The sequence below is a fragment of the Cyanistes caeruleus genome, chromosome 12 (genome assembly GCF_971803275.1).
Source record: "Cyanistes caeruleus chromosome 12, bCyaCae1.hap1.1, whole genome shotgun sequence".
NCBI classification, from domain to species: Eukaryota; Metazoa; Chordata; class Aves; order Passeriformes; family Paridae; genus Cyanistes; species Cyanistes caeruleus.
Window position 1 is genome coordinate 19,463,279 of NC_141712.1, and position 52,776 is coordinate 19,516,054.

Consider the following 52,776-nt stretch of genomic DNA (forward strand, 5'->3'; position numbering starts at 1 on the left):
AGAGGAGGTTAAAGTCATCTTTCACCTTTGCATTCCCGCATAGGGGACTTTTGGGGCTTTATTTGTAGTTCTTTGCTCCGTCTCTTCCATCCACACCCAGAGCAGTGGATCTGGAGGCAGGATTTGGGGTTCCAGATGGAGCAGTGAGATACACAAGTGCCTCCAGGAACAGGAACTCTGGTGCAGCTGCAGTGCCCAGCACTTGCCAAGTACTCGCATTTACATATTTTAAAAGAAAATAAAAATAATTTATCATTGGTAAAGGTAAGCACAGAAGAAAAACTCAAGGGAAACATTTGGCAAAGCATGGTGGCCCAAGGAAAATCCAAACAACGGTCTGGGAGGGACAAGGGCAGGGGCGGAAAGGAAAGGTTGAGGATCTGTGTGCCGTGGGAGGGCTTGGATTTAACTGGAGCTGGAGACAAACCCACAACCCCACCTGTGTGGAGCCTTCTGGAGCTCTTGTGTGGAGGCTCCCAAAGCTCTGGTATGTCCCTTTGATTCGCTCCCTGTCCCGTTTCGCGGTGGTGACGAGGTTTTGCCTGGCCCAAAGTCTCCCTCTGCAGACGGATTCCCATCCGTTCTCTCCCGGCCGTTGGGATTTGCTGTTGTCTCTTTGGATCTCTGACAACGTGAGGTTTGCATGTTCATTTGCCTGTCCAAAGCCTTTCCTTGGGATTCATCCATCATTTTCCAAGTTAAAACAGAGCTGCTTGTCCAGAGGAAGTCATTTGTCTCTCACGAAAGAGTCACCCTCCCACCCCCGCCAACCACTCCGTGGTGGTGCAAGCGAATCCATTAACTTCCCTGGAAAATGCATCATCTGACATGGGGACTAAACTTTAGACTAACAAACCCCTGGAGAGGACATGAAGGAGCCATCTCTGTCACCCTGCTCAGAGCTCAGGTCAAAGCCTGACCTCTCTTTCCATTAAATCTTTGACTTTTAAGGGAAAACATCGCAAATTGGCAGCAGCTCCGGGTTTGGTGGCCGGAGTCAGCGCCCCGATTTCCAACCTCCCGAGGAGGTTCCTGGCTCTGTTTGAAACCCACCTCTGGAGCCGCTGCCTCTCCCCGCTCCCCTCCTGCTCCTCTCAAGGGAAAGCGGGAAGGAAGTGCTCCTTGGAGGGGAATGGCTGAAAGATCCCAGAAATAAAGCCTGGGAGCAGGAGGGAGCCCGTGGTAGGAAGCAGCCACTCACGGCGGTGTCCGGCGGCCCTGCCCGCTCCGCGCCTGGCGGGAGCAGCGCCGAGGGCAGCGCTCCAAAGCAAACACCCCAAACTCACCTTCAAATCCATTTTCCATCTGCTTAACCCCCTCTTTTCATATTAACAAGTTTTCCCCAGTCCCTATCCCAGACTTGCAGGCCTGGAAGTAGCACAGGGGATAAATTTTCCCATCCCAGCAGCCAAGCAGGACCCAGGATGTTTTTTTGTTCAGACAACCCCAAATGTAACATCTCCAAACATCTCCAACTGGGTCACAACTTTCCTTGGTCACAAATAAAGGAGATATCAGCTGCCACACTTTCAGATGGGAACTCCCACGTGCATCCAGGATAAATTATTTTTCAGGGAATTTCATCTGCACTTCAGCATAAGTTTGAAATTTTTGTCATGGAAATTTTCATTCATATTAATTTTATCTTTCATACCAGTGGAGGAGAAGAGCATTTACTCTATGAACTCTCACACTGAATGATAATTTTATATTATTTGTGAGTTTCTCTAAAACTTAACAGCCAAAGTTAAAATTATTAATAATCCATAAGGCCAAAAATAGCAAAAAAACCAGTGTTCAGCTCATCAAACTATTTCCTTTTCTGGAAAATCATTTTTCATTGCTTGAAACTCTTTTTCAGTTTAGTTTAGCTCAAGAAACAAACCCCAAAAGGAATTTTTCATTCAGATTTAAGGAAAAGACGGGAAAGACAAACTTTTCCCTTCCAACAGATTGGGGAGTGAATTACCTTTCTATTGTATGTATGAAATAAAATAAAAAAAGAAAACACTAGGAAATAGCGGAGGCAAATGCAAACTGATGAAAAACCCTGATGAAAAATGAAACATCTTGGAAAAGTTCATTCCTGGACTTTCTGGGACAGAGCTGTGAAAGAAAATACAGCTGAACTCCAGCGAGGTGGGGATCATCGCTGCTTTGAGGCAGAGCTTGTAACAGATTCGGATTTAAATACAACAACTTTATTTTTCTATGGCCTTGAGGGGATTAAGAGAGGAGAGGAGTCCTGCTCGCCACTGGGGATATAAATCCTGGAGGGTCACTCCGTAGCCATCCGTCAAGCCAGAGGAAGGGAGGAGGCAGAGTCATTTTCAGCAGTAAATTGGGGAAGAACAAGCACTAATGGCCTAAAATTAAGAAAGAAAAACATCAGGCTAAATAGTAGGAAATGCTTTATAATGGTGAGGTCAGGCAGACAATGGGGAAACCTGTCAGGGGAGGTCAGGGGCTCTCCAATAACGGAGATGTTCAGGGATGGCCCGAGGAGCCACGGCGGGGGCTCTGCTGGGATCTCCTCCCTTGAGCCCCTCGGACGGGGCTATCCCCATGGGAATGTGCGTGATCCCAAGGTGGAGGAGATCTGGGGAGGGATGTCAGGTTTCTCACAAGCTCTGCTGCTGTCTCCCACCCAGGAGCAAGGTGCAGGGCAGGCAGGGGGGCTCGGCTGCAGAGATCTGCCCCAGCTGTTCCCTTCTCCAAAGGAAAACAGAGGCTGTCTGAAGAGGTGGGATCCTCCACGCAGGGAAGGAAGAAAGAAGCCTTTCAGCAGAGCCCTCCCGCCGGGAAAGTGGGGGAGAGGGAGGCGGGGGACGAGCTGGGGGTCCGCGTGGATTCCAGCGCCAGGCGCTTTCCTAAGGCTGTCAGGTTGATTTCCTGCCGCTTCCCGCACGGACACCTGCGCTCCGTTCCCCACACGTCGTTAGATTTTTCCAACTTCTGGTGTCCATCATCACCCCCAGGCAATCAGAGCGGAGCTGTGATAAATGATCCCCAGGCAGTTTATTATACACACTAAATCCTCTTCGCTCGGTGCGCCAAGGGTGGGCTTCATACATTTTGTTCCTCTTGGGCTTGGATTTGGATTTTGGATCTGTTGGATACCTCCTGACCCATGTGGGATGGGTGCTGCACGCCGTGCATTGCTCCAAGCACAATTATTTCCCATCATTTCTCTGGGGAGAACTAGGTAAAATTGGAATTTTCCTGTGCTCATAGAAAACCTTACCATGTCAGAAATGTCACTGTGACAGCCCAAACCCCCCAGCGGAACAAGGCTGGAGATGTGACAGCTACAGGAGGATGGAGATGCTGAGATCAGGTTCAGGGAAAGCCAGAACAAATCGCTCTCGTTGGAATGGACCATGCAGGGACCACCACAATTGGGGTTTTTTTTAAACAGAAATTATTCATAAGCCTACAAAATTAAAAGCCTGGTGTGGGGCTGGCCTGAAAGGCAGCACAGGGACATCCATCCGTGTCCCCACAGCTGCCCTCTCCTCTGAGAGTCTTTCCTGCTTTGACATGTTGTCCCAAACACCTCCCGAAGGCGACTGCGGCAGGCAGGGGAGTGTTTCTAATGGAGAAGGTGGGATTAAGTGCTGGTAACACAGAGCAGAGGGCACAGCTTCCAGAGAAGGACTCTCCTTCCTCCATCTGCACCCTCCAGCCCTACCAACGCAGGTTTCCACCAGCCCACTGGAGAAAATTTCACAAACTTCTCCCTCCTTGTCAGGAAAGGTTTTCCCACAGCGCTGCTGCCACTCAGGCGTTTGGAGACGCTGCTCCCGATTTTCCCTCTCCAGTGTCGGGCTCTGGGTTCCAGGATGCTCCAGAACAAAGCCTGTGAGAAGGTGCCTGGTGATGACCTCTCGCCTGGGGAAGTCAGTGGTTTTATGGAAGATGAGGATGGAGGAAGACAAGGAATGCAGGAGGTTGTGGGCAGCCAGCAAAGGGAATCTGAAGGGGGTGGAGGTGGAATGTCAAGGGGGGATTTTGGACAAACCCAGAGCACAGAGGGCTCCATTACCTGCAGCCTGTAGACATGGAAATGGTTTGGCAAATGATGGGAGGTGAAAAAACGAGCAGGGAGCACACTGAGGAGGCTGAGGAGAAAGGAGGAGCCTCAGAGGAATGGCACCAACTGCTGGAAGAAAGGACAGCTTTTCCCTCTCCAAAAGCTTTGTTTCAGTCCGGCTCCTGGGGGAGGAGAGCTGGCCTGGAGCTGCAGCAGCAACTTTGAGTAACTCCTCAGGAAACAGCTTATTTAGATAGCACTGCCTATTCTCCAGAGGAGGGGAGAGAAGGACATATTGCCTGTTACTAATGAATGGCTTTTCCACAACTAATGATGTTTCCAGGGATAGGTACTCCAAGCTCTCCCAGTATCCCCACTAACAGCATGGATTTTGGCACCAGGCAAGCTGAGCTTTTCCACACACAGACCCTGATAGGAGAGAGTTAAATCCCTTCCCTGCTTCTAATGGAAAATTAAGCAGGCATGACGCATCTGCTTAGAAGCCTTTTTCCTTATCTCCAGGATCAAAAAGAATTCCAGGGCTCCAAGAGCAGAAACTGAGAGCAGTTCATTCCCTGCCAGCGCCTGCAGACCGGAGCAGTTCAGGTTGGACACAAGTTAAGGGTTGGAGTCTCACTGCAATAAAGAGATTGTTTCCACTGCCTGCAGGAGGAACAACCTTGGATCTTGATTTCTCTGCTCCAGCTTGCAGTAAATAAAAGCTTCTAGCAGAGCCCATTAAAGCTGTTTCAATTTCCAGGCTCTGGCCTTTCTAAAATTAACTCTTAGATAATTCAATATGCACAAATGCCCCTTGCTGGGGAGGAGAAGGATTCAAATCATCAGATGTTCATCACAACCTTCTGGGTCAAGGATCTCCAAGGAATTTGTCTGTGGATTTGCCACCCAGCCTGGAAAAGGCTTCAGCAAAGAAATCACAGAGAAAATAATTCTACATTTAAAGAATTTTGTCAAATCGTGCTATCCAGATCCCGCTCAAGTTTTGCACAAGAACTGGTGCTCAGCCTTGTAGTCAGTTTCAGGCTTAAATCCACAAAGGCAAACTGTTGGGAGCCCGTTCTACCTCAGCAGAGTTTTAGGTGTGACCCGAAAACCACAAACCCCAGTCCCTGAAGGACCTGAGGGCTCTGGGCAAGGCTTCTCCTCCTTTTACAAAGCACAGCCCCTCTGAAAGAAAGCAAACAAAACCTAATCGCTGCTACCTTGAAGCAGTCAACCCCATGTCCCAAGGCAGAGCAGGTCCCTAACTCCAAATTCTTGGCTCTGGGAATTTTTATCTTGGTGGGGTTTTGCTGCCTCTGGCTGTGCAAGTTTTTCTAACGTCATTTCTGATCAAGGTAGTTCCCAGTAACAACTTTCAGCATATTCCAGGTCAAGGTTAAGAGGGAAAGGGAAATTGCTCAGGGGAGGTGCTCCTGCTGCTCTTCAAGGTGGCAGGGCCTGGGAGAGAGGGGATTGTTCAGAAATTAAAGGAGCTCTTGTAATTCAGAGGAGCTGTAAGGAAAGGGGAAAGCAACATTTGTGACACCATTAACAAATGACAGAAATGTGCAGATGCCTGGAAACGAAGCCAATGTCAGCTTTAAACCCATCCATGGTGAATTGATTTCAAATCATCAGCCCTGTGCTCCAGCAAAGGCTGTTTTTTTCCAGCAGAAACAGCTTGTGCATTTGGAACTCACTTTAACCAAGTCTGGAAAACATCCTGCTAAGCACGACCTGTCCAAGCTCACACAGATTCTGTGCTGGGCAGGTTGGGAGCAATCCCAAAGTTAATTAATAGTAACTTGCCCAGAGAAGCTGTGTTTGCCCTATCCCTGGAAGTGCCCAAGGCCAGGCTGGATGAGGCTTGGAACACCCTGGGACAGTGGGAGGTGTCCCTGCCTGTGGAACTGGATGAGCTTTAGGGTCCCTTCCAAGCCAAACCTTTCCATGATTCCGTGGTTCTCATTCAATCCACATCCATGGCTTTGCAGCATCATCCTCTCCAAGCTCAGGAGACACACGTGGAGAAGCTGAGCTTGCAGCCCTCAGCTGCTCTGAATTTCACATCTGCACATGAAAATGAACCCCCCAGTTCCTTTTGCTGTCTGGATTTTCAAGGGGAAAAAGAAGCCCGGAATGAAAACTCCTCCCCAAAATCTCACAGGTACGCGGAGGGTTTGCAGCACACGGAGCAAACACAGCCAGAACCTCATGGAAACCCCATCCCAAATTAATCAAACCCTCCCACAAGCAGCCAAGGAAGACACTAAATCTTCAGGCAGCTGGGGAATTGCCAGAAGCTGGGAATGCCAGCACCAGCCCTAAAGAACAATTGGCAACAACAGCAAAATTTGATGCTGTCCTTGCAAATTGTCCCTGTCAGCCCTGATGGGATTTAGGGACCACTGAAACACAGAGGACAAGCTCCCTCTGCCCAGGCCATGGATGCTGGGAGGTGGAGGGCAGTTTCTTGTGCCACAACAAAAGCTTTTCCATTTCCAGCCTGACACAGGCTGCTTTCATATGGCAGGGCTGAACTGGGACAGAAAAAATGGATCACAGGAATAATCTGGATATATTGACAGGTAAAATGCTGTCCCTGCTTGGTTTTGGGGAAGAATCCAAACCTTTTTGCATTTCCATCTTCCCTTGGATTGTAGTTCTACAGTTTGCAGCCAGGTGTGGGTTTGTAACTGCAGTCAATGCAGACACAGCTGCTGGAAAATCTGAAATCCAAACCACTCCGGTGGAAAAAATCCCTTGCTTGAAAAAAGTCCATGGCCTACCAACCTGCATGGACTGTGAACCTCACAGGACACTCCTGTGCTCCTGAAAGACCCCAAAATTCTTCCTGCTTCAAAGAACTTCCACTGAAGGGAAATTCAGCTTCTGTCAGAGCAACAGCACGAAACCATTTGAATCCAGAGAGGTGAAGGGAAGAAAAGGGAATTTTAGGAGCAGAAAGGCCAGGCAGGAGGGTGGATTCAGTTAGGAGAGAAGCTTGGCACAGCTTCCACCTCTGTCTTCAGCCCTGGGGTTGAGCACCCACCTTTTTTCCTGGCCCCACATTCCACAGGCTCCAGGATTCCCTCAGGGAGCAATGAGGAGATGCCATCAGCTGCCCAACACCGACTGACCCCCAAGCAGCATCTTACAGTGCAGTGGGAAAATCTTTAAACAGCCCCTCGGGGGTGGTTTGGAGATAAATTCCAAGCTATGGCCTTGATTTTTTGCCTCCCCAGTTGCCTGGACCGAGCCAGTTTATAAATTTGGGATGTTCAGGCTGTCTGACCTTACACAGCCAAGGCACATCGCTGCTCCTCCTGCGTCATCTCCCCCAGAGCCCCCAATTTTCTCTCCCACAACCCTGTGAATGCCTTTGCTTGTTTTCCAGAGCCTCCTCATTGTTCCTGGCAGGATGGGCAGAGCACAGGGCGCACAATGCGGTGCCCTCTGCTCAGGATGTACGTTGGTCATCCCAGGGCAGGAAAATGCTTACGGAGGGGCTTCCTCAGCCAGCTGCCTCCTCACTTTCCCTCCCCCTTCCCACCAGATCCTCAGCATGATCCTGGGGGTCTGATTACCCAGCCACCCCTCAGAGGAGCTCCCTGCAGGTGGCCAAAATGCTCATCATCCGCGGAAGATGCCGTGAGTATTCAAAGCCCACCACAGGTAAATGCATCTGTCCCCCAAAACCTGCACCCCACACAGGGCTGGAGCAGTCCAGGGGCTTGTGTCCATTGTGTCCATCCCATCTGGTGACAGCAGCCTCCATCCTCACCAACGTCATGTGTGCAGTAAATGAGTCTGGAGTCCTTTCATCCCCTGCCAGCCTTTGTCCTTGGCACTCATGAAACTCCTGGGCATCCTGAGCGTGGGGCCAGTGCTGGTCTCCATCTGCTCAGCAGCCCATGGAACAAAGACTTCTCTGGGTGTGCAGCCCACACTGAGCTCTGCAAATGACATTAATTAGTCTATAATTAGTTCTTAGCCCCTCACGGTTCAGGCCGGCGTGTCCACGTCAGCCCCATGTCGTGGACATCCTCCCTGGGGGCTTGTACAACACAAGGAATTCACCCTGACATCACTGCTCCTCGTAAATCCCAGATCTGAGGCGGCTTTTTCCATCTCTCAGGCTTGAGTTCACTTCCTGAAATGGCTCGTGATCAATCAGGGACTGGGGGTTTGGGTGGCAATCCCACACACCAGGTTTCTACACACCCTGAAAAGTCCAGGGTAAAACACAGACTGGGTTTTCTTGGGACAATAAGATTTGTTTTAGGGATAAAAACCTCATCAATAATTATCTCTCAGTGCAAGCCATGTCAGCCCTGCCAAGGGCAGAAGCATCTACATGGACAGGAGCTCGCTTAGAATCAAAAATCCCAGGATCATTTAGGTTGGAAAGGAGCTCCAAAATCACCAAGTCCAACCTGTGACCCATCCCCAGCTTGTCACCAAGCCCAGAGCACTGGGTGCCACATCCAGTCATTTATTGGGCACCTCCAGGGATGGGGACTCCACCACCTCCCTGAGCAATCCATTCCAATGTTTAATCTCCCTTTCTTGGAAGGAATTCCTTCTGCTCTCCAGCCTGCCCCTCCTGAGCAGCGCTGATGTGGGGCAGTGTGGATTTCAGGACCACATGGAGCTGAGAGCACTGAGACCAAAGCCATCACAGAGAACCCAAAACCACAGTGGCTGCCTCACCACAGATTTTCTTCACACCTTCACTGCTCTCCTCATCCATCCAGAGGGAATTTCCTGGGGAGGATTCATTTCTCTCCCAGGAGAGAATGTCCTCCTTCCCCCAGGCACGGAGCTCTTGTTCACACCTCCCCTCACCCTCACCTCACCACTGCTGTTGGTGGATGTCCTGTGGGAAGCCCAGGAGATGATCAAGGTTTGATCCCTGTTTGGGGTCGACTTTTGGAACAATGTGATCTTTAAGGTCCATTCCAACACAAACCATTCCACAATTCTGTACAGGAACTGGGGACTTCTCATTGACTTTACACCACCAAATAACTTTCCTGTGTCTTTCCAGAGGCTCAGCATCCAAGACCTTCCTTCAATTCATGTGCAGTCACAGACCAGATGACCTACAGGGGTGATGGCTCAGCAAAACTCCTGACTCTGCCCCCACCAGTGGGAAAGAATCAGTTAAAAATACCAGAGTGGTTTGAATCCCTTTTCCTCTGGGGCCTGAATGAGCCTGAGGGAGGAAAGTGCTCCTCAGGGCCCTGACATCTGAATGTGCTGCTAAGGAAGAGGTGTGTATCACACACACAATAATTCACCAGGGTTTGAAGGCTCCAAGTGGCCTTTGAATGACAATTTGCTCGCAGAAGCCGTAAATACACTCGGTGCTTTACTGGGCTTTGGTTAACATGGGAAACAACCCAAGAAAGGGATTTTGGAATTGTGGTTTTGCATTATTTCACATGTGCTCTGCCCAACCCAGGAGCCTGTGGAACAGCAGGGTTTGGGGAGGGGTGATCACTTGACCCAACAAGATTTTGAGTGTAATTAACAGCTCAGCTTGCTGTCTGTGGTTACTTTTATTCATTGATTAATTGGATGCAACTGCCTGGTGGAGTTCCCAGATTTTGAGGAGGAAGAGATGTTGGAGAGATGGGAGTGAAAAGCAGGGACAGAGATCCATTATCTCAAAGCCTGAAGGAGCCTGGAGGATCCTTGTTCCACAGGACACTGCAGAACCCAGCAGACACAGTCATGGGAAGACGCACCCATGGAAGCCACTGGCCAGCAGTTTCCAAGATGTTCCTCAGGTTTCCAACATAAAATTGCTTTGCAAGCAGAAAATATCCACTCAGGGGAAATATTTCCCCACAACAGTTGATGGAAACCTCCTAGCCAGGTCCAAATTCCAGTGGTGTCCATGCACCAGTTTGGACAGGCTGGACAAAACTTCTCCAGGTCTCCAGAGTGGAAGCTCACCTGGTAGCTCCTGGTTTTCACCATGTCCTTGAACCTCAGCTTTTTCCACCCCAGTTTGATGCAAAGCCACCAAAAAAACGTTGTTTGTCCGTTTAACCAAAATCCCTTTGCTGCCCCATGACTGTGCACGTGGGGTAGAAAGAGGACACAGCCAAGAGGCTTTACTGCAAGTTTCCCTGGATTTCTATCCCACTGATAGGAGATTAAACACATGGATTTCCCTTGTGGTATCCCAGGAAAGGGCTGGAACTCCTGGATCTTGGCTAAGCTCTAAGACAAGAGCTTTGCAGGGATCTCATCCAAGGCTTTTTTTCCCCAAAGCAAAACAAGAATATTGTCTGGAAGCATCGAAGGCTTTTACAAAGAGAAATAAAAGTTTCTGACTTGGGTCTGGTTGGAGCCAAACCTGTGTTGTCATCCAGTGGGTGAGGAGCAAGGGTTAGAAGGGAAAAGTGCTTGGCTCTGGAGGAAAAAAAGCCCCAGGCAAAGGAGAAATCAAATGAGAAACAAGTTTTAAAAATCCAAAAGGAAGTTTCAGACCTCTCTTCATGATTCATGCCTGCAGCGTTATTCGCCAGGAATTATTCCAAATTGCTCTTCTGGCCCATGCTGCTCTTCCCACCTCTGGAATTCCCAAGCATCCTCCTTCTCTGAGCATCCACCAGCCTGGGGACCCCCAGCACCCACCTTGCTCCTGCCTCCAGAACCAAAATAACCCAGGAAAAATCCCTCTCTGGCAGCTCCATAAGGAGAAAAACAGGGCACCCTTGTTTTCAGTATCTATTCAGCAGCTTAAAAGAGCAGGAAATTTGGGCCATTTGCTTTATCCATTGTATCTTCTGTTATTCATCAATTTTGGAAAACAGCCTCTAAAATTGTTTCCGGCTCCCCTTTCCCATGTAAATCACTCCAAGGTTTTGTGTTTTTGTCTTCCAAAAAAAAAAAAAGAAAAAAAAAGAAAAAAAAAAAAGGAAAGAAAAAACAGCCAAACATTCTGTTGTTCGCAGCGATATTTTTTTTTCACTTCATTCCAATTTAGCAACTCCGTGGAGCTCCCCTTTCCCTAAAAGCCTGGAAACAGAGGAAGCAGTTCCTGCCTGCGGCTGCACGCAACCAGCAAAATGCCAGAGCTGAATGTTGTTTTCCTGTCCCTCTTACTGCTCCGTCAGCTCCCGGCAGTGGCCGAGGGGGCATCGCTCAGCCCAGGGAATAACCCCCCTCCTGCACAGCTTTCCAAGTGCTGACTCTGCTCCAGCCCCGCCGTGATGGAAAAGGCTCTTTGCAGCCAGGGTGTGATGCTGTGCTTTGGGAATTCAAGGCAGGTATTGAAATGCTTAGGTTTTAGGGAGAAAATCGGGATTTTTATTTTATTTTATTTTATTTTATTTTATTTTATTTTATTTTATTTTATTTTATTTTATTTTATTTTATTTTATTTTATTTTATTTTATTTTATTTTATTTTATTTTTTTACTTTATTTTATATTATTTTATTTGATATTATTTTATATTATATCATTTTATTTTATATTATATTATTTTTTATTATTTTATATGATTTTTTATTTTATTTTATTTCATTTCATTTCATTTCATTTCATTTTAAATTACATTTTTTATTTTATATTATTTTATTTCATTTTATATTATTTTATTATTTTATATTATTTTATTATTTTATATTATTTTATATTATTTTATTTTATTTCATTTTATATTATATTATTTTATTTATTATTTTATCTTATCTTATCTTATTTTATTTTATTTTATTTCATTTTATATAATTTTCTTTTATATTATATTATTTTATTTTATTTCATTTCATTTTATATTATATTATTTCATTTTATTTCATTTAATTTTATATTATATTATTTTATTTTATTTATTATCTTATTTATTTTATTTTATTTTATTTTATTTTATTTTATTTTATTTTATTTTATTTTATTTTATTTTATTTTATTTTATTTCCCCCTTAGACATTTCTGGGTTTGAGAGGAGATGCGCAAAGGCAAAATAAGATGGGGTGTGACCAGAGCCACTCCTGACAGCACAAGACACACATGAAGCCCTGGCTTGGACACTTCCTGAGGGAAGAGCCAGCATGGAGCAGATTTAACTGGGAATCCCTTTGTTTTTCCACCAAGGTCCTGCCCTGCTGACCCCAGACAGGATCAACACATGGATATTTCAGATTTCACTTGCTGTTTCTCTCCAAGACCCAGCTCCTAGACTCATCTAAAAATATTTTAAAATACCAATTTTTTGGGTTTTAGGCTCCATTTAAATTAGAATTTTGGGAAGGAATCCTTCGCTGTGAGGGTGGGAGTCCCTGGCACAGATTCCCAGAGCAGCTGTGGCTGCCCCTGGAAGTGCCCAAGGCCAGTTTGGACAGGGCTTGGAGCACCCTGGGAAAGTGGAAAGTGTCCCTGCCCATGGAACTGGATGAACTTTTAAGGTTCCTTCCAACCCAAACCAATCCATGATTTTATGATTTAGCTGCACCCATTTCCTTACCAAATTTCAATGCATCCATGAGGAGCCCGGACCTCCTCTAACCTTTCCCAGAAGGATCAGAAGGAAGCTGGAATGGTCTCAGGATGTGCAGAGTCACAGCAGCCAGTCTCCAGCAGGTTCACACACAGAGGAGTGAAAAAAACAATAAAAAAAACAAAAAAAATCAAAGCAAAAAAGAAATGTTCATGTTGCAGCTTTTGCTCCTGGAAATCCCCTGTTTGGCCCGGAGTGAGTCAGTCGAATCCTTGACCTTGGAATTATGTTGGGAATGCTGTGTGACATAAAAGGAGAGCAGAGCAGCTCCAGCTGCAGCGTGGAGCGCTGGGATGAGCTCACAGGTCTGAAAATGCAGCCTTGGTGTGGGAAGAGAGGACTGCTGTATTCCAACAGAAAGGTAAATCCAAGGAAAACAGCTCCTCAGTGGCTGCACCCTGCATGGAAACAGCCCATCAAACCCAGCAGCCACAGGAATGGGTAAGAAACAGGTTGCCTGAATAGTTCAGCAGAGTTATTCCCATTTTAATCAGGTTTTTTCCGGGTTTTGAGGAAGCTCATCCAATGCCTCATGCCTCAAACAGAGGAAGAAACTCCAGTATTAGTATAAAATGTATTTTGGCCAGGAAAAGTTTCCAAATAAAATATCCCAGCAAAGCCAAGCTCATTTTTGGACCAAGCTGACCCGCCTAAGGAGGTGTGGAAGTGTGTAATTAACTAATTCATTGATATCAGAGTTGTTGCCACTCTGGGAAGATAAGTAGGGAAGGAAGGTGGACTTCAGTCACTGTCAGGACAGAAAGGTCAGATCCTGAAAGCTCATCCCACCTCTGGGAATCCAGTTATGGGAATATGGGCTGGTCAGGCACACCTGGCTTCTCCAGGTTTGGAATCTTTGCCAGGCACTGCCCCTTGTGAAAAATCTTAGACTGAAAAATCCCCTCTTTTCCTGGAACAAGAGAAAATTAGGAGGAAATTCCAATGATTTTTTTTTTTTTCCTTAAGCAATTTATTTTGTTGCCAAGGGGAAAATCCAAAGGGTCTATCCAAGTCAGACACTGAGAAATTTTATTGTGGATGTATCCTTGAAATTATCACTGTCCCTTCTGCTGTCCAGCAGTTCCCAAAGCACCAGGGAATGTGACTTTTTACTGGAAAATCCCACTGACTGCAGTGATGCTGTAATGAGGCAGGGATGAGAGGATTTGGATTGTTCAGCTTGGAGAAGGCACTGAGGACACCTTGGAGCCCCTTCCAGTGCTTAAAATTGCTCAAAATTGCTGGAGAGGGACTTTGGGAAAAGATCTGGAGGGACAGGACAAGGGGGAATGGCTTCCCACTGACACAGGGCAGGGTTAGATGGGATGTTGAGAAGGAATATGGACATTGGGAACCAGACCAGCTTTAAGATCTCTTCCAACCCAAACCATTCCATGATTCTGTGACTAAGGGAATGAAGCCAGGCCCAGCTGAGGGAGTTGATATCAGCAGATTTAATTCACCTCCCCGTTTCCCAGGAAAGCAGAGGTGGGCTGCATACTTTGGAATGATAAGGGCGAAAAGGAGTCCCTACAACCTCAGCCTGACCTCAGCAGTGGTGTCTCACCTCTCCTAGAGGATTTGTGCCTGCTGCAATCGGCCTCCTGGCGTGTCCTGCGCCTCCTCCGCTCCAACCCCGGCCTCCCTCAGAGCAGGAGCAGGAGATAAGTGCTTAATGAGAGAGCAGAGCACATATTTTTCCTGCAAGAAGCATCTCTCGGGGTTCCTGCCAGATTCTGAGCCTCTCCCCCGTGCAGACCGCCCTGGCAGTCAGGAATTGGCAGAGGATTTCAGAGACTTCCACCACAGACAGGGAACCCAAACCTTTCCACTCCCAAACTCGAGTTTGGGGTGATGGCTTTTTTTGGAGGGTTGAGAAAGCCCTGGGAGTCCCACTGGAGCTTTGGAACACACAGAAAAAGGGATCCCTGGAGTTTAGGGAGCTGGGTTTGTCAATACTTGGAGCAGAGGGAGGCTTGGCCTCTATTCCTTAGGTCACAGTGACAGCAGAGGAAGTCTGGCAGGGCCACGCTGTGGGATGGAGATTGCTCTCCAGGGTGACTCCAAAAGGCAATAAAAAGAAAAGACAATAAGGAGAGAGATAATAAAAACCCTCCAGCTTTTGATTTTCTCCCAGCAATGCCAGGCTTTTCAGGAAGACCTAATGTTTGCCTACAGATTTACTGTCCCCCAGGCACAGGGGGCAAAGGGACAGAGGTGACGTTACTTGGCAGCTCCAGCCAAGGATTTGCATCGAGCTGAGCAAAAATTGGTGGCTGGATAGAAATGGGGCCAGAATCATCTTTTCCCTGAAGAACCCTAAAAAAGGACCAGGGCCTTAAATCAGAATTATTCCTGCTGGAGGCAGCAAACAAACACCAGCTACTTCTGACAGAAATAGGAAAGGCCCTGGACAAACAATGTCACAAAACAATGTCACAGCCTCAGGGCACTCTCAGCTGCAGAGTCACCAGGAATCCTTGGGATGAGAAAAGCTGATGTTGGTTATTCCAGGGGCCAAGAGCAGCTCCAGTTGTTCTCCTTGGCCTCCACCACAACAGGACTTTCACTCCTTGAAGCAGCCACCAGCCAGAGCTCAGCTCAGTCCCACGAGCTCACCCTGTAGACACAAAGAGGGTAAAAACCTAAACCCAAAGCCAGCACAGAGCCTGGAGGACCATCTCTCCTGGCTGGTCCCATGAGGATCTCATTAGGGATGAACCAGGATAGCGGGATCTGATTTTCATCCATCCATTAAACCCCACTCAGACCGGGTACCAAAGCTGGACATCACAAATTCCTCTGACCTTTCCAAGCCCTGGCTGTCCAAACCTGGCTGCTGGACATTCCCAAGGGATGCTCCTGGAGGAGAATCAAGCCTCGGGCCCAAACCCTCTGCTGATGATGCTCCAAGGACAATGGGAAGGGATGGGCTGGAGAATGGGATGTGGAAAGAGCAAAAAACATCGTCTGAGAGGAGCCTGGGAGTTTTGTTTTCACACTTCACATTCTCTCCTTTCTTCCCCTTGGAACAAGAATGCTTAAGTAGATGTATTTGGAATGTTTTCTTTCAGGGCAATTGAAGTATTACGCTGATATTAAAGAATTAAGGAGTTACATGAACATCAATATGAAAGGGGAAAGCTCAGCTTGGTTTCTTTTGCATTCTTTCCTTGATGTAATTTATATAATATAATTTATAAAATATAATGTATATAATATAATTTATAATTAAAATAAATATATCAATATATAATATTATAATATAATTATATATTATATAAATACATAAATAAATATAATTCTGTTGGGAAAAGTGCACTTCCTGAGAAAGATTCTATTGCAGCAAAGCCATTTCCTATGGAAAGCTGCTCTGGCTAACTCCAGTGACAGGGATCATGGAATTACATGGATAATGGTCAGTATTATGACTGGTGGTGAAAATTCAGCACATGGAGCACCCGAGGTGTTCATCACTGACTGCCCTCCATGAACTAAAAATCAAACATTTATCCTCATGAAGGTGACATAATTCTGAGCTGTATAATAATAAAAATTACTATAAGAATAATATAATATAATATAATATAATATAATATAATATAATATAATATAATATAATATAATATAATATAATATAATATAATATAATATAATATAATATAATATAATATAATATAATATAATATAATATAATATAATATAATATAATATAATATAATATAATATAATATAATATAATATAATATAATATTTGTAATAAAATTTCCCCTTTTATTGTTTTTTGGGGGGTGTTAGTTGGGTTTTTTTTTGTCAATGCTCTCCAACCAATAACTCTCTACCCCAAAAAGCCAAAATCTTTAGCCACCTTGACCATGTTTTGGATACCCCTGTGAGGTGACTCCACCGTACCAGAAGTCATTTGGACACTTTATAAACGCTGCCAGAAATGCTTGGATAGCGGCAAAATCCTAAAAAAAAACCACAAAAAAACCCAAATAAAACAAGAAAAACTAAAAAAAAAAAAAAAAAAAAAAATCCATGCCTTTTAGCCATGGATGTGTGGAAAAACACATTAATCTTGCAGAACACGGCCAGCAGACAGGAGCCAAAAGGTTGCCACCGGGGTGTGGCGAAGGGGAGACATTTCCATGCTATTGCTCAGCAGGTCACAGCAACAGGATGCTGATAACATCCTGCAAACTTCCTCCCTCAGCTGGCCTGGAAAAAAAAAAATCCCGAAAATGCAGGCCCCGAGGCACATCATGAGCAGCCAAGCATTCACAAATCCACCTTCTGGGAATGTCGAGTTCCAGGGCAGGCCGGGGATTTTCTCTGCTTGTGAAGGAGACAACTGGAAAGGAAGGAAAAGAGGGAAAAGAGGGAAAAGAAGGCAGAGATCCGTGGGCAGCAGGACTTTGGGGTGATGGCTCAAGGATCACAGTGCTGGCACAGCCGTTCTTTTTATTGTTGCAGGTGGATTTTAAACGGAGCAGCGCTGGAAAAGAGGTTTTTTAATAGCTGGGTTCCCAATTTTCCTTGTCCTTTAGAGAGGTTCAGAGTAATGCTCTCAACCACACAGAGATAAACACAGAGGAAGGCAAAGCAACAGGAGAGGATTTCCTCAAAAGGCAGGGAGAGCAGCAGATTCCCACCCCATCCAACACCCTTAAAACCCATAAAATTAATTCAATTCAAGCTTTGTCAAGAGACGAGCAGGATTTCTGCAGTGCAGTCAGGCTCGTGGCAGGGGGCAGCAAGAAGAAAATTGCTTGCCCAGAGCACTGAGGAATACTTCTTTTTCCTCCTTTTGCAAAGGAAAACACAAAGAGAGGCTCAGAAAGAGAAGCGAAACCTGCCGGCAAAGGAAAACGGCTGAGAATAAAAATCTAAAAAAAAAAAAAAAGGAAAATCTAAATATATCTCAGTTTGAGCAAAATAATTTCCTCCAACAAGGTCACTAAATTCCAATTCACTCCAGCCATGAGACTGGCTTGGTTCTCAGGGAGGATGGGACAAGGAGCTCTGTGAGATGCCAGGGGCATTCCCAGAGCCCAGGGATGGGGATTTTCCTTCTGAACGAGATCCTCACCCCCCCCAAATCCTGCACAAGCCATTTCCAATCATTTCTTCTCTGTTTTTAACCCCACAGAAAGGGAGAGGTTCCTGACACAACCTGGTGTGGGGGGAGGAAGAGGATGTGGGACAGTGCTGGTGAGGGGATTTCTGCTCAGAGCAGTGTCACCAGTGCTGGGCCACTGGTTAAACCACAAACCTGAGCTGTGGGGACACCAAACATGCCACAAACACAAGGAAAATGCACTCCCAGCCCTTCATTTCCTCATCCACTTGAAGTGGATGAAAACTGTGGCATTACAGAAGGGTTTGGATTGGAGGGGACCTTCAAACTCATCCCTTGCCATGGCAGGGACGCCTTCCACTGTCCCAGGTTGCTCCAAACACCACCCAACCTGGCCTTGGACACTTCCAGGGATCCAGGGGCACCCACAGCTGCTCTGGACAACATTCTCTGGCCTTCCCCACCCTCCCAGGGAGGAATTCCCACCCCGTATCCCATCTAAACTCAGTCTGAAGCCATTCCCACTCTCTCGCCCGGGAGCGCAGGGCCCCATCCTCCCCTAAATCCCCAATTTTGGGTCTCTGCCGCTGAACTTCAAACCTCAGGAATGTGACTGCTCCCAAAAAAGGGGAACAGCTGGGGACAGTGTCCCAGTCGTTATCTGCCACCCTAATTAACACCCTTGAGCGGCCGCCAGCCGCGGGCTGGGAAGTCGGATTTGCTCTGAAGTCGGTTCCTCGCGGCGGAGGGAGCTTGGCAGCCCCTGCCTCCCACCCCTGCTGCCCTTATCTCCCCCCGGAGCTTTCCTGTTTACATTTCCCATTGGATTAATCCTGCAATTAACGCTCTGACGGGGCAGGCTGGTTGGGAGCGGTGCTGGCTGCCCCTCGGCACAGCAGCGGTCCCCACACCTGGAGATGCCACCAGAAATTTGGGGTGACACCCCTCCTGATGAGGCTGATGGTGGATTTGCCTCATTTTGCTTCCAGTGGGAAGGAAGGAGCAGGCCAAAACGCAGCCAGAGGGATCTGCCTTAGGATGGGTGTGAATATTCCCTGTGCATCCCAAAACTCCAGCTCCAGGCGGCCTTGGCACAAGGGAGTGGGCACTGTAAAACCTGGCACAGGGAGACTCCCTGATCCTTTAGCCCCTCAGGAGCTGAGGTTAATGCCCAGCATGCAAGTGTTTGTACCCCTACATGGCACAAAACTGCTGCTTTTCCCAGAAAATGCTCAAATTCTCCCTCCTTTCCCTCCTTTCCCCCACATTTTACCCCGCAGTGAATAGAAATGTTCAAGCACTCAGGCACAACTGCTGGTTTCTGCCCAGTCCCAGGGTGGGGAAGGGAGGATGGAGAAGCATTAAAAACTCAAATACTGCTTTTACACATTTTCTTCCATTCCTATTTCCCAAATATCCCTAATTTCCACCAAAGCAGCGATTCTCAGCTCTTGATCTAGGAGCAGACCAGGCTCAAACACCACCAGGCATCTCCTTGGAGAGAAGAAGAAAGAAAAACCTTCCCAGATTTCCCTGTAGCCATCAGGAGAAGACCCCATCGCTCCATCCCGGCGTTTAGATCCCAAAAAAACATCCAATGCCATTCCCTCTGACGCCAGCGGGGGGGAAAGCAGAGCCATAAACCCCATCCCTCCCCCTAAATTGGAGCCCTGTGCAGATCCCTATCTGAATCAAAGCCCCCAGCTGCTGGGCAGGGACCCTTTGGTGGAAACAGCCCCCTTGCTGTTATATGGCATCCAGGGGAGCTGTGGTTGTCGCCTTTCCAGAGCCTGGGAATCCCGGGGGATTCAGGGAGCTGCAGCACAGCTGTGCCTGCCCTCATCACACCTAGGGAGAGGGTGAGAGGTGCCACATGAAAGAGAGGGGTGGATATGGATCTTCAAGGAGGGAAATTTGGCAGGAGAAGTAAAACAAGGAGAAAAAGAGAGGGAGGAGGGGAAGAAAGGAAAAAGGTAAAAGGAAGCTTTGAAATCGAAGCCCTGGTTGATGCCACCTCGAGGGTGGGGAGATGAGAAGGGAGGGGTGGGTTGGGAAGGGAAAGCTGCCCCTGGGATGAGGGTGTGGGGTGTGATTAACACCTTTTTGAGGTGCACACACAGAAGTCATCACATCAGGCCCAGCAGAGACGGAGCTGCCAGTGCTGGTGACTTCCAGGCAGGTGTCCTTAAGGAAAATCGATTTGGCTCCAGTGCCTGGGAGCTCTTCTGCTGAGCTGGTGACCCCAAATCATCAATATTCAGCCTTTATCAATATGTGGCAGGAGCACAACAGAAATAAGCCCGGATCTGGAGGGAGGGGTAGAACGTTTTTATGCTTCAAAATCCAGAAAACAGCAGAACTTACACCCTGGGTTCTGCCCACAATATTGACTCTTTTACTACCTGAAATTACAGATATTCCTGCCCTGTACTTTTCTCCAGTCCCCATTTTTCTAGCAGGTTCAGCTCATTTCTTTTTTTGCCTTCCACACAATAAATCCTGCTCATTCTCTGAGTGCCACCACATTTCTTGCCCGTGGCTGCTCCCTCACCCGGGGCTCCTTTCCAGCTGCCAGGCTCATCCTTGCCATGAACCTGAAAAGAACCTTTTCCTTGGAAACCCCTCCAGCTGCCAGGGCAGAAGGGCTTGGAAATGAGGGTTAACCCTAACCCTCTCCCTGTTCCTGCTGCCATGTGTTCCCCAGCTGGAAGTTCTGCCTCCAGCAGCACTGACCCCGACCCACGGCACCCGGGGCTGCCCGGGGTCGCTGCTGCTGTGGGAAGGGAATTAACCTTTTTAAGGATGAGTGAGGCAATTGCTGGGCTTATTTTGCCCTTTCCCTCCAACAAACCTCGCTGAGAGCTCTGCAGCAGCCTGAGCTCCTCTGGCTGGAGAAATCCTGCTCCTTGCTGCTGGGACAATAAATATTTTTCCCTCCACCCACTCGGGTGAAGAACCTCCAGGTCAGGCTGGAGGAGCTGAGGATGCTCCCAGCCCCAGCATTCTTCCCGCACATCCCCCTCGGGAGCTGCTGCCGGTTTAGGATGGCATCCAAATCCTTCGGATGCTGGCAGTGCCGGGAGCAGAGGCTGGGCTGTGCCAGAGGGCGGAGAGCAGGAGCGGGACACGCTGGGGTGCTGCCCGTGCCCTGCCCGCTGCTGCAGAGAGTGGAGAGCATCCTTTGCTGCGGGAGCTCTGATTTTCCTGCGCTGGTTGCTAAGGGCAGCCCGGAGGAGCTGAGCTGCCGACGAGCCCCTGAGGATGTGGGGAAATTATCCAGCTCGTTTGATGAAATCCTACCCTGGCTGCCAAAGGAAAAATCCGGCAGCACAACAAATCCTGCCCGGGGGCTCTGGGATTGGATTAAAAACGCAGCAGCCGCTTGACGCAGAGCTCCAGCTCGGGATGAATTCAGGCTGCTGTTCACAGCTGCCCGCTCTGCTGCGTGCTGGCAGATCCCGTGCTGGATCGGGAATTGTTTGTGTCACCCCAGCCTCCTGCCTCGGACATCACCGCCTGTCCCCAGGCAGCACCTGGGGCTTTATTTAACCAGGCACTCGGTGTGTGCGCGGTGGAACGAGATGATCCAAAGACCCTTCCAACCCCAAACCACCCCAGGATTCTGCGGGCGCAGCGCTCCAAGCCTGTGCCGGAGCCGGGACTCGCACCTGAGGCTCGCTCCCAGCAGCTGGATGTGGGCAGCACAGCACTGCAGACATCCTCAGCCCCCAAAAATGTGCACAGCACCCTTGGGACGTGCTGGAGAGCACCCAAAATGTGCACAGCTCCCTTGGGGCTCACTGGAGAGCACCCAAAATGTGCACAGCACCCTTGGAATGTGTTGGAGAGCACCCAAAATGTGCACAGCTCCCTTGGGACATGTTGGAGAGCACCCAAAATGTGCACAGCTCCCTTGGGACATGCTGGAGAGCACCCAAAATGTGCACAGCACCCTCAGTGCTTCCAAACCAGCACCCAAAACATGAACAGCACCCTTGGGACATGTTGGAGAGCCCCCAGAATGTGCACAGCACCCTTGGGGCCCACTGGAGAACACCCAAAATGTGCACAGCACCCTTGGAACGTGCTGGAGAGCCCCCAAAATGTGCATAGCACCCTTGGGACATGTTGGAGAGCACCCAAAATGCATGCAGCACCCTCGGTGTGTCCAAACCAGCACCCAAAACATGAACAGCACCCTTGGGACGTGCTGGAGAGCACCCAAAATGTGCACAGCACCCTTGGGACATGTTGGAGAGCCCCCAAAATGTGCACAGCACCCTCGGTGTGTCCAAACCAGCACCCAAAATGTGCACAATGCCCTTGATGCACTCAAACCAGCACCCAAAACATGAACAGCACCCTTGGGACATGTTGGAGAGCCCCCAAAATGTGCACAGCACCCTTGGGACTCACTTGAGAGCCCCCAAAATGTGCACAGCACCCTTGGGACGTGCTGGAGAGCCCCCAAAATGTGCACAGCACCCTCAGTGCTTCCAAACCAGCACCCAAAGCATGAACAGCACCCTTGGGACATGTTGGAGAGCCCTCAAAATGTGCACAGCACCCTTGGGACGTGCTGGAGAGCACCCAAAATGTGCACAGCTCCCTTGGGGCTCACTGGAGAGCACCCAAAATGTGCATAGCACCCTTGGGACATGTTGGAGAGCACCCAAAATGCACGCAGCACCCTCGGTGTGTCCAAACCAGCATCCAAAATGTGCACAGCACCCTTGGGACGTGCTGGAGAGCATCCAAAATGTGCACAGCACCCTCAGTGCTTCCAAACCAGCACCCAAAGCATGAACAGCACCCTTGGGACATGTTGGAGAGCCCTCAAAATGTGCACAGCACCCTTGGAATGTGTTGGAGAGCCCCCAAAATGTGCACAGCACCCTTGGGGCTCACTGGAGAGCCCCCAGAATGTGCACAGCTCCTTTGGGGCTCCCTGGAGAGCAGCCAGGGCACTCCCAGCTCCACGCAGCATCCTCCAAAGCCCCGGGGCAGCGCTGGCCCGGCGTGCGGGTGGCTCCGGCTCTCACTAGAGGGAGGCAGTCTCCAAGAGAAGCCACCTGAGGAGCTCTCCGGAGCTTTCCCAGCCGCCTCAAGAGGGACCCGAGGCAGCTTTTGAGGGAGGGCTGCGCTCCTGCTCCTGCCCGAGGCATTTCCCAGAGCTGAGCCCCCCCGGGATTGGAGCTGTGCGCTCTCATGGACTTGTCTCGTACTCCGGGTTGCTCCTGCATCCCTAAATCTCCCTCAAATCCCTGATCCCTCACATCCTCAAAGGCTGGGATGCACCAGCACCACTGACCCAGGAAGGTTTCTCTGGGTTTGAATGAACCCAGGCTTGGCAGAGGTAGGAAACCCAAGAAAATTGTCAATATTTTGTGAATGCAAGCTCAGGCAGGGCTCAACCTGAGACCTTGGAAAAGGCTTCAGGATCTAAAACCAAAAGCAAGAAATAGAATAGAAAATAAACAGAAAGACATTAAATAGAGAGACATTAAGCTAGGTTGTAGGCAAGTTTTAAGGTTTTAAAAATATAGGAGTAATCATAAAAGTTATAAGTTTAAACAAGAGGTTTTGTGTGTTGTTAAGGATGCCCGCACTGCGGTGAAGACATATAAAACAAAATAACCATTTATTGGTGTGAAAGCAGAAACATTTCTTTTGTGGCAAAAGTTTATTGGCTAAATAACCATTTAATTTTAATATATTGACCACTGACCAAGAAGATCTGGTGAATGAGGTGAAGGCACACTCACTCCTTCACGAGGCTGTGGAAGAAGAACAATAAATCACGCTTTAAATCTCATTTTTGAGATGAGAGTTCCAACTCTTTCACAAAATCCCGATAGGCAGAGTCCTGTCTCCACCTCATTTCCTTCCATTCCTTATTGTGCAGAGAAAAATCCCTGGGAATCAGTCCCGTGTGGATTAAAGCAGGAATTAAAGTGCTTTGGGACCCAGGTCAGGCCAAGCATTGCTCACAGCCGGTCTACACCAGCACAGAAAAGAGCAGTTCCCCTAAATTCATTATAAAATGATAAATCTGTTGCACACAGGTAGTGAATTTGCTAATTGCCAGCCAGAGCAAGCAGGAATGGGGGAATAGGGCTGATAAATCCATCTTCCCACTGCACCAGCACTTCCTGAAGGAAAAAGAGCTACAGAGCTGCTGGGAAGTGGCCTTTTAAAGAAAGCAGGATGGGTAGAAAAGCAGAGAATTGAGGGGTTTGCCTCAATTCCTTCTCCAGATGGGTTTGATTTGGGATGGGTTTTAGCTGGGACATTAAAGTTTGAAAAGTTTTATAAAGAGTTTCATTCATAGACAAACAGGTGTTGTGTTGAGGCATAAAATGTACATACGGATGGATACACAAAATCCAAAAATAAAATACAAATGTGACCATTCTCCCCAGGTTTTCAGCAACAAGGAGCAACTTTAAAAACACGATATAATTTCTATGTTAAGATAATCAGAAAATTATTTGCCAAGCTGGGCAACTTGTTACACATTTAATGATTTGATGATACTCAGAGGGATGAAGAATAAAAAGTTACAGAGACTTGATGCAAAAGCCCTTTTTTTTTTTTAAAGCACTGAGCTTTGCAGCTAAATCCTGAGTGTTTCTGAAGAAAACCAGATATTTAAAAATCAATAGGGGTAAATGGTTCCACTTCCCCTCTTGCCTTAGGGAAAGGAAGAGCCCAGAGAAGGAATAAGTTAAATTTTTAAGGAAGTCTGACAAAAGGTTCGATTTTGAAACTCCAGAGTGCCTTTTCTGGGGTGATTTAGGAGAAAAAGCAGAGTTTCTGCTTTCTCATTAGCACTCAGGGGGACATTTTTGCTGCTCAGCTGCCTCCTCCAGCAGAGACTTGTGCAAAATCCCTCCCAGAGCAGCTTCCCTAAGGAAAGCTCATCTAATCCAACATCCCTGCAATTATCAGGGACATTTTCAACCTGTTCAGGTTGCTCAAAGCCCTGTAAAACCCGGCCCTGAATGTTTTTAGGGATGGGGCAGCCACCACCATTCTGGGCAATCAATACACACCGGAGTTTTTCCACCTTTTTGGAATAATCCTCCTCCTTTTATCCAATTATTGTTTGCAAAAAGTGCCTGGTTCCAGCGATATTCCAGAGGAGCCTGGGGCGGATATTTCCAGTGGTGCAGCCAGCACAGCTTTTTACCTCCCTCCATTCTGCTCTGCCTTTCTACACACAGAATTTACAGCAGCACAGGCTGTTACATCACTGAAAAAAATCTGATTTTACCCCCACTAAGCCCAGCCTAAAGGGGGTTCATGGGCAGAGTTTGTCAAACCCACACGGGTTGTGTTTGTCCCCAGCTCAGCAGCGCATCCCACAGAAAGAGGAAATGGTTTGGAGGCTGCAAATCCTTTTTTTTATTTATTTTTTTTTTTGCAGATGAAGCGAGTGTAAATGAAATGCTGAGCAATAGGGAAGGAGTTTTGCACTGGGAGAAAGTTTAGCATTGGTCAAGCGGTTCCCACGGGTGATTTTGTGCAAGAGGGGGATCAGCTGTGCTGCAGGACACGAGGTTTTGTGGAGGAAATGCTGCTGCAGTGGTGCCTTGGGGTGCCCAGACAGCTTCAGAGTCAGCAGCTGGAATAACCAGCACTGGGATCAGTGTTGGAATAACCAGCACTGGGATCAGTGTTGGAATAACCAGCACTGGGATCAGTGTTGGAATAACCAGCACTGGGATCAGTGTTGGAATAACCAGCACTGGGATCAGTGTTGGAATAACCAGCACTGGGATCAGTGTTGGAATAACCAGCACTGGGATTTTAACCTTGGAAAGCACCAGGTGATTCCTGCAAGAGGGCAGCTGAGCAGAGGTTTTAGGTTAAGCCCTGTGCCTTGAGAGCAGGATTGAGAAAATTAATTCTTCTTAACGCAGAGCCTTGCCAGAATCGCACCTCAGATGGGGGGATTGGAGCAGAACTGGGTTTTCTGGCTCTGGGCAGCAGCCCCCATGGAGCAGCTGGGTCCTGCCAGGTTTCCAGCCCTGCTCGTTTGGCTGAGTTTGCTCTGGCAGAGGAGGAGGACCCTGAGATGCAGCAGCCCAAGGGTGGCCCCAGGAAGATGTCCCAGGGCTCTTCCCATTACCTGTGGGATGGGGAAGGGAGCTCATCCCAACTCTCCCCACCACCACCAATTCATCTCTCAGCTCACACACACTTCTCTCCTTGCAGGATTCTGCTTTTCCAGGCAGAAAACTCCCCCAGGGCAGGGAAGAGAGCAGAGCAGGGGGGACACCCCCACCCTGTGATGGGGACACCAGCAGGGCAAGGGGAGCAGCAATCCCCTCTCCAGCTCCCAGGAGCAGCCACCACTCCACCAGAAGCATTTCTGCACTCCCAGTTACCTCCCTGCAGCTCCAGGATCAGGGAATTTATGCTCCATTGCGAGCCTTAACAGAAAATCTGCCAGCAGCCATTAACTCTGCTAAGGCTCCCCCGGGCTCAGGCAGAGCAAGAACTGCCTCCTCCAAGCATTTCCAAGGGATGCAGAGCACATTTCCAATGAAATCCAGGGAATTTGCTGCCCTACCAGCTCCAGCAGCTGCTGGAAGCAAAAAGGAAGAAGCAGCTGGCTCAGCAAACACCTCCAACCCATGTAGGTTACAACCTTACAAGGTACACGAGCTGCTCCCACCACTGAGGCGTCAGGAAAAATATAAATAATAACACTGCAGCAAGAGCATTTCCTTTCCTCTGCTCCTAATTAGCCTCATTAACCACAGCAAGGTGCACAGTGCTGAATTTGAAGGGTTTGTGGTTAAATAGGTGTGTGGAGGGAGATGTCTGCGTAGAGGTGAGCATTGTTCGCTGAGTAAGTCGTGGAAATGGGATTTTAAAAGCTGTTTTAGGAGCAGGGCTGGTGCTGTTGTACACAGAATAATTCTGTTAATTGACTGTGATTTCTATAGGTAACAATACAGAAATATGAAAAAATATAAAAATACAAAAAAATAAAATATAAAAAATAAAATATAAAAAAATATTTTTTTATATAACATAAATAAATATAAAATTTTAAAAAAATCCCTAGGACAGCCACAGCAGAGAGTTGTGTTTGCTATGGGGACTTTGCTGCTTCCATCCCAGGCAGAAAATTCGTGAGGGCCAAAAATGAGCCCCAGTTTTGGAGGGACCAGCTGGAAAACCATCAAAGGCCAGGTCCCTGCTGGCTGGGATATCTCTGACCATGTTCTCTGTAGACAAAAACTTACAGCAGCCACAGATTGAGAAATTTAAATTTCAAATTTTAGAGATTCAGATTTATTGTTTGGTATCACGTCCCAAGCTGAGGAATAAGTTCGGGGGAAAAGGAGGTTGGACTTTTCATCTCCAGAGGTTCTTAAAACCCTAAAATTCTGCAGTTTTATGAAAAGGGGGTCTTGGAGATGTGAGTATAACCCCTGAGGATGAGGTCTGCCAGCCCCTGTCAGGCCATGCCCAAGGTGTATCAGCAAGCTTTCCTCAGAGCTGCTGAGTTTCCCTGCAGCAGCAGCAGCCACTGGCACTTAAAAATTAAAAAAAAATTCAATTTTGTGTCCCTCCTGTGCAGCCACATCCCCGCGGCTGGGGAAGAAGTGCCGGCGGGTTTGAGGGTCCCTGATGGAGGGAACAGCCACGGCTTTTCTGCGCTTGGAGAAGGGATTTGGGGGAGTTTGAGAGGCAGAGGCAGCTCGGTGCGAGCAGCCACTGGGTGGCAATCGCCATCCGGCTGCAGTGCCGGGACCCACCGAGCATCCCTCCCCTCCGAGCATCCCTCCCCTCCGAGCATCCCTCCCCTCCAAGCATCCCTCCCCTCCGAGCATCCCTCCCCTCCAAGCATCCCTCCCCTCCGAGCATCCCTCCCCACCGAGCATCCCTCCCCTCTGAGCATCCCTCCCCTCTGAGCATCCCTCCCCTCTGAGCATCCCTCCCCTCCGAGCATCCCTCCCCTCCGAGCATCCCTCCCCTCCGAGCATCCCTCCCCTTCACCCCACATGCAAATACGGGAACATCTGGCAGCTAAGATTGGTAAAGATAGCCCTCAGCTAAGCAAATACAGGAACAGGGGTTCAACCAAGCTGCCATGTAGTTAAAGCGCTTTTTTTTTTTTATAATTATGCCTTTTTTTTTCTTTTTTTCTTTTTTTTTTTTTTAATGCTCATTTGCCTGTTGTTGTTCACCCTGCTGCGTCTTGCTGGGTTTTATGGGCTGTCTGCCCGTGTGGGGTGGCACGGTGGCGGTGTCACAGAGCCGTGGAATTGGGTTGGAAGGGACTTTAAATCAAATTCCAGTCCTAACTCTGTGCCACAGGCAGGGACGTCTCCCACTAGACCGTGTTGCTCCAAGCCCCATCCACACCTATCTTCATTCTTCCAGGGAAAAAAGTGATCCCTGTCATTTGAATTATCCTTAAAGCTGCTGCTTTGCTCTGCTGGGCTGTTTTGGGCAGGGTTGGTGTCCCTTGCTCCAGGCTGTGCCCAGGACTGGCCCTGCCAGCACCTTGGGGCACTCAGGCAATGCTCAGGAGGCTGCTCTGAAACGCAGCCAAGGCATTTGTGCAATTCCTGCTCGCTCTCTGCAGGCTGCTTTGGGGTTAGGGCTGGAGGACTGGGGAGGGAACCTGTGCTCTGGGAGTCTGGAGCCTGCTTAGGGTGGGAGCTGGAGGGGATTCCCTGAGCCCAGGCGTGCAGCCCTGGGTGAATCCCTGTGTGTCCCCTGGCCTCTGCTCACAGCCAGTGCACTGGGACATCAGCACAATTCCAGCCCAGGGAGGAACCCTCAGGACAAGGGGATACCTGAAACACCCAGAGAGCTTCAGCTGTACTTCCAGCAAGTTTTGTCACTTATCCTGCAGAACAGCCCAGTTTAAACCCAAGCCCTGGTGATTCAAGCCTAACTCAGCGAGAGGCAAACCACCACACAGACCATTCCTTGGGCTGGCTCTGCCCAGGTCTCCAGTGCAGCTTCCAGAGCTTCTCCACCAGCAGTGTTCCCCTGAACCACATCTACAGAAAACCTTCAACCACTGACTTCACCCCTGAACCACGCTGACAGCATCCCTCAACCACCGCCTTCGTCTATCCCTGCCTCGCAGAGATGCCTCAACCAGCCCTGGGGCTGTGCAGCCAAGGCTGGGTTTGGAGACCTCCAAGACGTTGGGTTGGTGGCCATGGAGGACAGCCCAGGGCAGCCACTCACAGCCACCTCTTCCCCCCGTCCCCAAACCACTGCCCAGCGGGAAGGAGGCGATGGGGCAGCATCCCTCAGGTGCCAATGAGTAAGAGGCTGTGGTTCCCCTCCGGTTTTGTGGGGCCAAGCACCAGGCTTGCGATGTTGCGATAGGTCCTGGGAGCCACCGCTGCGGCCAGCGCTGAAGAAATCAGGCAGCAGAGCAGGCAGAGAAATTGCAGAGGGTGGTGGAGTGAGGAGAACCAAGGAACTGCTGCCACAGGACTGCTCAAGGTACCTGGGACTGGGGCAGGAGCAGAGGAACGGGCATGATGGGAGAGGGAGAGGTGGGGTGCTGGTGCTGGACCACTCCAGGGTTGATGGCGCTTATCCGAAATGGGGAACAGGGGAGACTGGAAGGAAGGGTGGATAGGAGGAGGAATGGGGAGGAAAGTTGAAGAAAGGGATGAACAGAGCAAGATGAGACATCTGTGCAGTCTCTGGCCAGGTGCATCTCTGTGGGCTTGGATGGACTCGCCAAAAGAGCCAACAATGGACTCGATGCTGCCTAGAGCATCCAGTGAGGGGACACCAACTGGAGTTTAGGGAAGGAGCCACAGGCTGCCAGCCTCACTTCCTCGGGAAGGTGGTTAAAACAAATCTCCCCCAGCATGGCAGCCAGGCTGCCTCGTTCCCCAGGTTCACCTCTCCTGCTCACTGGTGGCCCCACTTGAGTGCACAAGCAAAGCTCGTGTTTGTCATCGCCTCAGTGACAGGAGCTTGTTTCCAACTCCAAGAACAACATTAACCATAAAACCATCTTGTTCTTATTGGATGATGGCACCGAGTGAAGGATTTGCATGGGTGTGGCATTCCCAGAAGGGGTGAGGCAAACACCTCTGCCCTCCGTGCTCCTGGACACAAATGCCCTAAATTAGCCAGCACATTTCTCATGCTAAGTGTTAAATAAAAAAATATCTCTATGGCTTACAAGAGCTTTGCTGCTCACCAACATCTGCTGGCAAAGTAGGGCTGCCAAAATTTCCAGGAAACCTTCTGAGCCTTTTTTGTCGTATTTACTCAGAGCTGTAAATCAGTGCTAGTGGCACATTTTAGGAGAGTGTCTCAAGAGATTACAGCCCTGGTTTTAAAACCGTGTGAATAATCTAACAAGGGTTGGGTGGAAGACATGTTCAGGCACAGAGGGGCTTTGTTCTGCTGGATTTTCAGACATGGATCTGCAGATGCTTAACCACAACACAATGTTGCTTGGGCTCTCCCAACCCAGAAGATGACAAAGGTTGATTGCAGGTCTGGTTTCTGGCCAGCTGGGCCTCCAGTTCCATCTCCAGATGTTACCTCAGGTATCATCAGCTGGTCATGGCTGCAGAGATTGCCTCACAGGAGCTGGGTACAATTCTTTTTCTCAACCAACCCGACCACCAGGTCCTTCCCGTTAACCTCCAGGAGATGTTATCTTAGCTGGTTGTGTCTGCAGAGAGGTTTTATGGGAACCAGGAGCTCTGTGCGGCTGTGCCCATGTGGAAGTGAGGGCCCTCCTGCAGTTTCGTGCAGGTGGAACCAAGAACAACGGGAGGCACCAGCACCGAAAGTCCTGTCTTGGTTTCAATGGTGAACCACATGGTTTTGTTGTATTGTTTTTATTCTCAGGCCCAAAAATGACTCCCATCTGGTTATTTCCCCTGAAACCATTGCGAATCGGCACTCAGCCAATCGGAACAGGGCTCCTCGCCCAAAATTCCGTTCTTCCCTTTTAAGGTCATAATCTGGCCTCTCCAAAGATAAAAAAAGGTAGGTGCGGACCACGCCAAGATGCGGGCGGTTGGTGCCACATGACAGGTTGTCCCGTGACCTGCTCCCGTCAGGCCACCGCAGGGCCAGAAAAGAGGAAAAAAACCCAGCGGGCAGAAGGTGATGACGCTTTTGGGGCTCAAAAAACAGAGTCCCCACAGACATCTGAGGTGGTGAGACACAGAGAGCCCTGGGGGTGTGGTGTCAGCCCCCCTGACCACCCCTGCTAACGAATCCCCACTAATTGGGGCCTAGAAAACAGCATTGGGCAACATGACATGGATGTGGTTCTGGGGAGGCTTTCAAGGCTTGGCCCAGAGTTGAGTCCTCGTTGCTCTTGTTGTCCAACTGATATGGGAGGAGAAATCTAATGGAGAGAGCTTGATCCAATGAGGAAAGGGTTTCTCTCCTCCTAGCCATGATGATGGGAACTGACAGACATTGATTTCCATGCGTGTGTTCACACTTTGATGGCATTTCCAGCCCTCAGCCTCAAAGGTCTTGGCACGCAACACCTCAGGCCCACCTGGATTGATTCATGATCAAACCCTGACCTGAGATTTGTCTGCAAATTCAGAGTCCTGGCTGAAGACAGCAGAGGTCAAACCACCAAGTGCCAACCCAAACCTTCCCACAATCAGAGGTGTTTGGATCTTCAGGTGTTTCTTGAGTTCTTCCTGGTTCCCAACCGAGTGACTGCACATCAGTCTCTGCCCATCTCATCCTGCACTCGAGAGGAGGCCGATAACCAACGAGCCAGAAAGGAAGCCACTTTCACGCTCTGACCCTGAGCAGCCTCCCTGGGGGCCTTTAGGAGCGCTGGATTCTGACAGGATTTGCAATTATTTGCTCTTTTTGAGCAGATGAGCTACCAGAAAGAGTCATGGAGGATCAGGGACCCCAAACCTCGTCTCTGGCCAGAGAACCCCACCTGATCCTCATCCACCCACCGGTACTCACCACGCAGCTGCCTCCTCCTGCCCTTCAAAAAATGCAGAACATTCCACAAGCACAACCCCTCGTCATAATTTGTGACTCTCTTAATTCCATTCTCAGACAGAAAAAGAAACAAATGACTGGAAGAGGCAAAGCACCCTCAGAGCAACATTTGACTCCTTTCTGAGCCGGTCCTTAATCTGGGGCAGCCCTGTAAGATAAACAGATAAACGCCCTGGAACGTGTTTATTCCCAGCACCCCAATGTATTTCCTCATACTGATCATATTTAAATCTCCTCTTCTGGCATGAGTGCATTTGAGTATTTGGTTACAAGGCGGATTCATCTGCCAAGCAGGAAAAAAAAGATGTGGCATTGCTTAAAGAGGATTTAATGGAAGTCATGCTGGGCCCAGGCTGAATTCTTGTCACTTAAAAGCTTTGCAACCAACAAAGGCAGGAAATTTGTTATTAATGAGCAGGGGAGCAGCTCTGAGTTTCACCAGCCCTTCTAGGGCAGCACAGGCACCCCAAAGCTGCGGAGATCTCGTTTCTCTCATGTGCTGCTTCTGACAGTCCCGTCATGTAAAATTAGAACATGGGAAGTTTCAGGAGCAGATTCTCAAATGTGCTGCAGTTGCAAGAAGTAGAAGAAATTAATACCATGGGGAAAATTTCCTCCCAGGCTGAAACTCTTGCCTTGGTGAATGAAGAGAGAAATGCTCTGCCGAGTCATGGGCACAGAGAGTGGGGAAAGCTGGAGGAGGCCGAATATTTTAATCTACATTTAATCTCCAGAATTCTTGACTCAGACTTTCATGGCTCTTCATACCAAGAGTGCAATTCCTGCTTTGCCAATTCCTGCTCGTTAAAGGGATGCGGCGACAGGAGAGGCAGGAACAGAAGGAGCATTTCTGGGCAGCCAAATCAGCCCCAGGACTCGTCTGCAAAGCCTGGCTAATGTCACTGTATAAATTCATGAGCCCATTCCTCTGGGGAGCCGGGCTTTAGTGCCAAAAGATACTGCAGAATTACAGCAATCAGAAAACAATAAAGAGCTTGGGAAAACGCTGATGAGGGAAACCAGAGAAATTAGGGTAGTTAGAAAGACAAATGAGGAGGAATAAAACCCAGGTATTAAATAATTGGTGGGAGGCGGGAGGTAGATTAAGAGCTGTTTTCATGGCTTGGACCCCCAAGCACAAGGAGCCATTAGCTGAAAGAAATAGATGGGAGATCAAACCCCCCCAAAGGGCAGCACTTGCACTTGGCAGAGGTAATTAGAGCGGGGAGTTCAGGCTGAAGCCACCATCTGAAGAGGTTCACGTGAGCAGCGACAATTCCGACAATTCCGACAATTCCGTGTGCTCTGCCATGAGCAGCAACAAAAGCAGCTCTGAAAGGGCTTTCACAAACCCAGCCCGGCCCCCTCCCCTCTCTCTCTCTTTTCCTTTCAACATCTGCAGGGAAGCAGCTGCTGGACCACAAGACTGAAGCAAGAGCCTGATGAAGTCTTGACATCGGCCAAGAGAGACCTCAGCCGCACCAGGGACTGCTGACACCCACGGGAGTCTTCCCCCACAGCCTTCAGCCACTCAGCTCAGGGGATATTTCAGATCAAGCCCATTATTCATCCCCATGGATGACTTGAACACGGCAGATTTCTGGGAATCCAGCACTGGGACAGCTCGTTAATGTTTAACTCCAGATTAGGGGCTTGCGGGGGAGGCAATATTCCCCTGAGCCCTGATAAGAGATAGCACATCCTACTCCAGGAGTTAAATAATCAGGGGTTAAATAACACACCGGAGCTGATGGAGTTTATGGCCTGACTTGCTCACTCTTTGCCCCATACTGATATAATCCTATAAACCAAAGCATATCCAAGAAGAAGAGTGAGAGTCCCTTATTGCAGCAGTGGTTAACAGGACCAGAGGGAAGCACAGGTGATTATTCACCCTTCTAGGGTGAGTTGTACAATACTTTGTAATATTTTTTTTTTCCCTGTAAATCTCCAGCTCCCAGAGTCCTGTCATTACATAAGAATATCACTCTTCCTTTTTTTGAGAAACAAGAACTGCCAAGGCTCCCTCAATGGAGGGACAAGACACAAACGGGTATTTTTTGTAAAGATTGTGCCTTTTAACCCAAATTTTCTGGGTTCTCTCGAGGCTGACTTGTGGCACTATGGAACATCTTGATTTTTTTTGCGTAATTCCTGACCTTGGCAAAAGCACAGTGAATGGTGGCCAGCAAGATAAAATAACGGGGGTGATTAATGCTGCCCCTTTAATTCTGCCAATCTTTATAAACAGCTTGATCTCAGCAGGCACGAGTTCAAAAGTGAAAATAAAAGCCAGGACAAAGGTCACTTGTTCCATGCTGGAAGGAGCAGGATTTGCTTGGCTTTCACAAATACTCTCCCAGAAGTTTTGTGAATGATTTGTCTGATCCCTTGGTGACTCTCACAACCCCGAGCAGCCTCCAGCAGCTGGGACCAATCCAGATCCAGCACTCAGGGATCCCAAAGTGGGACAGACAGGTCAGGGGCATCCCCATCCCTGCACCAAGGGCTGAAAATGTGGTTTCCTCTCCATTTCACTGCAAAACTTCCAGGTGAACGAGGATTTCTAAGGGAAAAATGGAAAGGCTGCAATCTCTGCATTTCCAGCCTCTCTACCTCTCCAAACATCAGGAGGTGACATTTGAAGGAGAGCAGCTCAAACACTGAGGACCTTGACATTCAAAGCTGCATTGCAGATGTCCTTCTCTAAACAGTATTTTTAGTTCAGGAGCAGCGGCTCTGTCTGTTTCTTCCTCCTTTCCTATAAGTTAAATAAAACCAAAATTCCTGGAATCTCAGCTCCTCATTCATTTAAGTGAGCTACGGTTTTAAAACCCCATCACGTTTGGAGTTTTCTCCTTCTGATCCCATCAGTTTGCATTAATACTAAAGGCCAATTTTCCAGCAACCTCAAGTACCTGGAATTTAGGATCTCATTTTCCCCTCTGTTATTCCCCCTCTCTCCAATCAGCAAAACACTTTCCTTTAGATGAGAAGAAAATGTCACACCGTGCAGGGCTTCTATCACATCCTGGGGGCCAAAGGACACCTGAAACGGGTTTTTTTTTTTTACATGGGGTGATGCTTTTTTTAGTTCATAACCCATGGTAAAAATCACAAACATCTGTGGGTGTGCCTGATGATATCCCAGCACCTGCCCAATCTCCTGGAAGTGCCACCAGGTCTGCCTTGGAGGTTGGCATTTTGTGGCATGTGCCTGGTCTGGAGTGGGGCCACATCACAAGTTTTTACCTTCATCTTCTGTTTTTTTCTGGGTATTTTTCTGTTCTTTGGAAGGTTTCAGGCAGAAATAATGTTTCCCCAAGATAAAAATAGGCTTTCAAATGTGTAATTATTTTCAGGGTGTCTGCAGAGAGAGAGAGCTGCTGCAAAAGCCATGGTGCACCAGGGACTCATCCTTCCCCCACTGGTTTGGGCCAGCAGGTGGAAACACCAATAAATCAAAGGAAAAAGGAAAAATTGATGGGAATGGGGCCCAAAAAACTCATTCCCCCTGGTGTAGCTATGCATACAAAATGCTGGAAGTCTGCTTGACTTTGAACTGAATTTTTTGAGGTGCTTGAGCATCTTTTGACAGGAAACACAGACACTCCTCACAATTCCCAGCCCTGCTGCTCTTCAGCGGGGTTTGACGTGCTTTCCGTCAGGCTGGCTCACTCCTCCCGTGGCACCACCACCCCAGCAAAGCCACCCAGCAGGCAGAGGCCGAGCAGAGCCGTTTGAACCCTTGCAAAGGCTCTTCAGGCCTGGCTGGGGTTGTGTTTCCTTTCCTGGGAGGGCGGTGGAGGCCATGCCAAGAGCTCACAACTGGAGTTGCACAACCCCAGGCCAGCGCCGGCTCCCAACCGTCAGCGCTCGGAGGCGGCAGCGGCGGCGGGAGGGGAGGACGTGCAAAGCCGATGCCTTTTGTGGCCCCCACAGGCTCTTTTTATACTTTAGAGAAGTTGGGTTCATCCCTAAGTTCCTCTCCCACAGATTGTTCCTGTTGTTGTCGCTGCTCCGACCTCGCAGATCATGCGGCTCGGGGTGACCTGGGCGCAGCCAAGCCGGTGGCTGGGAGCTCCTGGTGCCTGCCCAGTGACACTGGGGACACTGGGGACACTGGGAACAGGGGTCCCTCTGGCCCCACAGCCGAGTGCTTTTGCCTCTTCACCATCTCCTCACCCTCAGTCCATCCCTTTAGGGAACTCACTCCCGCTTTGACTTCCTAAATATGAAGCTCCCTTTGTTCCTCTACCACCTCTACCTTGGTAGCTGTGCCAGGGAGAAACTCTGGCTTCCAGTGCCCCAAAAAGCTGTGCCCAAGCAGAGAGAAGGGGTTTCGTTTTTGGGGAGCATCCCTTGAACACGTTTGGCAGGAAGGTGTGGCTGAAGGTGAAGCTTTCCCTCCCACTGCTGGGTGTCTTCCAGATTTTATCTGCTGCAGCGCAGCTGGGTTCAAATTCCCGGTCGTTTGGGTAAAATAAATCCTGATTTATTTGTGTGATCGGGTTTACTTGAGGACTCAGCCAGGAAACTGAGCTGCAGCCCTGCTCTGCTGCACACCTGGGCATGGCCACTGGCCAAAGCCACCCCTCTTGGTCCCGGGGATTGCAGGGTGGCTGCAGGGGACACCAAGGTGGCAGCAGAAGGGACAGCACTCACGGGATAAACTGAGTTCAAAGGGACACGCAAGGATCAGCGAGCCCAGCTCCTGACTCTGCTCAGGACAACCCCAGGAACCACACCAGGTTCTTGAGAGCTTTTTCCAAAGCCATGTCCTTGCTCCCAGGGAACCGGGCAGGCAGGGAGAGCTGCAAAACCCACAGCAAAGACAGTGGGATCTTGGCTGTGAAACAGGTGATTAACAGGTGATTAACAGGTGATTAACAGGTGATTAGGCAGCCGAAGAGGCAGTTCTTTGGGGTGGCTCTGGGGCAGCAATTCCCCCCAGCGCTCCACTTGGAGCTGCTGGGCTTGGATGGGCACTCCGGGGTCTTTTCCAAGGTTTCCAGTGCTGGAAACTTGGAAATCCCATTCCCTTTGCCTCCCACCAGCTCCCAGGAGCACCGAGTGGATTTTAGCACAAAAATGTATTTTTCCGGGCTAAAAAACCCCCCAAGAGCCGAGCAGACACTTGGCCGTGGAGCGTCCCACCCAAATCCGTGCCCTGCAAACCAGCAGGTGCAAACCAGCCCATCCCACTGAATATTTGAGATTTTCCACACCAGTGACCACTTTTTGTGTTAACTGGACTGATTTACAGCACAGCTCCAGCTGGGGGGAGCAGTCGGCGAGTCAAAAGATCAAACTTGGTTATTGTACAAGAGCAGGATGAACAATAATGGTGAGACTCTGACCGTGCCCGTTACGTTTATGGCTGGAGCACGTGGGCAAGGGGATCAAGGTGTGCAGGGAGGAGGAACAGAGCCAAACCAGCCCCAAACCACGCAAAAAACCATGGTGAGGGGTGGTGGGGTGGGTTTTTTTGGCCATCTCCCAGCCCCTAATTGAGCTATGGGAGGTGGTGATGGAGATCTGCTCCTGGGGTTGCAGAAGGCACCAGAAGGCACCAGCTGGGATTGTCACTGATGTCACAGCAGGGCTGGTAAAGCTGTGGGAACTTATGGAAGCAAAAGGAAAATCATGGAAAAGTCATGAAATCAGAAGTTTCAGGGTTTGAAGGAAGGGGCAGGGAGATGGTTCCCCGTGGAATGGCCTCTCCACTGAGCCCCTGAGGCTTTCCATCCTCTGAGCTGCAGAAAACACATTCCAAAGGCCCTGTGGAGCTGCTTCCCAGGCTGCCAGAACCCTCCTTAGCTGGGATTTTCTCTGCTTTCTCCACATTTTCCCTCAGCAGCACACGTCGTGCCCATCTGGTTTTTGCAGGACCTTCTGGGGTGAAAGAGCAGTGAGGATTTGGAGAAGTGATTTTCCACAAAATCAGAGAGAAGGGCTCTCTAAGGCAGGGCTGGACCCAGCCATGGGAGCTCAGCCTGTGGAGGGATGGAGGAGAAAGGCTTCGTCATTCCCTCTTTCCCAACTTTTGAGGACTTGGAGCCACATTCCTGCCTTCACATTCCTGGGATGCACATCCCTGGCAGAGACATGGGATCTCCCAGGAGAGGATTCCCCATCACCCCCTGAGGGTGCAAAACGGGGCTGGATCTGCAGAACAGAGGCACCATCTCCAATAACTGGGGTTGGCATCAAATTCCAGGTTCCTCCATCACTCAGGACCATGGAAAATCGCACCTGCTCGTGGATTTACATTTTTTGTTATTTTTTCCCCTCTAACAACAGCCTGTGGTTTTCCCAGTGACTCAACACAGGCTCTCAGCAGCTCTACCGGGCTCGTGCCAGACTCTGCTCTCAGTCAATCAGCCCTAATTAACACTGACTCTAATGGTTCTCCACGGCTGTGGATTCTTCCTGTTCAGACAGAATATTCCCACTGTTCACTTCCCAGGCTGTGCTTGTTATTTCTAGCAAGATCTTTCCCCCCCACACACCATGAAGGAGGAAATCCAGAAGGATTTGAAGCTCCTGATTTCTGAGATTTGCTTAGAAGTCAGGTTTTTCATGCTGTTCTATTTATTACAAACAGAAAAACACATTTTTTTTTCCAAGCAAACACCAAGAATAAGCAGCCAAAAAAGAAATCAACACCCTGAACAAGTCCCTGTGAACTCAGCCCTGTGTTTTAGCAACACTGGAATTGGGATATTTGCATTTTGCAAAGTTTGTTAGCAGCAAAATAATTCCCAGGCTCCCTGTAAGACCCTCAGTACAAACATTCCCACTTTCAGTGATGCCAAGGGTTGCTTTGGGGGTGGAATTTAAAGGAATGCACACAGGGAAATGTTTTTAGCCCCTGGAAGCACCGAGGAAATATTCAATACATACAGAAGGAGGGAGGCAGCACCAGGGAATGTGGGATTCATGGCAGACATCAAGGAATGCACGAGGAGCTGTCCATAAACCTCGATGGTCCATATAAATAGAGGGAAAACCCTCTGGATTTGTTATTGATGAGTTTAATCTTGTCTGGAGGAGCAGCTGGTGTCTGTGGAAGGTTTATGGGTTACAGGGGGGATGATTTAACCATTATCACAGCCTGGAGAGGGGCAGTGGATAATTTCTGGAATGGTTTGAATTGGAATTGGGCAAGGAAACCTTCCCAATCGATCTGTGATCCCACAGGTTTGTTGGGAGCAGCACAATGTTCCACCCAGCCTGCTGGAGCGAGTCCAGAGGCACCAGGGTGATCAGAGGGATGCAGCAGCTCTGCCCTGAGGAAAGGATGGGAGGATTGGGATTGCTCAGCCTGGAAAAGAGAAGATTCAGGGTGATTTTCCTGTGGCCTGAAGGGAGCCCACAGGAAAGATGGAGAGAGACTTTGGGCAAGAGCTGCAGTGACAGCAAAGGGGGCAGGGTTAGAGGGGATACTGGGAAGGAATTGTTCCCTGTGAGGGTGGGCAGGCCCTGGCACAGGTGCCCAGAGCAGCTGGGGCTGTCCCTGGATCCCTGGAAGTGCCCAAGGCCAGGCTGGACAGGCCTTGGAGCAGCCTGGGATAGGGGAAGGTGTCCCTGCCCATGGCAGGGGTGGGATGAGATGAGATTTGAGATCCATCCCAAACCAATCCACAGTTTATGATCCCACTCCCAGTGCTGCTCTGGCTGTGTCCCCTCCCCACCTCACCCTCAGGCCACCCTCCCTGGCCAAAAGCCACCCCAGAGCCAACCCCAGTGGCGTTTCAGTGGCCCTCGGTGCCAAACAACCCCCACCCTCCCCAGCCTGAGCAGCCCTCGCCCGCGTCCCGGCCGGGAAAGCGGTCGGAAAATGAAAATGAAGTTTCCCTTAGCAGCAGAAACGCTGGGGTGAGCTTTGATTATTTTGGGTGGCAGCTCCAGCCAAGCAGAACCAGGACTGGGCTGTCCCCACCTTCGAGCTGGGCTCTCACCCCTCTCTAGCGTGGTTCCTGCCAGCACCCAGCCCTGCCTGGGGAGCTTTTCTTCCTCATCCTCGGCTGGGGGACCATGAAGGAGGTGCCCAAACCCCACCAGCATCGTGCCCTGACTCCCCTCAGCACCCCCAGGAAGAGCAAGGGGAGATCAGTGCAAGGCACAGCCAGAAAAAGTCATTATTTCCTTATAAATTAACAAGTAAATAGGTATAAATGAATTAATGATATACATATTTTAAATAGATAAATTCTATATGTATAAAATAATAAAAAATCTATATTATAAATAGATTATATATGTGTATAAATTAATTTGTTAATTTATTATTGCATATTATTTATGTATAAATACATAAATTAATAAATAAAATGCAAAATAAATATAGAGTTTATAAGCTCTATAATTTCAACTCAGATCTGGGTGTTTTTTTCCCCCCCCACTGTGGTTTCTCACATACAAGGAGCCTTTTCTTGGGAAAGCCGTGGCTCAGGGGGGGATTGTGGAGGGTGGGTGACCTGTCCTGAGCTGTCCCCACAGAGGGGTGGAATAGGGAAACGCTCCTGAGATGCTGCACCCAAAGGCTGAGCCCGTTTTTGAAATATTTTTAATTTTCTTTTCAGTTTTGCACTACCTTGCGGCTTCATGGGAACGCGTGGGAGTCTTTGGGCAGGGAGCATTTTCATTAAGGAACAAGAATCCTGGTTTTTTTTTTCACAGCCCTTCCTCATCACCCAAACCCAAAGGGAAGAAAGAAGATTATTACCCAGGAGACAACCAAAGTGAGGCCTTCCTAAAATCTGGGCTTTGCAGCTCGTGGCTCCCTGCAAAAGCTGCAAAGAGCAGGGACAAACCCCTGGATGAGGATGGGATGAGGCTGTGATGCTCCAATCCCAGAGCCTGGCACCGTTCTGCTGCCCTGAGCAGCATCTCCAGCTCTGTTTGGGTCCAAAAATGAGATTTTGGGGCTGGGAAAAGCCCCACAATCTCTGTAAGCACCCCCCTCATGTTTCCTAATTGCCTTTCTGCAGGGGTTATTATTGAGTAATGCCTATTTGGTTGAAAAATTGCACCATAAACAGCCAACAGGGAAGGAAATAAATAATTGCTAATAAATGTCAAAGTGGATTAGCAAAGCAGAAAGGCCAAGAAAGAGCAAGTTTTTACTTCTTTCTCTGTTTTTTTTTTTTTTTTTTTTTGCTGCTGTTTTTGGGATTTTTTGTTTTGTTTTTCAGGATTGGAAAACAACTCCTTGCAAAGATTGGCTTTAATGAAAACTATTGCAGTGCTTTGCAGGGGAGTTAATGCTTTGTCATTTCCTCAGAGTGGGTTAAAATCTGCCTGACTCCCTCACTGTCTGCAGCCAGCCTGGAGAAAGAGCTTTTCCTTCTGTAAAACAAGGAAAAGGCATTAAAAACTTGATGGATTTCTCTGGAGCACACCAGGAGCTTGGAATACTGGATGCAAACTCAAGTGTTGAGAAAATTGGGAAATTTGGCAGGTTTAGTGACCCTCCAGGGTTTGAAATTTCATAAGATGATGCACATCTCGCTGATATTTAGCAAAAAATCAGCATCCAGGTCCATTCAAAAGTGGGGGGAAATAGGATTGAAAGCCTTAAATAAAGTGTGAAACCAGATATAAATTAGGAAGAAGTGAAATAACAGAGATGAAAATGTTCCTTCCCAGCCAGGAGGTGTTTGGGAGTTCTCTGTGCAGCCCCTTCCTGGAAGGAGACACCAGGTTTGCTTTGGCCACCACAAACCTGTGATTTAAAGACTCATTAACATCCCTGCAGAGCTGTGCTTGCCAGGCTGGCTGCTGGGAGCTGTAAAAGTGACTTATGGAGAAGGGAAAAAGAGGAAAAATAAGGAGAAACCCCCACTCAGCTCTGCCCTTGGACAAGCAGCACCGTCCCAGGGTGTCTCCCTTCACCAGGCAGGGCTGGTTCCTCTGGTTGCTGCAATGATCTCAGGTTTTAAACCTCAAAAAGCTGATTTTTTTAAAACCAGAACGCAGAGAAACAGCCCCATTTTGAGCCACTTCAGCACAAATCCTGGGCAATTCTTTTTTGCCTTTTCATTTTCTCCTCTTTCTGCGAGAAACTCGTATTTCCCTGCTGGTGTACTGCAGAAATAAAAACCTCAAGAGCGCAGAGGATGCTGAAATGAATGGCCAGCCCCTCTGTTATTCCTCGTGGCTCCCCTAACTCCTGCCAGCTCAACTTGTGGTTGAGATTACAGCGATAAATCACAAGCTTCTCTTTGAAATAACAGCTCTGATTTCAGCCAGGGTGAGGAAGGAGGAGGAGGAGGACCCGGAGCGTTGTGCAAGGTGCGGGACGGGGCTGGGATGGATTCCCCTGGGCTTGCTGGGGAATGGAGGGGTCCCAAATAGAGCCAGACACAATTCCAGGCGTGTCCTCAGCTCGTGGGTCACGGATGGAAATATCTGAGAGGGATTTTCACGCTCCAGCTGCTGTCCCTGTGTAAGGACAGAGGGTTTGGGCGTCCTCTTGGGCAGGATGGGGCTCAGCTGGAGTGTGCAACTACACTGGGATGCTGGGCTGGACCCTCTGGAGGAGGCAAAGGTGCCAAACCTGCAGATTCCTCCCAAAAAACTAAAATCTGTGGATACAGCACAGCTTTAGCGCCTTTGGGCCCTGGAGCACAGCTCCCTGCGAGGGTGGTGACCCCACAAAGCAAACACAGGCCGTGCCCCAAGGTGATGGGAACACCCCACTAAACCCATGCCCAAGAGGGCTCCCCAATGTCTCCTGCTGAGCCCTCCCCAAGCAGAAATAACCCTGAAGATACCCTCAGCTTTTCAGTTAACCCAGGCAGAGTTTCATGCTTTGGGATCCTCAGAAACTTGCACCACACCCTATTTTTAGCCTGTCCTCTCAGCCCCAGCTGCTCTGGCTGGGAGACCCTCGCAGGACTCCTGTGGCCAGGCGTTATTTTGGGGTGTTTTTAGCTGTGTCCATCTGTGATGGGCCAGGCTGGGCCAAGGAAAGTGTGGTTTGAGCATCTGTGAGCGAGACAGGCCGGGCAGGAGGAGCAGAAACGGCTCCAAGGGCTTTTTGGCCCAGGCCAGCAGCAAATGTGGAAGTGGCTCCTCGATCCTGGGGTCGGGGAGGGTTAAATAAAGAAAAGGGTCGCTGTGACCGGTGGGTTTTGGTGCAGCTGAGCCCGACCTCAGCAGCAGGAGGGGAGAGACGGAGCAGCTCCGTGCTCAAACCCATCAGTGCTCCTAACAGGGCAGAGAGGGAGGGTAAGAGGATTCTCCTCTTCTGTGTCACCCCTGTATCTCCTCCTGCAGCTCCTGGCTCTGCCACAGGAACCTCAGCATCGCTGTTGCACTGCCCAAGCCCTGCTGCAATCCTGGGTGCTGGAGCTCTCCTCAATTTTGTTCTCCTGGGGGGTAAATTCACAACTCTCCAGAACCCACGGCCTCAGCGCTTCCTTTTTCTCAGAACAAAGGGTGATGTTTCTCCAAAAAACAACAAAAACATTAAAAAAAACACCCACCACCCCCCAAAAAAGCAGCGCTGGAACTTTTACTTTCCTTGTGCTTTTTGCTAAATTTCAGGTGGGATTTGGGAAGTTGCTGCAGGTTCGTCAGCTTTCGACTTCGTGTTTTCACTTTTTTAAGTCTGCTGCGGTGACAGAGATCTGCCTGACTCTCTCACACTACCTTTGCCTGGAAATACCCACTGGTACATGGAAAACAACAAAAAAAACATCTCCAGAGGAGGCTCTGGTTTCTCTGATGGTCTCACCGGGGTCCCTGCGGACTGGTGGCACCAGGAGCCCGTGGGTTGGTGGCAGGCAGCTCTGATGCTGCTGGGGACTTCTCCAGAGGTGGTGGCCAAGGCCAGTGGTGGTGACTCCAGCTGTGGACGTGGAGTGGCCACCTGACCTTGCTGACCATGGAATCTTGGAATGGTTTGGAATGGTTTAAAGATCATCTTGTTCCAACCCCTGACATGTGCAGGGACACCTTCCACTACCCAAGGTGGCTCCAAACCCTGTCCAACCTGGCTTTAGACACTTCCAGGATTCCAATCCTGGATATGAACCCCTCACCACCCAACCTCTGTGGGGACATTGAGCCACACTCAGCCAGGCAGTGTAGGTTGGATCCCAGCACCACCTTCACCATCATCCACACAGGGGAGGCCCATCAGCTCCTGAGTGGAGTCTGCATCCCAAAACTGGTCACCCAGAGCTGCCCCATTCCAGCCCCACCATCTCCAGGCCATTTCCACCTGGACATCACTCCAGGCCATGGCATGGAGCATCCAAGCCTGCCCTGATCCCACCTCACACACCAGAGCTGGACTTTGGTCCACACCACGCCGGCCGCCCTTCCCTTCGCCCTCTCCGGCACCCTTCCCAACCGGAGCTTGTCTTCAAAGCACACGGCTCAGAATTTATAAATAAAAGAAATAAATAAGGCCTTTTTATGTTCAAATTTAGCCTGGGGCAGACAATGTGTCCGCGCAGCGAAAGACTCGGTTTCCTGTCTGTTTGTCGGGGCTCCTTAGAAGCTTCCTCTGCATAACAAACCCGGCCGGAGGGCGGAAAGGGTAAGGACCGAGCTGAAATGTGAACAGTGGGATTGCACAACACCCCTGGCCTCCAGGCTCTGAGATCCAGCTGGATCTGGGGGCTGAGGGCGCAGTGTCCTTCGTGCACCCACCTGTCCCGGGTGGCTGAAGATGCCCGGGCAGCATCGGCAGCGGAGCGCGCTGGGGGAGGCGCACGCCCCGGCCCAAAATAGTCCTTGGGATCCACAAAATGAGTCATTTGATTTCTCGACCAAAAATATCTCCCTGCTCAGCACATGGGGCTGAAAGGAAAAAGCCGGATGCCGTCTGCGCCGGGCGCTGCTCGGCGATGCCGCAGCCGGTGCCGGCGGATCCTCAGCCTGGAGGACTTTTGGGAGGCTGATCCCTGCTGGGAGTGTGGGAAGAGCAGAGCCAGAGCTGAGAATGATGATGCAGCGTTGTTCTTGTGGTATTTCTGGCCCAGCCAGAAGTGGGAAGTATCAGAAATCTCATGAGGCGCGACTCGGCCTTGTGAGATTTCCAGCTCTTTTGCAAACTCCCTGAGGCCTGGATTCATCTCTGACCTGGTTTGCTCTCTCTTTTTTGTTGTTTATTCCTGCAAAACACCCTTTTGCCCTAAAGGGATGCTCAGTTCTGTCTTCCACCTCGGTGTTGATACAAGGATGTGGAAGGAGTGCCAGGATTAATGTCCCGTTCCACCACACAACATCCTGCACCAAAAACAGTGGGAAAAAAGGGACAAGGAGTCCATCAGTAACAGCAGGAAAAAGGAACTAAAGCAGGAAAAATCGATTTCTCTCATTCTGCCATATTAGCATACTCAGTATGGCAGAACAAACCTTCCTGCCCAGCCCTGCAGCTTGTCTGACACAGCTTTCATTGTTTAAGGAAAGTTTGGGATGCCAAAAAAAGCTCCTTCATTAAGGACTCTATTAAATGTGTCCTTCTCCACATGAATGTCCCCAAGCTCAGCTCCTGCGTCCCTGCCCAGCAAGCTGGGGCTTCAGGGACATCAGATCCTGCAGCATTCCGGGGTCAGACCGAGGGAATCCATTTCCCAGCATGGCTGGAACTCCAGCTCCCTTCCACATATCACATATCACATATCCACATATCACTTTGATTTCCTTCAGCTCCGAAGATGAACACTTGGACAAAATACCTTGGGGAACATTTCTTGGAGAATTTTGTTTGCTCCAAGCCCCGCCCAACACTTCCAAGAATGGAGCAAACCTCCTGGGAGGAGCAAATATGACAATAAAATCATTTAGGTGAGAAAAGATCTCTAAGATCATCGAGTCCAGACGTTTAAAGAGCCAAGGCCACCATGAATGGAGGCGACAAAGGAGAGGCTCAACCCCATTTCAAGACACCAGCAAATCCATCCGCAAAGAAAAGAGGTTTGGTAGCTCTCAGGGCTTTTCCCCCTTCAAGATCTTGCTCCAGTCCTGAGAGATACAAAACCAAGGGGGGGGTTTAAGGCCAAGGCGGGCGCTGACAGGAAAGCAGCTCACGCCCCGCTTCTCACCCGCCAAGATGTAAATGAGCCCCGAGGCCACTCCTGCACCCACTCCAACACTCATCACTTTTCCTGCCAGAATTTCTGCGAGGAAATTCTGATTTTTAAAGCAGGGGCACCCCCAGGCTCAGCATCCCACGATGGGAAACCCAGGGGCTGAGACCTCGTTAAGAGCAGAGTGCTGCAGATTAATTAATTCTCGGCAGAGGCCAAAATCTGAACTCAAGGCTTGTTTTGTCTCAGGGAATGGATCTCATCCTGGCTCATCCCAGCAGGAAAAGTCCTACTTGACTATTCAGGAAGCTTCAGTAGAATAAAATAAATATTTAGCGAATTTTGTTTTACTCTGCACATGGGTTTTGTGCACTGCAGCTTGTGGGTTTAATTTATTTTCTACTTGCTTTTGAAAATTTGGTCTCAGGCCAGAATTCCTCTTAAATTCCAGATTCAGGAGGAGGCTGTAGCACAAGCACAAAATAAATAGCTGGAAAAGGAGAGGGCTTCCAGGAGGGGGAGGGCTTTTTTCAGCTCGTTTCAGTGAAACTCCAGGTTTTGCCTGTACAAAACTGAGAGCAGCTCTCGGTGTTGGGGGAAAGGAGTTGGGGAACTTTTTTTTGCAGCTCTGTGAATATTCAGAGCTTAAGCAGTTACCCTTTGTAGGCAGTGGAGCTATCTCAGAACCAGATGAGGTGATTACACCTGAAAACTCCGAAGCTGAAGCATGTGATGGAAAGATGCTGGTTTTGGGGAGAACTGGCTGTCCCAAACCCAGCCTGAAAAAAAGCTGATTGAATGTACAGGACAGCAGCTCTGACTCTGCCAGCCTCCGCTGGTGACCCAAAAAACCCTGATAAAATAGCTGAAACAGCAGAAAAGTGAGGAACAGGAGAGATATGATCAACTCACCACTGTTTCTTACCTCAAGAAAAAAACAGGTGTGCTAAAGTCAGCTCAGATTGGGGTCACAGGTCCACGGGCCACCTCAGGCACGATTCCTGGAACGCTGGGGTTACCACATCGTGCCCAACTGACAGCTCAGGCTGGAGGTGAACCTTTACAGCACGCAAATAAAAGGGAAAACAAACGCTACCCTTTATTCCCATCTTCCTATTTTAAGATCTGGCCCTGCCCTGAAGTCAGATTCTGTCTCTGGCAGCTCCTCAGCATCCATCAGTGGTGGCCACACAAATGCAGAGTGAATTATTAAATTCACCCGGCTCGTTTCCAGCCTCACCTCTCCCGATGGCCTTGCGGGGTTGATAAGGAGCAGGATGTCTCAAGGTCTGGCTTGTGATGAATCAGCTCCTCCTGAACAGCTCCTGGTTGTTTGGAGATGAATGAATTCACCGTGGAGCAAGGTGAGAGCCAGCCCCAGGGTGTTCAGCCTTTGGAAAATGAAACTTCACGGACAGGCAAAGATTTTCCTGCACCTGGGGTTGCTGCTCCTGTGCACAAATGCTCCAGGGGCTCTGGGCATTGTTTATGGCCTTCCTTTCATTTCTCACTTCAGAAAGAGGCTGCTACAAACTCCACCAGTTTCATAAAAACTGTGGTGAAATCCCCAGTTTTCCACTGTTGTGCTTTAAGTGTTTAAACTCTTCAGGATGTGGTTCTCCTGGATCCCTGGAAGTGCCCAAGGCCAGGTTGGACGGGGCTGGGAGCAGCCTGGGACAGTGGAAGTGTCCCTGCCCTGACAGGGGCTCGGTTGGATGAGCTTTAAAATGCATTCCAGCCCAAACTTTTCTGGGATTCTGTGAAGAGCCAAAATTAGGAGAGAGGACCAGAAATTACACAGTGAACCCAATTCCTGCAGCAGCTCGAAAAGATGATGTCACTTTACCAGAAATACGGAATAATTTCTCAACAAGGCAAAACTGAGGCCAGGTTTTGCTTTCACATCGAGAGCTCTGCAGTTTCAAACTCACAGCAGGAAAAGTTCCAGGCCAGGCAAAATAATTTGGGATGCAAGGGATTATTTAAAATAATTAAAATTAAATAAAATTAATAAATAGTAATGAGATTAAAAAATAATAAACTAGATGGCTTAAAGGCTATCCAAATGTGATGGGTTCAGGCCAACCAGCCTGGCCTGCTACACAAAATCTTCCCTGGTACTCAAAACCCTCCTGCAATGACATCTCCTGGCTTCATGACTCATCCTTACAGCAAGAAGCTTCACCCAGAAAATCTGATGGGGGAGAATTGAGAAACTGTGCTTTTCCTAAACACCCCAAACCATTGCCTTCCTTAAAAATTAATTTTCCCTGAGCCATCTCTGCTCTATATTCCATCAGAGGGCACAGCCCTCAGCCTGAGAAGATGGGAAAGGACATTCCAGGGGATCCCAATCCTGAGGGCTTGCACTGATCCTGCCCTGCTGGAGCTCAATGTTTCTCCTGGGGGAGTTGCACCCCATGACTCTGAGTGCCTGGCCCGGCAAAGCTGTAAAACCCCTGGGTTTCTCACAACCCACGGCAAGGTTAAAATTACCCCAGAATTTCCAGACTCTTGTAGAGAGCGAGAGTTTCCCACATCCACCCCGAGGGTGGGCACAGGGGGGGTTGTTTCCCCACCATTCAGCCTGGTGCTGGTGTCTCCTGCCTGATCTCAGCCCCACAAAAGGAGAGCCAGCACCGTCACTGGCTGTGGGCAGGAAAGAGGAATCGAGCAGACACCGGGCACCAGAGATGCTCCCCAGGACAAACCCAGGAGACCCCCCCTCTTCCAGGAGAGACTGGTGCTGTGTCCTGCCCAACAGGGTGGAACCCCTCTCTCCCTTCTGATCCCATCCCCACATAATCCAGCTCTTGGCCATCACCCCACAGGGGCTGTTCCCCACAGCTGGGAGTGGATTAAGGGAATTAAAGGTGTCCATGGAGAAGGGCTGTGCTGGCGGCTCTGCAGCCACAACTCATGGTCCAGGCTTCCCTCAGCCACTGGTTTTGGGGCTCAGCTCAGCCACACTTGCTCCTTCCCCTCCCAGGGATCTGTTGGATGATGTTGTGTAGGACCATGGCTGCACATCTGGCAGGGATGATGTTCACCCTTCTCCATCATCCTGAGCTGCATCAGCAATGAACCTCCCTCCAGCCATCACCATCTCTCCCTTTCCCCACGCTTTTCCATCTCCTGCTCGGTGGGAAACACCACAGACCACCTTCCCCACCTTCCCAACCACGAGCCTCCTTCCTCCAGGCTCTCCTTGCCCTTGCTGCTGACACCACAACTGAACATTTCCCACCGGTTTTTCCTTCCTTGCCTTAAATGCAAGCAAATGGTCCCTTCCCTTCTCCACCTGAAGACAGAGCTGAGAGGCTCTTTTCACCTGTCCTTGGATCAGATCTCCTCCAGACCTCAGCATCTGCTCTAGGAAGGGCTGGAGGTCACATTGGTCATGAGCATTTAGGAGCACACTTAGAAAACTTGGGTTGAAGCAGCAAAGCAAATCACCAGATTTGAAATATTCGGTATTTTTACAAAAGAGGTGTCCAGACCCTCCTCCAAAACAAAACCAGACAGTATTTCTGGGGCAGAGGTGTAAAAACATTCCCCAAAACGATCCCTCCTGCTATTTTCTAGCCGTGATCCCTGTGAAAACCAACCTGCTTTTTGCACCCTGCAGACCTGTCCATGAGCCAGATTTATCTCAGGGAGAAGTGGTTACTTCTTAAATACAGAACAGAAAGACACAGGCAGGGAATCACTTGTTTCAAACCACTGCTGCTTCCACATCCCTCAGTCCTCCCTCTGAAGCCCAAAAGAAGAAAAAGCAGGAACCGTGGGACACTGGAAACTGTTATTATTGAAATTAATTGCTCCAAGGACTAAAAATCTCGTTATTCTTTTGGGGTTTTGAGCAGCCTGGTCCCATGGAAGGTATTCCAGCCTCTAGGGAGAGGTTGGAATGAGATGAGCTTTAAGGTCCTTTCCAACCCAAATCCTTCCACGTTTCTGTGATTTGCATTTCTCTGAAAAACACCCAGCACAGAGTAAGGAGGTTTTACATAACCCACGTGAATTCTCCCAGCAAGAGCTGGAGCAGCTCTCCTGAACACCCAACTACATTCACACATTGGGGTGAAAAAGAAGGAAAAGGAATATTTCTCCAGCTTGGAGTATTCTTTTTAACCATCACATTAAAAAGACCACCCTGTGCAATGACCTGAAATACCCTTTTGCGTCTTCCCATTTCCATTTTAGAGCTGACACCAACTTCTTCTGAGGGAGAGCAGCAGAGGCCCAGGTTACCTGGTGGCTCTGGGTCACCCACAAAAAGCTCTGGCTGATTTTTATGGCTGATTTTTATGGCTCCTGGGTGCATCCGGCTGTTTCGTTATTACAAACAAATCACCGGCAATAAAAACATGTCAGAGCAGGACACAGCCCCTAAGCAGGAGCAGACTGAGGGGGAAGGGAGGGGATTTCAGCCTGGACTCGGTTTCAGGCTTGGTCTCACAGCAAAGCCAAAGTTCTGAACAAATATTGCAGTGTTTCTCCTCGTCCCTGTGTTCTCTTTGCTGCAGTGGCTTGGGTGGAGCCCGTTCCCATGAGCTGGTGCCTGGTGTTCAGGCAGAGACCTGCTGAGGGAGTGAACATCCCTCAAAGGCTGATTCTGCAAATGAAGTGGCTGTGACCTTTTTCTGGGGTTTGGGATCTCCTTTCCTCTGCACGAGACCTTCCAGCAGCCAAGCCCAGCTTGAGGAAATCCTGCAGCTTCAGCCTCCTCACCCTCAGCTCTTCCCACCAGCTCCTCTTCCTCCTTCTGATGGAGCTGAGATGCTCAGAGCTGAGGAGGTGCCTTTGGCCGATCCTTGTGTTCCCTCCGCAGCTCTGACCTCATGGTTTGGCCCTTGAACCAAGTCCCAGCGTCCACCCAAACCAAAAGACAACTGAAAAGTGTCGCATGAAACCATGTCAAAAAAACCAGCCACAAAATGGGGCAGGGCCCTTGAGATCCACCAAAGCCAACTCTGGATGGGTTTTCCTGCCAGGTTTCCATCACAAATCATCATCCTTGGCCATAAAACCACCCAAGGGGGTATAAATCCCTTTGGAAGAGGAGGCAGGAGCCTCCATGCAGCTTTCCTGCCTCCCCAGGGGGGAAGAGGAATGGGCTGCCAGAGCCCTGTGGAGGGGGCTGCTCCCACCTTACAACACAGGAAGAGCCCGGAGGAGCTCGCTCTGGACAGGCTGCTGTGCTGAAACGGGGGCATTGAGCAATCCAAGCAGTTGGAGAGCCTGTTGTCTAGAAATAAAAAGTGACTGTTTGCTTTCTAACGCCTCGAGAGGCGCCAGGGGGGCCGGTGCCAAGCGGGGGCAGGTTGGAGGAAGCAGCTGGAGCTGGTGGGTCCTGGATTCCCGAGCAGTTCAACTGTGAGCTGGGACCTGCCACTGACTTGTGGTTGCAGAGAGCTGGATGGAGATGCCTGCAGAGCTTTTCCTCTTTCTCCAGGCTGAGTCGGGGTAAATCTTAGGATTTAGCTGGAGCAAACCTCGCCTTCCTCCTCCCCAGCCCATCAAACTTGTTCTTCACACAGATTTGGCACTAGGTAGCTCCTCAAACTGGGTTTCAGGCATGTGGGAGGGGTGGGTAGACACTTGTTGTCCTCATGGACACCAAATCCTTCTCCTGAAGCCACCTCCAGTGGCATTTTTGGCATTTGGTGAGGGGCGTGTCCTGAGAAACTCCAGAAACGCGTGATGCACGAGATTAATACAACCCAGGATATAACCCAGCTCATTTTCTCCCAAAGAAAATGCTTCCCAGAGGCCCAACTTTCCTTCCAGCCAGAAAAGTTGGCTTTGAACCCAAATCACAGCCCTGAGTCAGTGAACAAAACATCAAGGGGTCGCAGCACTGATCACATCCTTTGCAGTACCCGGAAATCAAGATGTTCCTGTGGCCACCATGGAGTAGATGTCTTTAGGTTGGAAAATCTTTGAAAATTCCCCTAAATTTCCTGCCCTGGTCCACCCTTCTCTGGCAGATGTCAGGAGGATTTGGTAAGAACATGGCTCCTTCCCAAATATTTCAGAGGGAAGCCTGTGTGTCCTGCAAATTAAGGTTTCCTTCATGGAAACCAAGCTCCACTCTCCTTCCCATGTGGAACCTTCTGCTCCTGAAGGCTGGAGTTCAGCCTGGGCAACTCCCAGAAATTCCTTTCCCATTCCCACAGGCAATGGGAAGCAAGTGGATATCTTGACATCAAGCAGGAGTTTGATGGTGCTGCTGCTCTGACTCCAAGTGTGGGAAACCACCAAAAAAAGCAGCAAGAATTTTGGGGAGGGCGGTCTGAGCTTCTCGTTTATGCTCCCCTACCCTGCTACACCAGAAGGGTCATTCAGTGGAGGGGATAAATCACCCCCAGGGTTTGGGAACAGGGTCCTCAGCCAAAAACTTGGGCCACTTTTGTGACTTGCCAGCAGAGAAGCCACTGACGGAGAGGAGCCGACACTGGCACTGAGGTTTCACTTCAGGGAGGTGACAGAGAGGAACCCAAATGAACAGAAACCAACGAAAGTATTTGAGTCACCAGTGGCCCAAAACCACCGAGACAGGGCACAGCTGCACCAGCAGCTCCCTGGAGCTGCCCAGGGCCGGGCAAGGAGCAGGGATGGGTGTCTGGGATGCAGGCACTGCCTTCTGGACTGGGGCACTTCCAGATCCCACCAGAGAGGGGTGGCAGTGCCATTCCTGCCTGGCTTGCAGGAAAAGGGAGATTCCTTCTGGAATTTCACAAAAGCCACGGTGACTCTGGGCCAGAGCACCCCTGTGTGAAATGAATTCATTTACCTTGAAATCTGTTCTGGAGCTTCAGCCTCAAAAGCTTTCTCATGATTGATTGAAGGATGGGGAAATCCAGTTTAGGTCTAAACTCAGGCCAAATCCAGGCATTAAACCTAAGCCAAACACTTCTGCAAGACCTAACTGAGATTAAACGGGATCCCTGCCCATCCCATTACTCTTCTTGTATGCCACTGGCTCCTTCCCAGTTCCTCCTCACCCACCAGGTATTTCCTCTTGGAATCTCTATGGGATGGTTAAGGTCCCAAACCAAGCTCTGAGACACGCTGAC

The 52,776-nt window shown here is 49.4% G+C and overlaps 1 long non-coding RNA gene across 1 annotated transcript; it reads right to left on the reverse strand.

Annotated features, from left to right (window-relative positions):
• Nucleotides 1-13,502: 13,502 nt before the first annotated feature.
• On the reverse strand, nucleotides 13,503-46,897 carry LOC147650899 (uncharacterized). The gene is made up of 2 exons (XR_015275350.1): nucleotides 46,620-46,897; nucleotides 13,503-15,176 (listed from the first exon to the last, which is right to left on the reverse strand). It is a non-coding gene; the product is annotated as an uncharacterized LOC147650899 (long non-coding RNA).
• Nucleotides 46,898-52,776: the final 5,879 nt, after the last annotated feature.